Genomic DNA, 70,774 nt, shown 5'->3' with positions numbered 1-70,774 from the left:
ATACAGCATATAATTAAACTCATATAGCAGCAGTATTACAGAGCGCAGAGTGAATGTGAGGCAGATAAAGCAGCAGAGTGAGTGCGAGAGGAAACAGCTGCTGTGTTAATAAAGTTTCATGTGTTTGAAGGACAGCACGGAGGCCACAGACCGATCTATGATTAGAATAGTTTGAGGGGTTATAATTAGATCATTCATTGCATGTTTAAAGGCTTTTATTATTATTGTTACAGCCAGCTGTGAGGACAGGCGGCTGTAACACCCACACACAGACACTAGGTGGCAGCAGAGTGTGAGCACAGACATCAGTGATGGAGGTGATTGTGCAGTGACAGGTGGAGCTGTGATGAACACATGATCAGATCTCAGGGACCTGAGTGAGATCGTGTCTGCGTCACAGAATCATAAAGAGACAGATGAACTTAATCAGAAAAGCACCATCACAGCCTCCTTGGTTCCTGTGTGCTGGCCCTGTGTGTGACACGTTACCCAGTCAGAACCATCATGGCTGATTAACATGTGGCAGGTACCTGACAGGTGGCTAGGTCATATTCTTATACTTGATCTCCTCAATTTGAAAGCTTATCAGAGACAGATACTTTATTGATAACACAGGGGAAATGTTTGTGTTACAGCAGCATAAAGTTCAGTCTACAATGAACACAGTTAAATAAAAGTGTCACAGACACAGAGAGAGACCTTACATCAAACAACACACCAAGTACTAGAAACACAGATAAACTCAAGAGACACTGGAAAGAACTAAAGTCAAGACTAAACCGAACAAAGCTAAATGTGACAGGTGAGACCTGGAGATTTGGGACCGCCCCTGGTGGGCGGAGCTGGTCTTCGCTCCTTTCATAAGCGCAGGTGTGGGCAATTGGGTATTCCTTTGCAAACCTGAAGCTGCGAGTGCTTGGTCCGAGTTGGGCAAGTTGGTGTTTCTTAACTATGAAAGTCTGATACGCGTCCTTCCCCTAAACTTCTGTTAGAACGGTAGGTTACACAAAAATGTACCACTTGAGCTCTGGCTGTTGGCAGAGGTTTACAGTTATTTGCACCCTTGTAGGTGGGAAACATTGCTCCCGTGAGAACGGTATAGTGGACTTCATCGCCACTGACCCACATTTATTAGGGTGTGACACGAACTTGTGGACAGGTAACAAAACCAATTCAGTGGAGGAATATTCCTGTGTTTTATTGTCCAGCTAGTGATCTCCTGTCTTTTATTCACAGAGTACCGAGCTGCTGCTTTGCCAGGTGGATTTCTGGCTGCGGGCAAAGGACCCGACACATCAGTGTGTTTTAATTTGTTTTAAACGGGTGTAAGCCGACAGACTGACTGCTGCGGCTGTCGATGGTTTTGGTTTTTGGTTTTGGTTTTACTTTTTCTGTATCAGTAGGCACCACAGATATTGATCCTTTTAGTATTTTAAACCCTTTATTTATATATATATATATATTGTCGCAGACGGTGAAGGCGCTGCAGGGAAAACAAATCCTTTTTTTGTCTCCCCGCTTTTGCATGCACAGCGGTGGGCCCGAGTGAAGACGGCACTGAAGATTTGACTTTTTTTCTATAGTGTTTTACCCATTTGGGGTCATGTGTGAGTTGCCGTCCATGTTTAACCTGTGTGCTATGTTGATTTGTTTTTAAACGGTTCCCCGCAGCGCTTGTCCCGTCTCACGGGCAATCGCACAGTTTTATCGTCTCTAATAAGGTAACGTTTTTAATTGGTTTGAGGTGCCGCTGTTACACTGTTTCTTTTATTTTGTATTAAAAAATTAAACTCTTTTAAACTGACTGTGCGCCTACGGCTCTGTCCTATTTTAAATAGGTACCTACCACGGGTCACAAACTGGCGTTGTCGGACAGGACGAGCCTCTAGGTGTGCACAGCGATTAGTCAGTTGGTTTGTGTAAAATTTTTATTTTTATGGGTGTGTGTTTTAAACTGTTTTATATTTGTATTTATTTTTTTAGGCAAAGCAGCAGCTGGTAAATCCTGGTGGTAACAAAGTGTAATCTGCATTTAAACACAGTAGGCACTTACTGTTGAGGGTTTTTATTTTTTATTATGGAGTCCCAATCAGGCATTTCTAGCCCCTGTAGACCTCATGACTCTACCCCTATGGAGGGCTCTCTCCAAGAGAGGCTGGTTTATATCCCTAGAGAGAGGTCGTGCCCCCTGTTTAGTGGAACTGGGGAAATTAGTGTCCAAAGTTGGGTGGAGGAAATAAAATCTGTGATGCGCACTCGTAGACTTGCCCCTGTTGATAGAGCCCATTATATCTATGATCATTTGACTGGTGATGCTCGTGAGGAAATAAAATATAGGTCCCAGCAAGTAAGAGAAGATCCAGACCGCATTTTTGATATTCTCCTTAGCCAGTATGGTTGCCCCATGTCCTTTATTGCTGTTAAGGAAGCTTTTTATGCAAGAAGGCAGCAAGAAGGAGAGTCACTGAGGGAATTCTCACATGCATTGTTTTCTCTCATGGACAAAATGATCCAAAGTTGTCCAGAGAGGCGAATTCCTGAGGCTGCTAGACTGCTTTCTGATCAGTTTGTAGAGGGTGTCCGGGATGGAAATTTGAGCCGCGAGCTTAAAAGGATTGTTCGCGAACATCCAGATTATGACCTCCATACTTTAAGAGATGAAGGCCTCAGGTGGGAGCGGGAAGGCAGAGTAGGAGTAGAACCCGGCCGGTTCAGGACTTATTCTGTCCCAGCAGTCTACAGCATTCAGCATACAGGACAAACAAAGGGGCCAAGGGATACTATTGGGTCAGAATTAGCAGAGGTTAAGGAAATGTTAAAACGGCAGCAGGCCCAGATTGATCAGCTTACACATGAGTTGAGAGTTGCCCATACATCAAGTAAGTCTAGGTTCACGCAGAGAGGAAGGCAGGTTATTTGCAGACGGTGTCAGAAGCCTGGCCATTTTGCTAAAGACTGTGATAATGAGAGGGTAGTAGCCTTTGAATCTACAGCCCCTAGCAGGAGCTCATCTGGGCAGGGTACGTTTTCCATGCAGGCGGAAAACTAGCACCCTCTGTTATGCTGAGCCACATATCAGATGGGGACATAACTGGCTCCAACAGTTGTAATGCTCAAATGTCTGGTCCCCCACCCAAGTTGGTAGGCTCCTGTCCAAAGGTTACCATTAATATGGGAGGGGTAGATGTTTCCTGTTTATTAGACACTGGATCCATGGTCACTACCATCACGGAGAGTTTTTTTGCCAAACATTTTAAGAACTGGGGTCCAGAGAAACTGAAAGCATGCCATTGGCTGCGGTTACGGGCAGCTAATGGGCTAGATATTCCCTATGTTGGCTACCTGGAGCTTGATTGCCAAGTGTTAGGGAGGCAAATACCGAAACGTGGTGTGTTAGTTGTTAGAGATCCTTTGGAGCCCAGCCCCAACTCAGAAATATGTGGAGTACTCGGCATGAATGTGATCCGTGAGTGTTATAGGGAGCTGTTTTTGGAACATGGCTCTGCTCTTTTTGACCTTCCTTTAGTGCAGGAGGATCCTTGGCAGCAGGCTTTGCAGCGTTGCCATACAGCGCAGCTACAGCCTGAAGCACAAGTTAGTGGCCCAGTGAGAGTTAAGGGTAGGAGAAAAATTTGCATCCCCGCAGGCACAATGAAGTTTGTACCAACTACATGTCGGAAAGTCCCTTCAGCACACACTGGAACAGCGCTTTTCGAACCATTAGATGCCGGTTTGCCTCATGGTCTCCTTTCTTCTCCAGCTTTGGTCCAGGTGGTCAGTGGCACTGCATTTATCCCAGTTACCAATGTGGGATTAACTGAGGCCATTTTGCCACCTCGCAGTCAGCTTGGCACCTTGTGCCAAGTTGAAATTGTCAGCCAATCGGATGGCTCGACCAGGCTCTTGGAAGATTTGGGAGAGGAAAGACGTGTTACCATGGCAACCCAGAGTGTGGAATCCAACCCTCTGAAAACTGCAATTAATGCAATTGATCTCTCAGCCCTCACTGTACAGGATCAGGACAGGGTAAGGGCCCTTTTGCGTGACTACCAATCTGTTTTTTCTTCACATGATGGTGACTTAGGGTGTACCAATTTAATGACTCATGAGATCCCACTTTTAGATGAGACTCCGGTCCGCCAGCGGTATCGACGGATTCCACCTTCAGAGTATGAGAGCGTTAAGGCCCATATTCAACACCTGTTGGAGAGTCAGGTGATCAGAGAAAGTTGTAGCCCTTTTGCATCCCCAATCGTGGTAGTACGAAAGAAGGACTCCAGTATTAGGCTTTGTGTGGATTACCGTCTGCTGAACTCAAGGACTAGGAAGGATGCTTTTCCCTTGCCCCGAATTGAGGAGTCCTTGGATGTGTTGTCAGGTGCATGTTGGTTCTCTACCTTGGACTTGGCTAGTGGCTACAATCAGGTCCCTGTTGCTGAGCCAGACAAAAAGAAAACTGCTTTCTGTACTCCTTTTGGGTTATTTGAGTTCAACCGCATGCCGTTTGGCCTCTGTAATGCACCAAGCACCTTTCAGAGATTGATGGAGCGAATGTTTGGTTCCCAGAATCACCAGTCTTTGTTGTTGTACTTGGATGATGTGATTGTCTTCTCTACCACAGTAGATGAGCATATTCAGCGCCTAGGAGCAGTACTGGAGACCTTGCGGGTACAAAACTTGAAGGCCAAGTTGGAAAAATGCTGTTTTCTGCAGACAGAGGTAAAGTACCTTGGGCATGTGATCTCCAAGGACGGGGTAGCCACGGACCCAGACAAAATATCTGCGGTGTCTAATTGGCAAACTCCTAGCTCTGTTGCTGAATTGAGATCATTCTTAGGGTTTGCTAGTTACTATCGCCGCTTTGTTCCAGGTTTTGCATCCCTAGCTGCTCCACTCCACCAGCTGGTGGCCGAACTGGCTGGGACTAAGCACAAACGCCCCTCCAAGCGTGCATTGCAGGAAGTCTGGACCGAGCAGTGTGAAAATAGCTTTCAAGAGTTGAAAGCTCGGTTGGTGCATTCCCCCGTATTGGCTTATGCTAATTTTTCACAACCTTTTATCTTGGAGGTTGATGCCAGCCACTGGGGTCTGGGGGCAGTGCTTTCACAACAGCAAGCTGATGGCAAGGTGCGTCCTATAGCTTATGCTAGTCGAGGGCTAAAGCCCACGGAACGTAACATGTCCAATTACAGCTCCATGAAACTTGAATTCCTAGCCTTGAAATGGGCTATGACTGAAAAATTCAGAGAATATTTGCTGGGTAACAGGTGTGTTGTCTATACAGACAACAACCCCTTGAGCCATCTGACTACAGCAAAGCTTGGAGCTTTGGAACAGCGCTGGGCGGCTCAGCTCTCTTCTTTTGATTTTTCAATTAAGTATCGTCCGGGTCGTACAAATGGCAATGCAGATGCTTTGTCTCGACAGTGTCAGCCATCCGATCAAACTGTGTCTTTAGAAACACTGCTTCCTGGTACTTCCCTTCCAGACTCTTTAGTGCAAACAGTTTTACCACCCCAGCAAGTAATCCAATCTATGATTTCGGTTTTACCCTCTCATTCACTTGCAGACCTTGCTACTTTGCAGAGGGAGGACCCCACGATTAGTGGTTTTTTGAAGTTTTGGCGCAGAGGAACTGGCCCTACTCGCCAGGAGAGAAGAGATTTGCCAGCAGCAGTGCTGGAAATGTTGCGCCAGTGGAGGAAACTGGTAGAAAAGGAGGGCGTCCTTTATCGGCAGATCTTTCAGCCAGATGGGGGGGAACCAGTGTGCCAATTAGTGGTCCCTCAGAGTCTCAAGAATGAGGTTTTACATGGCTTGCATAATGACCATGGTCATCAGGGAACTGACAGGACTGCAGACTTGATACGCAAGAGGTGTTATTGGCCAGGTATGTCTAAGGAGGTTCAGGATTACTGTCAGCAATGTGAACGTTGTGCGCAGGCTAAAGCAGTTTATCCCAAACCTAAAACAACCATGGGTCACCTCATGGCTGCGAGGCCCAATCAGATTCTGGCAATTGATTTCACATGCCTTGAACCCTCCGTTGATGGCTGTGAAAATGTATTGATTCTTACTGATGTGTTTTCCAAGTTCACTCAGGCCATTTCTACTAAGGATCAAAAGGCAACTACTGTGGCCAGTGTTTTGGTTTATGAGTGGTTTTATCGCTTTGGTGTTCCCTCTAGGATCCACTCCGATCAGGGGAGGAGTTTTGAAGGAGCATTAGTTCAGCAGCTATGCCAGTTATATGGTGTGGAAAAGACTCGCACCACTCCTTACCACCCACAAGGTAATGGCCAGTGTGAGCGTTTTAATCGGACTCTGCATGATCTGTTGAGAACCCTGCCCCCTGAGCAAAAGCGTCATTGGCCCATGTATTTACAGCAGCTCACCTTTTCTTACAATACCACAATCCATCAAACTACGGGTGAGTCACCCTATTTTCTTATGTTTGGCCAAGAGCCCCAGCTCCCAGTTGACTTCCTGTTAGGCAGAGTGGAGGAACCCACCCACGGCCCGGTACACACTTGGGTCCAAGAGCATCAGAAACGTCTAGATGTAGCTTATAAAGGTGTGAGTAACCGCACCAAAGCAGCAGCGACGCTGCGTGCAGATCGTCAACCTGCCCCAGCTTCTGACCCCTTGCCATTGCATCAGTTAGTGTATTTGAGAGATCATAGCATTCGGGGACGGAATAAAATCCAAGATTTTTGGGGCGGTACACCGTATTGTATTGTCCGTGCCCCTGCTGATGCTGGTCCTGTGTATACAGTGGCCCCACTCAATGATCCAGAACAGAAAAGACAGGTTAATAGACAATTTATCAAGCCGATCCCTGCTGATATCTGTGAGAAAATAAGGGCAGAGCTCCAGCAAACTGCTAACCCTAGAAGTTCACCTGACCGGTTACCCCCGTCTGAGAATGAGGGAGACTTTTATGTGTGGCAACGAAGGGAGTCCCCAAGAGGTGACCCCCAAAGTGTACAAACTGATTCTGCACCTTGTCCCCAACAACTCCCAGAGGACCTGGCTATAGGAATGAGGCCGCAGTCCAGAAGGACTAATCCTGGTACCCTGACTCCACAGTGTAGTGTCCCCACTCCATTAGCTGAAAGTGGTACAGTTAGAAGAACGACACGCTCAACAGCTGGCCACCATTCCAATCCACACCATCTGCCCCAATCAGCTGAAGCCAGGCCACCTAGTGTACATTCAGTTACAGCTTTTTATAGACCGTGGCTTTAAAGTTTTATTGTCGGGTCGCCAATGCAAAAACCAGGGGGGAGAATGTGACAGGTGAGACCTGGAGATTTGGGACCGCCCCTGGTGGGCGGAGCTGGTCTTCGCTCCTTTCATAAGCGCAGGTGTGGGCAATTGGGTATTCCTTTGCAAACCTGAAGCTGCGAGTGCTTGGTCCGAGTTGGGCAAGTTGGTGTTTCTTAACTATGAAAGTCTGATACGCGTCCTTCCCCTAAACTTCTGTTAGAACGGTAGGTTACACAAAAATGTACCACTTGAGCTCTGGCTGTTGGCAGAGGTTTACAGTTATTTGCACCCTTGTAGGTGGGAAACATTGCTCCCGTGAGAACGGTATAGTGGACTTCATCGCCACTGACCCACATTTATTAGGGTGTGACACGAACTTGTGGACAGGTAACAAAACCAATTCAGTGGAGGAATATTCCTGTGTTTTATTGTCCAGCTAGTGATCTCCTGTCTTTTATTCACAGAGTACCGAGCTGCTGCTTTGCCAGGTGGATTTCTGGCTGCGGGCAAAGGACCCGACACATCAGTGTGTTTTAATTTGTTTTAAACGGGTGTAAGCCGACAGACTGACTGCTGCGGCTGTCGATGGTTTTGGTTTTTGGTTTTGGTTTTACTTTTTCTGTATCAGTAGGCACCACAGATATTGATCCTTTTAGTATTTTAAACCCTTTATTTATATATATATATATATTGTCGCAGACGGTGAAGGCGCTGCAGGGAAAACAAATCCTTTTTTTGTCTCCCCGCTTTTGCATGCACAGCGGTGGGCCCGAGTGAAGACGGCACTGAAGATTTGACTTTTTTTCTATAGTGTTTTACCCATTTGGGGTCATGTGTGAGTTGCCGTCCATGTTTAACCTGTGTGCTATGTTGATTTGTTTTTAAACGGTTCCCCGCAGCGCTTGTCCCGTCTCACGGGCAATCGCACAGTTTTATCGTCTCTAATAAGGTAACGTTTTTAATTGGTTTGAGGTGCCGCTGTTACACTGTTTCTTTTATTTTGTATTAAAAAATTAAACTCTTTTAAACTGACTGTGCGCCTACGGCTCTGTCCTATTTTAAATAGGTACCTACCACGGGTCACATAAAGGTAAAGTCATCTTATTAATGTAAAGGAAAAATAATGAGTCCACACAATCACAGATGGAGAAAAGGCTTTTCCACCAACTGTTTCCTGTTTACAATCAGGCGTCCAATTAGTGTCCTCCTCCAACTTAAGTAGAGAGCAGCTGATCATGCAGTTACCCACAGGTGAGTTGATCATCCCAGACTGTGGAGCTGAAGGACAGGAAGTAACAGGGGGACACGCTGCTGGCGGCATGACACTAACAGGTCCCATGATGTAGAGATAATCAGTGTTAGGTGTCAGTAGTCATAAACTTATGCCTGACTGGCTCATGGTGACTCACTGAAACAGACTCTGACGTCATTCTGCAGCAAAGCCTCAAATATATCAGCAGCATTAAAAAGGAGATTTTACCCAGACTTAGGTTTTTGGGAGATGTAATTGCCTTCTGTATGTATCCAAACAGGTTGATTCTGTTCATGTGGACACAGTGGGAGAAATGTTTCATCACTCATCCAAGTGACTTCTTCAGTCTTAGCTGGTCTTTAATCATTGGTCGAGACAGTTTGCATATTAATGATCATAAACTGGCCTCACAGCCCGTTGCTCCTTCAGTGGTGTTAGTTTCAGTCTTTGTGCAAAGGTACTGTTTATAAGGTTTGGCTTTGTTTACGGAAGTGGCTCTTTCAGGTGGCGGATGCTGAGGCACCTCTGGCCTGGATGCACGTCCTCGCGAGAGCCGATTTCAGCAGACCACAAAGCCTCAGCTGAAGCATCTCACTGTGTCAGTAAATGTTGACAGTCTGGCGATCTCACAGCTGTGGTCATGTTTGTGCGTACAAACACAAAGTGTCTGTCTGTTTGTCTCTGCGCTCACCTCTCAGAGCTGCTGAGGCTGAAGCAGGATTAAAAATAACTTTTCATGTGCAGTCAAACAGAAAACGTGAAAGCATTTTCCACCTTGGTAGGACTGAGCTGTACGTGGGAGTCGTGATAAGATCAGCTCTGCTCTGCTGTTTGTGTCCTTCTCAGGAACTCTTTGTCCTTCAGATCATCTGCTGTTTTGTCTTTAATGAAACGCCCACATTAAGCGATCGGCTCTCTGACTGTTACACTAATTCTGTTTGTGTAGCTTTGTAACTTCTGTGTCTTTGGACTTATGTTGTACTTGTAATGTCATCACCACCTGTTGCTGTGTTTGACTTTTAAACAGCTATTAAAGTTCACACAGCAGTTCTTTGGATGAATACACAAACTAACCTGAAACGTTTTCTAATCACAATTTGTGCTAAAATAATTTTAGAAAAAAAGTCAAAGAACAGTTCTGGGCCCTAAAAAGCATCAAATGACAATCTGTGGTCAAACTAATTTAAACTTAAATGACTTAAACTGTTGGTCAGATGTCATGATACACCACTAAATTAGTCCTGACATCGAAACCAGAATCTATTTCTGTGTGGAGGCCTGAAGTGACCATAAGGAGAAAAACATAAGTTTAAAACTGATTAAAACAATGTGCACAGGTGAAACGATCAGCAATTTATATCCCTCAGCTGGAGTTAAACAAAAAACCATTACACCATGCTGCCGCCTGTAATACCTGATCAGCACTCGCTAAGAACCAAAACAAACCATGTGTCTGTGAAGGTTCTCAGTCATCCAGGTCATCGTAGTCTAAGGAGCTTGGAAAGAAAAGCGTCTGGACTTCTTTAAGTCGCTTGAAGACGTTTCACCTCTCATCCAAGAAGCTTCTTCAGTTCTAAGGTCAAATGTTTCCAGTCTCAAAACTTTGTTTTCTGCATTATTCATTCACTTATTACCAGTGTTGGTCAAGTTACTTGAAAAAAGTAATCAGTAACTAATTACTGATCACTTCCCCAAAAAAGTAATCCTGTTACTTTACTGATTACCTATTTTCAAAAGTAATTAATTACTTAGTTACTTAGTTACTTTTTAAAAGCACGATTTACAACCTGAATAGGTGATAAAGTGATAGATCTTTCAGCCCAATTCTACTTTTTCTGCATAATCCATCATACAAAATGTAATCAAATGGAAAAGTCTCTTTTTAAAACTTGTTTTATTAGTTTGAATCTTTTAACTTTATGCATCAAACAAAAATTTAATTATATGCAACATTCTGACTGGAATAAATTGGTTTAACATTTAAACCTGTTTTCTGCACATTCCAGCACATAAAATAAAATATTTTTTGTGTTTACACTCAGTCTTTCAAATAGATGCAAGTAAAACACAGCAGAAAATAAATAAAGTCAAAGACTCAGCGGTCCTGTTGCTCTATTTTCACCTGTAAAGCAGGAGTGAGGTAGGCGGAGGTTTACCCTGGTGCAGGTGTGCCGCGGTCAGTTGAAGAATCCGCGAGTTTCTCTGTGAGTTTCCCATTACGTCGTAGCTACTCGGTGCTTGTTGGAAGTTTAGGGGTTTTTTCGCTGTAAAAAGAAGTTTTCTTCCCACGCACAGCGGACACTAATGTTTTTGTCACTTTTTATGGAATCAAACTCAAAGTAAGGTCAGTACTTCCACGCTTTAAACGCTGCACGCTCATACTCTCTCCGCACTCGATATATGATCCACTGTTGATCTGCACACAGCTGTTGTCACTAACGGCGCACTCGCTTACGTCACTGTCATGAGACATTCTCGCAAAAAACCACGGTTTTAGTAACGCAGTAACGCAGCGTTCCTACGGGAAAGTAACGGTAATCTAATTACTGTTTTTGCAATAGTAATCCCTTACTTTACTCGTTACTTGAAAAAAGTAATCAGATTACAGTAACGTGTTACTGCCCATCTCTGCTTATTACCCAACAGTCTACCGTGGTTTACAGCGCTGTCTTTTTCTTTTTTTACTTAAATGACCTCGGACAAGAAAGCCTCATTTCTGCTGTTCAATACTGAAGAAATTTAAACTTCTTAAAATTGTGCAAAATTGCAGATTATTGCAGAATATTTTAAGGTTATCTGCTATAAAAAGCCAGACCAGGAAAATCTCCTTCATGTTTTTCTGTTTTATTCTCAGTTACTTTCACTCAAAGGCATCTGCTGTGATGTTCACAATGCTGATGAAGTCTCACATGTATCAGTGCTGATAAATGATCAGAATTATAATATTTCTGACTGTCTGAGGCTAAGTTGAATCAAATCAGGACTTTGAGAACCAGAATCAAATGGATCATAGAAATCAGTGATGATACCCAGCCCTAGTGAGCAGCCTAGGCCTGAGAGAGTGGATGTAGCTGTGGGTAATAAGAAAAGATGAAAAGAACGATTGATAACTTTTTCATTAAGGCCTGATCTGTCTGAAATTCATAGCCAGCTCTGACACGGTGCCATCAATCTTTGAATGCTGAAAAAGCAGCAGTGTATCCAGGAAACACATTATATGCTGCGATAAATGCACTGCCCAAGTGTCCCCTCTCCCCACGGTCTTTCAGCAGCAGACAGCAGCAAACAGGTCGTCAGAGAAGGCGAGATGATGATTAAGTTAAGACAAAAGGACCATCAGGGGGTCCTTTTGTCCCTCTTTGGGGGGGGGGGGGGAATACCCCCACTGGGTTTAAATCGGTGTGAAACATTTAATGACCACTAACCCACTGTGACTGTGACTTTCCACAGTAATGAGTAACACAGTCAAACATACCAGTAAGCTTCCTGCCTAAATGTGTTACAGGCTGTAAACAAAAGAGACTCAGCACACAAACACTCACATTTTACATACTTCATGTTCCCCCCATCACAAACAAAAGCAACACAATTCTGTGGGCTACATATTGAACACAGAAACAAAGCATTGATCGACTACAATTTATATCTGGATCAATCCACCTGCCTCTAAATCAGACCCGACCAACACAGACTGAAAGTTCATCACTTCCCATCATCAGTCACGGCTCGCCATCACGACACCTTTTAAGGAAAAAGATGAAGCAGGAAAAGAAACAGAAACAGTTTCAGGAGCATCATGTAGAGACGTGCAGGATAAAAACACAAACTGAGAGTCGCAGCACTGTGCAGGACCAAAGTCTGACGCTGCAGGACAAATGGACATATATTTAAATCCACAATGAATATCTGAACACCTTCAGCTAACCTGTCAGTCCAACAGTGACCCAGAGCAGACATCCACATAAACAAAAGCAGGAAACACCAGAAGAAGGTGAAAGTTTTAGATGATCCATCTGAAACCTGTGGGGTGACCTGATGAGGTAAATGGTAAATGGCCTGCATTTGTATAGCGCTTGTCTAGTCCATAGGACCCCAAAGCGCTTCACACTACATTCAGTCATTCACCCATTCACACACACATTCACACACTGGCGATGGCAGCTACATTGTAGCCACAGCTGCCCTGGGGCGCACTGACAGAGGCGAGGGCGCTCATAGAGCTGCAATGTTACTGCAAACATGGGCAAAAATCTGAAGGTGCTTCTGCAGAGTTTGAGAAACACCTTTAGGGGTCTTCACCTGAATGCAACCAGGTTATTGTAGGTTTTTATTTTATCCCCGTTAATATTCCAGCCCAGTTCAGGGCGATGGTGGCGTTAAAGGTGGAAATGTTCAGGATTAAGGTGAGTTTCCAGACATTTCTGCTGATTCAGTGATCCTGTCTCTGACTGTGGCTATGATGAAGCACAGGTGAGGCCATATGCTGCTGTTTTGTAGGTTTCTCTTCAGATCTGTGACGCTGTCAGCATGATTTATGATGGACTAGTGACACTTTAAAGTGTGATCTCACCCCAACCGGTCGTGGCCGCCCCTCCCTGAGCCTGGTTCTGCTGGAGGTTTCTTCCTGTTAAAAGGGAGTTTTTTGTTCCCACTGTCGCCAAAGTGCTGCTCACAGGGGGTCATATGATTGTTGGGTTTTTCTCTGTATGTATTACTGTAGGAGCTACCTTACAATATAAAGCACCTTGAGGCGACTGTTGTTGTGATTTGGTCCTGTGTCAATAACGTTGAATAATGTCTCTGTTTGGCAGACAGGATCTGTACCACACACCAGGAGGAGGTCACTTGTTATGATTAAGATGCAGGATTACATGGAAAAAAGATCATTTAATAATGAACTTGTGATGTTGGTGTAACAGAGGGATTCTTCACTTGATGCCTGATTTTGTGCAGGTGCGTTCTGACTGAGCTCAGTCAGACGAGTAGTGAAAGCGTGGAGCAGAGGGAAGTGTTGAGCGTGTAACAGGGAAGTGATGAAGCTGAAAGCATCTCTGCTGCTCAGGCTTCAGACTCTCAGTCGTCACTCAGACATGAAGACTGCGTCCGTCTGTCTGCTCCAGGGTGAGTGAACATCCTTACAGCTTCATCCAACACGCACTCAGACAGCACGTCTGCATGAGTGCATCAGGGACGCTTCCACTGATGTATCACCTGAGTATCTGCAGGTACATGAGCTCAGTACCTGTTCTGCTCAGAGTCGGGATGAGGTTCTTGGTTCTGGTTTTCCTTCAGTCGAGGAACATAAAAATCCTAAAACAGCATCATTTCTGAACTGAGCTTTCATTGACCTCTGACCCTCAGTGACCTCTGCCCTCCTGTTGCAGGTGTGTGTGTGCTGCTGCTGTCTGCACCGACTGTTTCTGCAGGTGAGTCTTTTCTAAGTTTATATTTATGATTTCAGGAGACAGTCTGCAGTCATTCCCAGTATTCAGATCTCTGTGACAGAACAGAGTGCGTTTCATATAAACTGAGCCAATACTAAATGTTTGTCTAACAGCAGTAATCCCACTCAGTTACATGTAATATAGAGCAGTTACATGTAATACAGAGCAGTTACATGTAATACAGAGCAGTTACATGTTTCCAACATTACTCATTTTTACAGAGTTATTCATTCTTTTGGAAGTGCCGTAAAATTCTAATTCTTCATATAAGTTATAAATCTTTTTAAATATGGCCTTTTTCATTGGTTGTGAATGGCCTTATGCACAATGTTCTCCACCAGCTGTACTTTTTCCATTAATACATTTTTACTGCTTAAAGTCTTTAAAATAAACTGTTCGCCAGTCTTAATCTTAAGGAAAGCCCTTTGAAGAGGTCCCTCATTGACCCTGTAGTCACAGACTTACAGTAAGTTGTAGATTTTGTGGATAATTTACCAGAGTAAATATCCGTCTGTCATCACCCTTGTTTCCACGTATCAGGATGGTTGACAGATGCATTAAAGAACAACACATCCACCCTTATTCACAATATAATCTGATATTTTTGGTAATAAGCGTTAAGCATAAAACATCCTGGCTTTTACTTTTTGTATTATGACGTACGTATAATAAATGGTTCGTAGGAAAAAGTCCAAATTTATAAATATCAACAGTGTTAAGACAGAGATGATTAAAATAAGCAAACATTTTGTTAATAAGTTTACGCAGGCACGGTCAGTCATTCCATGTCACATAACACGGACCTTAAATAAGGATTTTTAACTTCATATATCAAATACTTTTCAAGATACTTAATAAAAATATCACATTGCAAAAGACACATAGTGACTGAATCGTACTGTACATTAAACATAAAATTCTCAGACACAAAAATAAAGAAACTTTCCTGCATGAATTAGTGCGACTGCAGTGATGCAGACACTGACAGATGCCGGTCCGTCATGGTGAAGAGAGAGCCGTTGATTTATCAGTCGATCTGCATCCCTACCCTCACCCATTCTCACAAACTCTGACTTTGACCGAAAGAATAAGATTGTGGATGCAAACGACGGAAATGAGTTTTCTCCAAGGTGTGGCTGTCAGAGAACAATTTCCTGCAGACTGATTCTTTGCTGATTTAGAATACATTTGCACAATAATTGCAAAAGAAAAAATTAAGTTATTTTATTTACATTTAGCTTTGACTCAAACTCAGAATACGAATATCTGACGATGTGTCAGAGGCATGTGTGGTCCTTTAAAATCTGCCTGTGCCTCAAAACTACGTACTGATTGCACTGATTTTTAATGGTCTTTAAAAGTTCTTAAACAAAGCTCTTCCACTCTTATGCTGATGACACATACACATTTTTGACAGTTATAATTGATGATTTACAGATTTATAGTCTTTAATACTAACTGTCGAAACATTAATGGCCACAGAGGTTATTTTTATTGACACACTTTAGTTCCATCTCTGGTTAACTGAGCCATACTGTATGTGTGTTGGTACAATTCTCACTATATTTTGAACTAAATGAGGTAAAAACCGTGCTGCACCAGTTGCAGGCATGACAGAGTGGCTTGGCCAACCCCCATTAAAAGGGAGTTGGAGTATTCGAAGCGAGAGGTGACAAAGCATGGATCACAGTTTCCAAGTTCATGCCTGGACAGAAAGGGCTTTAGCTTCGATCTGACGTGATAGAATGAAGATTTCACCACCCCATTTATGTGGCCATCAAAACTAAGTGCAGTGTCGATTTTTACCCCAAGATTAGTAACAGAGCTCTTCAAGCGAGGGCTCAGAGCAGCAAAGTGAACATTTGGGATACCAGAAGAACGATTGGGACTGAATAAAATTGCTTCCACTGTTTGTTCATAAAAATGTAAAACATTTAAATCCATGATTTAACTTTGCTAAGACAATCAAGCAGGAGTCCAATCGATGAGCTATCAGAGTGATTGAAAGGTAGATAAAGCTGGCAATCATCAGCATATAGATGAAATGAAATTTCATGTTTTCAGAAAATCACACCAAGTGGCAGGAGAAACAATGGAAACAGTAGTAAAGTGTTCCTGGGTGAGATGTGGACATGCCAGGAACACCCAGGAGATGCTCTGGAGGCATCCTGGTCAGATTCCCAAACCAACAGAATCTGTGACAAAGGGCAGCCCTGGCAGAGTCCAACACCCACTGGGAACGAGTTCCACTTATTGCCAGCTATGAGGACCAAGGTCTTGTAACGGTTTTATGAGGATCTAATGATCCATAGCAATGGGTCGACTAGTGGACGGACTCTCCTTTCCAGCACCCTGCCTTATACAGCACTAACTAATACACACACTAACTAATACACACTCTAACTAATACACACACTAAGCAGAATGGTATTCTGACAGTTGGCATGGTCGTGGAGGTTTGGCATCATCACCAAACACCACGAAGGTCAAGAGTTTGAGTCTTGTTAGATTAACTGACAGTGATGTCTCTGTTATGGACTGCCAACCTGTCCATGATGTGCCCTGGTTTTTTGATCACTGACAGCTGGTGTAAGCATCCTCATTGGTTCACTGTGAAATAAATGGATGGTAAATGGCCTGTATTTATATAGCGCTTTACTAGTCCCTAAGGACCCCAAAGCGCTTTACATATCCAGTCATCCACCCATTACATTCACACACTGGTGATGGCAAGCTACATGGATATTTATTCAGAACAAACCAAATACTAAACAGCAGTATGTGAAAACAACATCACCTCAACAGAAATTCAGTTTTGCCAACTAAATAGACAAAGAAGATAGAAATAAAAGTTTTTCCTTAAGTGGATTCTTTGTTATCCTTATTTATAAAGGGATATGATGGTGGTCCACCTCTCCCTGAAATTCAGGGTAAACGTTTTGTAGGTCTCCCAGGTTTCAAGGATGTTCCTTAGAGGGCAAGCCAAATTTCTGGATGAGAACTTTGAAATAAGTGGCAGTCTTCTTCATGTGTCGTCCTCTTCGTCTTCTATTGGCTGCTGCTTTAGCTGGTTCCACAGGAGGTCATCTGCCTCCATCTCATCCTATCCCAGCATCCTCCTCGGTCACACCAACCCTCTGCACGTCCTCCTTCAAGACATCCATGAACCTACTCTTTGGGTTTCTTCTTTTTCCCCTGGCATCTCCATAGTTACCATCCCCCACCGATCAGTTGTAGTCAGTCATGCCAAGTAAAGAGTTAATTGGTCTGCATCCTGTCAAATTCAAATTACCATGGCAACCATGCCCATGTGAGCTGGCTCCACATTTGGATTCTGGTTTTGATGCAGGTCGGTGTGAAGTTTGATGATCATCGTGACGCTGGTCCTCTCCTCTTTGGTGGTGATTATCTGTCTGTCTGTCCTCCAGTGGCTCTGTCTGTCAGTCCAAACCTTCAGCAGGTCTTCAGTGGATCTTCAGTGTCTCTGAGTTGTGTTGATGATGGACAGACAGCTGATGGATGGACAGTGAAGATGACCAGCGGAGGACCCACTGAGGACTGTGGAGCAGCTGAGATGAGTGGAAGTTTGTGCGTTTTGGATCGTAACTCGTCCTACGGTGGAACCTTCTGGTGTGAAAGCTCATCTGGACAGCAGAGCGATGAAGTGTCCATCAGTGTTTCAGGTACAGTGAGATGTTCCAGCTGTGTCTCTGTCTCTGTGTGTCTCCAATCTGATGGTGGAAGTCTGTCTCTGTTTACCTGCTATTCAGAAAAAGGTGTGATCCTGGAGATCCCTGCACTTCCTGTGAGACCAGGAAGTGATGTTACTCTGCAATGCAAGAAGAAGAGTGGTGAAACAGTTCCATCTTTTTTCTTCATGAATGGACGTCTCCTTGGGTCTAAAGCAGAACACGTTATCCCTAATGTCAGGCACTCTGATGAAGGTCTCTACTGGTGCGCTTCTAACACATTTGGATCATCTCCTCAGAGCTTTCTGAGGGTCCGAGGTCAGAACACTGACATAACTCTGTGTTTAAAGACCTGACCTGACCTGCTGAGCTGACTCATTAACCTGTTTCATCATGTCTCCTGCAGGGTCTCCTATAAATACTCTCAGAAAGTCCGTCCCTCCACCTCCAGTTTCTGAGGCCAGTTCTTCTCTGTCCACTCTTCCTCCTCTCACCAACTCTTCCTCCCCTTCTTCTCCCTCTGTGTCTTGGATCAGAGTCATCTGCCACCTGTTGGCCTTCTGCCCGTCCTGCATCTGCACCATCCTGCTCCTGTCCATCTGCTGCAGCAGGAGCTCAGGTACAAACTCAGGCAGATACTCACAGAAACACTTTGATCACGTCAGCACTGTCCTGATTTCTCCACTCTGCCCACAGGTAACAAACATGATGTCTCCATGGAGATGCCATTGGATGTTGACGAGCATGATGACACCACTGAGCATTATGTTTGAGCGGACGGATCCTCTGATAGAATTAAATGTTTCTAAAGCTGAAAACTCTGAAGTCCTCACTCTGAGTTTCTCAATCAGAACCTGATCTGTTCACTGATCGATCAATAACCCTCAAACTACTGATGAATTACTGAATTATTGGATGAAAGCTTTGTTTGACATTGTTAGCATCTTCAAACATTGAAATCTCTGTGCACCTCTCTCAAGTTATTTACTGCATTTCATTTATTTACCACTGGTTCCCAACCTTTGGGAGCCACGGCACATATTTCACATTAGAAAAATCACACCACCAACAAAAATATCACAGAAAGTATATTGATAGTTTTTCCCTGCACACCAGGTACAGTGGTATCGGCTCGGTTTGTCCCCAGTGTACCTGTTGTACTTTCTTCTGACTACTACTCCTGCTAGGACCTTCATCTGCATTTGAGTTTTCTCCAGAACCAGGTCCGATTGTTTTACTGCCAGTTGGCAACTCATTTAAATAGAGCTGGTAGTTGTACTGCCCTCTAGTGGAAGAGAATGTAATTGTTCCACCCGTTACTCGATTACTTCGAGGACTAATCAGGTGGAACCAGATAATCGTCCACGGCACACCTGATCATTTCTCAGGGCACACCTATGTGCTGCGCCACAGTGGTAGGGAAACACTGGGATATATGGTATCAAACACTGGGAGCGTTCGCCGGCGTTTTACAGAATGATGGTGAAAGAAACGGTTGATGCACTTTGAGTTCTTCAGCTTTGTTAAGGTTTTATTTTAATCAGCAGGAGAAAAAAGCCATGTAGTTTTAGGAGATTATCATATTTATTACCAATCCCAGGTTTCTGCCACGGCTGACTAAATACAGTCAATCCAGCAGTGTGCACGACCTCTTTAAAAAAATGATATTTCAACGCTCAGATCCATGAATTTTCAGTTCCATGGATAAAACGATAAAATTAAACCAGATTGTATTCCATTAAGATTCCAAATGACAGTTTTTTACTTTCATCCCTGAAGAGGAACTTTGTGTTTTTGAGTTTTTTTGAGATGTCCAGTGTGTCGGCTCAAATTTGGATTTATAAAAAACAAATTCAGATTCCAAAAGGTAAAACAGGGAGAACTCAGCAAAAACGAGGGTTAGATGGCAGGAGGTTTAATAAGTGTGTTGATCAGTGTTTGTGGAAGCTCTGACAGAGTTAGTTCAGTTCTGAAACTTTACTGTGGCCTCACAGCTCTTCTTCTACTGTGTCATTGAAGAACCTTCAAACTCTCTGAGCTGGTTTTCCTCCTCAGTCCTGTTTGATGACAGAAAGCACCAAACTGTGTCCTAATCTCACTTCATTATTTATCAACTTGTTTCTTTACTAACCAACAAATTATTTGAACATGTCAGCAAATAGCAGATTGAAGAAAAGCAAAATAATAACTTTAACTCCAAGTGTCTCATATTTGATGCGTGAGTTTTTCACACTTCTACATCGTCATTTTACATTTTACACAATAACCTGCTGGATGCAGCAAATATGATACAAATTAAAACTCACATAAGCAAAAGAATGTTACATTTTTAAGTTCTGTTTTTTATGTTTCGTCAGAAGGTTCAATAAACATTCAATAAAAAAACGTTTTTTTCTGGTGATTATTTCATAGTTAATGGTTTTAAGGGCACAGGAGCTAAACAAAAGTCATCAAAGGTCAGCATGCAATGACATGAGTCAACATCACACTGCTCTGTGACGTCTGTGACATCACTTCCTCTTTTGTAAAGTTTTTTTTTTTCATTTAAATGTTCCATTCAGAGTTTAATCATTCACTTTATTTGGACACTGTTGATTTGTTTCACACAGTCTGCTCTGTGTGGTGACTTCAGCCTTCTGTGAGTTTTTATTAATACACTCACAGTGCACATGTCAGTCAGGCATCTGTTTGTCTTCCCAATAAACACGTTAGAAAGAGACCAAACCAACAAAACCTCTGCTTCAAACACTAAATCCATCCATTCTCCTCTGCTTATCTCTGTCGGGTCACTCGAGCCCTCCTTTATCCCTCGTTTCAAACAGCTTCTGGATGTCTTCTATGTCTTTTAATATTATCATCTAATAAATCCTTAAATTTCATTGCATTGAATTGAATAAATGATGAATTTGTTGACTTTAGGATTAGGATTCAACTTTATTGTCATTACAAATGTATAAACAGAGACTGAAATATAGTTTGCATCTAATCAGATGTGCAAGAGCAGTAAGTGCAATAAGAGCAGATTATATGCAGATAAGGATAGTGTGAAAGGTGGGGACAGTTATGAACAGAGTATGTACAAATAAGCTAAGTATACAGATGTTTATATTGCTATACAAAAAGCAAATATACAGATGTAGTACGGACAATGTACAGATATACAAGTCAAGTGGCTTTATTGTGATTTCAACCATGTGCAGTGGTACAGTACAGAGTAAAATGAGACAGCTTTCCTCTGAGACCCTGGTGCTACACATGACATATAACAGACAAACACACGACTACGTAAAGTGCAATGTGCAAAAATTGCAAATAAACAAGACAACACAGTGCAATGGAAATGTGCAAAATGCTAAGTATTTTGAAAAGTAACTTGGTGTGTGTGTGTGTGTGTGTGTGTGTGTGTGTGTGTGTGTGTCAGCCCAGTCTCTGAGTGTTCAGGAGTCTGACGACACGACTATGTCAGTGTCCTAAAACTACAGCAACTTTATCATGTTTTTTCAAGTTTTTCAAAGTAAAATGATCCAGCTGATGTTTGTCTCAGGTCTCCTGGCACCGCTTCACAAATATTGCTGTGAAACTTCATTTGTTACATTTTTTTGTGAATATTTAATGAGTGATTTCCTAATATTAAACATTTTTTCCTAAGTGAAGAGAGAGGTGAATAGCATGTGTTACAATCAAAGCAGTTTACTAACAGTCACCAGTTCACGTTCCATGGGATCCAGAAGCTGCTGTAAATGTTCCTGACTACAATAAAGTTGTGTCATCAGCAAAGAAGATACACCTCAGAGACATGAGACTGAACATTAACCTGTAATAAATAAACAAACATGGTCCCAGTACCGAACCGTCTTTGGATGAGAGTGCAGAAACATGAGTGAGACTCCTTTATAATCTGGTTATTTCTGCTTTAACAGCAACGATAAAAGGAGGAACCATCAGGACGCTGCAGCTGCTTCACTCCAAAAACTCTAAAATGACCTGTAATGATACCGGCAGGAAACAGTCACAAAGAAACCCAACAGAGTGGAACTGATCTCAGCAGCTGGACGTCTATTTTAGCTCTTCTGGAAACAGCTCAGTCAAACCTGAAGTGACAAACTGGGACTTCTGCTTTTCATGCACAAACTGCTTCCATCCTGTCCGTGAGCTGCCTGTGAGGCCATGAACCTGCTGCTGTGATCTCACACACACACACACACACACACACACACACACACACACACACACACACACACACACACACACACACACACACACAATATCATTTTATTCTGTCTTTGCACATTGCACCTTATGTCGTCCTGTGTTGATTGTCTGTTATATGTAGGGATGGGTAACGGTATCCGGTGCCGTAAACGGTAGTAACCAGACCGAAAAGCAGCGCACATTTCGGTGCTTTTTTTTCCTGAGATGTGATACACTTTGGATTCTAGCCAATCATTTTACCTTTCCAAGGATAGTAGGCGGGCCCAGGTACGTACGTTCTTTTAGAGCAGAGCTACAGATTAAAAAGGCGAAGTGGTCAAAGTCTGGCTGTACTTCACAGCAAAAGATGCAAACTCAGCAGCAACAAGTGCTTTAAGCTGATACTGTGATACTGTGCAAAGGAGGTAACACCTCGAATCCGATGAAACACCTGGCGACGCATAGCGTTTTTTTAAAAGCCGAGAAATGCGCCGTATTTGATAGCTTGCTGCGAGACCTCACACCGAGCACATCTACTGCGGGTTGGTTGCCAGTTATCGGACCCGGAGCAACATCCCCCAAAAACCCAAAGAGGAGAGTCCTGGCCCCTAGCCCTGCCAGTGTAGCAGAAATGATGAGGATGATGATGCAGCAGCAGCCGTTCTTCTCTGCGTGAGTAGCTTAATGTTGTTCGTGTGTAATTTACGCTGAGTAGGCTAACCACGTTATTACATTAATGCATGTAAGGTGAACTAGCAAACACCATCATAGCTACATGCGGCTGTCTTCTTGTTTGATGGCAGATGCTCCCTTCACCCTGGCCAAAAAGGCTAAAATGACCAAAGAAAAAGTGGAAAACAGCTGAACATGAGAGGTTTTTGGATAAAGTTTGTGTTTTTTCCATTGTTTAAGCACTGCTTCCAGCCAAGAGTGATACCATATAAGCCCCATAGCTGCAGAAAAGGCTAACATTGTTATCTTTTTACAAAAAACAGCTGAACATGAGAGGTTTTTGGACCAATTTTGTGTTCTCCATTCTTTAAGCACCGGTTCAGCACCGTTTAAGCAGGAACATTGTGTACTGTACCTGGACATGGTTGTGTAACACAGTAACAGGAAAAAACAATATTAATTATTATTAATTAAAGAATATATTAATGGGCCAATAGGTTCGACTATAGAAGCACAGGGATGTGTTTTAATGAGACACAGAGACAAGAATGTAACTCAAAAGAACAAACCGGCTTTAGTGAAATAAAGCATGAGTTTGACAACCACAGGTTAAAGGCGATTTACAATTGTAGAAAAGAACAACAAATGAAAGCAAAGTAAAACACATAAAAATAGTAACTTTTGATCTCAATGTTGGGACACCCTAGTAACCTGACTCCTTAACTGTTATAGAAAGCAGATTACACAAATTCAGTGTTCATTCAGATGAAAATCTCACACACCTTTCACATGTGGAGAATGTTCTACACAACAGCTTATCATTTAAAGTCCCAAATAAAACATGTCCAAGGGGTAAAGTCCAAAAACTCCCAGGGTGTGAAAGAAAATAGGGGTGAGAGAATGTCAGTCAGTGGTGTTATAACCAGCTGTGTGTGAAAGTGTGAGTGATACAGTCCTACCACAACGCAAAGTGCAGCAGATCATCAAGAAAGAAGCGAATCTCAGTCTTTCAAAGTCCAGGTGGGAAGGCTCGCACCTCAGGAACAATCCAGTGTACAGTAAACCTGACCTGTCAACAGAAGGGGTCAGCAACTCAAATATTAATTATGCTGTTTTAGCTTTAATTCACAACTTAGAAGTTTGATGACGTCATATTTGACATAAATGACAAAAAATAAAACATCTCTCATACAAACTATGCATTAATGCAACGTATTGTTAAAACACTTTTCCAAAAAATATATGAAAACATTAAACCTTACAATCCAACTAAGTTATTGCAAATGCGACAATTATAAATCAAAACAATTTAGAGAAATTCAGTTACTGAACAATAAAGTGGAAAACAAACTAAAACTAACTGTATGTGTAGTATGTGCTCACTGATCTCAGCACATCGTGGCCGAACACAGTGGTATGGTGTCTCTCAGTCAGAATCATGGGGTTAGAACGATGCCACCTTAAAATGAAACTGAAAAACAATATTGTAACTGAAATAAATGTACTCTTGTATTGAAAGTTAAAAAAAATTGATAGTGAAAAAACAATTAATTGAAACTACATTTTTTGTATCACATTTTTTGTTTTTCAGTTTCAATCTGCTGGCACTGTCCGGGGGTGCGCTTAAGGGGCGGAGATTCCGACCTGCATGTATTTGCATACATTATAGAGGCAACTAGTGCTGACCAAGCTGCCATCTTTCTCTCTTCACCTCTTTCAATGGCTAGTTTTTTTTAGCTACATCTGGTGAAGTTGTGGTAAAATGTTAATGTAACCCAGTGTTAATTTGGTGATCTGATATGGTGTGATATTCAGTATATCTGTATTGGGTGTTCGGTTATCAAATGTTCTTCAATGATTTTGAGGGTTTTTGTATTGCTATTGATTTGCGGCTGCTTTACAACGGTCGACTGTGGTAGTACATCCTAGTGGGAGGGGCTACGAGCTCACATGGCTTGTAGCTGTGCCAGAGCAACACGTTCAACTATCAAATAAATGTTGTGTTTAGCCTATCAAGCCTACAAGTTCCTAATAAAAAAATGCATCCTCTTAGTTTTACTACATTTCTTTATACTATAATATTATTTCTTAATACTTGGAGCTGAAAGCTGAAGGAAAAGAAAAAAAGATACATAGTCCATATACAGAAGTCTAGAAAATACTACATTATCTGAACAAACGTGTGACGCATGGTCAGGCTCCCTCTGCTTCACTTATCGACGCGCAGGGTACCCCCTCGCGTCGAGAACTGACGTGCAGGGTCCTCTCATTGAATACTATAGAGCTCCCTAAACGTTGCTTATTGACGACAAGAGATTGCCGTGGAAGAGCCTGTTGTCCGTATTTATATATTTCCGAAATCCCACTGTAGTGACGTGTACTGAACACAATATACAGGGTGGGCCATTTATATGGATACACTGTAATAACATGGGAATGGTTGGTGATATTAAAGTCCTGTTTATGGCACATTAGTATATGTGAGGGGGCAAACTCCTCAAGATGGGTGGTGACCATGGTAGCCGTTTAGAAGTCGGCCATCTTGAATACAACTTTTGTTTTTTCAATAGGAAGAGGGTCATGTGACACATCAAACTTATTGGTAATGTCACAAGAACAACAATGGTGTGCTTGGTTTCAACATAACTTTATTCTTTCATGAGTTATTTACAAGTTTCTCTTTGTTCACAGCCATTGACATGTCGAAGAGGTTAACGTTTCTCGCAGTTAGTATCATGGTTGCTAGGCCACCTGAACAGCACGCCTCTCACTTCCGCACTTCTCGTACTTATAGTACGCACCGTACGTAGTACGCGTAGTGCGCGTAGTACGCGTAGTGCGCGTACTTCAAGCGTGCGGTCTCTTAATTGGGACACAGCCCTGGAATCGATTAGTCACTTCCGGAGTACTTCCGGTAAGGTCAAAATTTCAAGGCTAGGGTCATCAATCAAACTCGCATTGTTGAGTGACACAAGCAGGGGTGGATATGGCTCTGTGGAAAAATTAAATAATTATAACTTAAGCTGTCAACTGACCATAGTTGGTTTTAGTACATAAATATTGGGCTGACTGTGTTTCTGCCCATATGGAAAAGAAATAGGAAAAACTTATAAAAGACCTGCATAAGATGTGGCCTGCTTCATATAGTGAATCATATCAGGCTTACGTGATTTACTCATGAAAGTGGCCACTTTCTCATTACTTTCACATAAGTATCCAAAACATACAAGTTTCATTCATATGATTTTTCTAGGCATCTTATATCTGTTTTCACTCTTGTGTGCTGTTCATACAAGTTTTTTTTCTTTAGCATTCTGCAGTGCATAGGCAGCGTGAGCTAGTGCATGAGGTTGAGAAATACTTTATTATACGTTTTTAAAAGTTTTAAATTGTGTAACAAAAAAATATACAAATACCAATTTAATAATTGTTTAAGAATTATTAAACAGCACAAGACACAATAGTAGGAATATGCTTGTTTGATATTTAGCAGAACAGTGTCCAAGATGTTTACTGATATACTTTCTTGCATTTGAAAATCACCGTTGGACTGAGTTTAACTGCATTAGAAGAAATGCTGATAGTTATTTTTTAGCCATACTTATAGTGTTTAAGTGTTCTACTATAAATCTCAAGTTCAAGGATGATAAAACATTAGCAAAATTTAAAATAGTAAGCTAACACAAAATTTATATATATTTTTATTTTGTTAGATTTCAAATCTTTTTCAGTGGATAAATAATTAGTATTGCTCACTCAGAAAAAATGAAGTCATCTGTAGTACTTTGTACTCACAATGATTAAGTCGTCCTAATTTAGTCATCAAGCGTTGTTAGTGTCTCTTTGTTTTCTAGGCAATGCGTTTGCATACGTTTTTTAAGCTCAGAGAACTAGTTAGATTTTACAGTGAGGATGTATGTGATATTTAAGAGCACACTGATAAGCATGAAGCATTTAAATGCACAGACCATTTTGATTCAATGCTTAAGATTTTAATGATGAAGAAGATGAGAAACAACAATTCATTCTGGGAAACAACGTTTTGCTAAAAGCATTCTTTCAAGTACACATGCAGTCTGCTCCTGTTAAAAGAGCAACTCCAGTTTATGTCACTTGTCGCTTCATTCCTTATGCAGCATTACAGTAAAAGAAAAGAAGTAAATCAAATCAGAACCAGATTCTTATTGTGATATATTAGAGGATTTGCTCTGTCGTCAGGTAGGCCACGCCTTCACGAGAGCCCAGGAATCAGCAGATGGCCCTGACACAAATAAATGGGTATTGGCTGTCACATCTCCCATCATTCCAACACTTGCTTCCTGTAAGTACACAAAATCAGCATGAACTGAAATCACAATCACATGGAGAAATGATCACTGATCTAAATATGTTGTTCTGTATAACAACAGCACCTGACACATACATGTGTTTAGCATTGCATCAAAACACTATGTAAATAATTAATATGATGGAAAAATGTACTGCTGACATTTTTTCACTCATCACTGTTTGTCACATTAAATGCATAAAGATTATTTGGGGGATTCTGGGTATTGTTTCCTTTTTCCTTTAACATTTATAGTGCTCTTACATTGTGCTTTTAGGTTTACCTGAAGAATTCACCATTAAGCAATGCTCGTTTCCCCCAACGTTGTTAGGTTCTCCGTGACACCACTGCGTAAATGTGAAATAGGTTCCATCAATCCAAAACCAGTAATTCTCCTAGAAAACAGAAAAACGTAGGCAAGAATATGTTCACAAATAAGCTACAGTTTCAAGTTCTAAATGTGCATGTAGATACAATAATATGAAGAAGGAATTTTAAAGTCTTGAATAATCAGATCCCATCTTAAAGACCTCCATATCTACTGCAGGTGGGAACTAATCCCTGAGCCTGGTTCTGCCTCAGGTTTCTTCCTGTTAAAAATTGTTTTTCTTCCCCACTGTCACCACGTGCTTGCTAATGGGGGAGGGTCCTCTGAATAATGATAAGTGATATACCTGTTGACCATCTGAGCCACCAACCCATGTTAGTCCACTTTCACGAGAGGCACTAGATATGACGGCTCGAATGAACTGGTACTCGTCGTTGCTGTTTACAGATGCCAGGTTTGCATTCAAGGACTGGCAGATTCGCTACAATGGAAATCAACAGACTGAGTTTATAGAAATGACAACGTAAACAGAAAGAGTTAAGATTGCACAAAGGATAAATGATAAATTCACATCACTGCTTTTACCTGCGCCTGAGCCCAAGTCATTTGACGGTTATCATAGAGAAAGCATCGATTCCCATACTGAGTCCAGCCGCTTGGACAAGATGCTGCTCTCTTCTCAACATGATGTTCTGCTGAAGACAATCAAAGAATATTGAGCTACTTTACTGTGTCGGAAAAGTTTTTAAAATATAAATTCATGAAAAATGTGTTTTTATCTGAGTGTTAAAGATGAACTTTTTTAAGCTATAAATGTACTTGTCCATCACACATGAAAACAAATTTATGAAAGCTGACGTAGGAAAGCTGCTGTACTGATGATAAAAATGTGATTAGTTTTGGTTTCAAACCTGAAAAGTCCACTGACCTGCTGAAATTGATGCCTCTGTCCCATTACTGGCCACTTCATCTGGAAGTGCTAGACAACAGCAAATGTTGATTTTCATTATAATTTTCAGTTTAATATATTCATGCATAAGATGTATAGATGATGCTCAGTATACTGGAATACTCACCAGCAGCAGTGCCCAGAGCCACCATTGCGCAGAGAAGTGTAGACACAGTCAGCAGCTTCATGGTGATGTTTAGCATCTCTGTACAAATCAGAAAATTCAAAGTAGGTCGTTTATGAAAGAAAAGATAGACAATAATCTGACACTTCCCAGCAAGCATTTGATATAATACCTTATCTTCCCTGTTATCAGTGTCAGCTTGTAACTTCAGCCTTCAAGTGTGCAGGTGCTGAACCGAACACCAGCACTTATATACTGTTTCTGTACCTTCACTCAAAACCAAGAACAAACAGACTAAAATACACTGTTATTTATTTTAGCTCCATGCTTGCTGGCATTTCGCTTTATAACAATGGTTTTTACCTCCACCCAGATAAAATGTCACTGCTGTTTAATTTGTCATATTGACTGATGGTCAACACAGAGATACATAACCTCATCTTTGTGTCACACTGTTGTTTTGCATGGTGAAGGTAGCTGTCTTTTACTCATCATTATCCACACTAGATGAAATAAAACATGCCAACAGTGTGTTCCTTTGTTCTTCCCAGTAATGACTGGGGACACCCCTGAAATTGGGGAGCAACCTGAACAGTGATTTGGTGAACAGCCAATTGGAAAATGAGACAGAAAAGGACAGTTTAGAATGACTTCCATGTAAAATAAAAGTCATTAGATGATCTATTAGTACACCAACTATATACATTTCAAGTGTGCAAAGAAAGAAAAGAAAAGGAAATAAAATGGTCTCTCAAACCTTTTTGTAGAAGAACACAAAACCCAAGTCCTAACTCAAGCATGGAGCTTTAACAGCAGCCCAGAGGACTCGGCTGAAAACTGCTTGGAAACCAAAAACCTCTGTGAAACGGCGACAGAAGCATCTTTGTGCGTCTGCGGTTCATTAAGTACCTCCAGATTATGGCAAATGTCATCTTGATGATTTTCAAACTCAATATTGCCAAATAAAAAACCAAAAGGATATGGTTCAGTTGGACAACACACACACTTTCAGATTACCAGTCAGTGACATGCAGTAAACGGTGTGGGCTACAGTGTTGAAGACACAGCCACTGTGCATGATGCAGGCACTCAGGTGAGCTATTAAAATGTTAGCTTCTTATAGTTAGTAAAGCATATGCTTTTGAAATAAGTGTTTCCTAGCTTTAGTGGTCTTTTGTGCTACTGAGCCACGTGTTTTCATTTAGTAGTCTTAGGCTACGTTCACACTGCAGGCGAAAGCCCATCAAATCCAACTTTTCTGACCCTCTGCGACCATCTATCCCATCATGGTGTGACGCAGTGAAGCTGTCACTAATGCACTAGTGCAGCCTGCCTCACTTTCCCTGTTGCAGTAATGTTGAACCAAGTCAGCGCACTTTGCTGAGCTGCACCTGTGCAGATGCAGCTGCAGCTGCAGTGTAATGATGCACTCAGGGAGAGACACTGACTGGCCCACACAGTTTATTAGCTGCACTCCTGCAGCAGCGCCCAGCTCGTCTGCATGCGGCTCCAACCTTGTGTTTGCTCTCATTTATTTTTTCTGGGGTTTGGCAGCATGTTCATATTTCTAACTTGTGTAATTTTGACAGGATATATTTTTATGGAGAGCAAAATATTTAAAGTTTATTTTTTGAAGTTTATTTAATAATATTCCTGTCTTTTTTTAATTCATATATATGTTTAAAAACATTGTTTTAGTGTTCAATAAATGTTTATCTTGTGTGGCCCGAGACCTAAAGTGTGCCTTGACCTTTGGCCCCCTGTGCGATTGAGTTTGACACCCCTGACCTAGCACGATTGTTGGAACAATACAAGTAAGAATACAAGGCTTTAACTATGTCCTTATTGCAGCATTAATGAGCACAATAAAGCCAGCCTACTGATAAACATAACGGCTGTTGAACAGGTGACTTGTTTTTTTGTGAGACATAGAAAAGTTCTGGCTTCAGCGAACATGATTCAAGGTGAAAGGAGAAGACGTGGGTCAGGCAGCCAGGAGGAGCGGTGTGCCCAGAACCACAGCAGGAACAGAAGAGTGGCTCGTGTTCTTGGGTAAGCCACCCCTGCTGATACACGTGTCCTTCAACATGCAAAGTGCTGCTCGTTGCTACATATAACAATTCTGGTGTGTTTGGTCCATTTCTTGGTCTTGGCTGCCCAGCTTGGCCTTACCTTGGCCTCAGAAACATTTCACGTCAGAGAGTACACGCCTGTCACATGTACGCCTTTTACTAACACTCAACAACAGCCTTCAGTAATTCTATATACCTGAAGCTCTCACATGTACACAAGGCTAGTAGGTCATCCTGAGTTCATCAATATATGTTCGTTTCATCTGTGTGTGCCTGTGGGAGGTTGTCTGTGTGTGTCTGTGCCTGTGGGAGGTTGTCTGTGTGTGTCTGTGCCTGTGGGAGGTTGTCTGTGTGTGTCTGTGGGAGGTTGTCTGTGTGTGTCTGTGCCTGTGGGAGGTTGTCTGTGTGTGTCTGTGGGAGGTTGTCTGTGTGTGTCTGTGTCTGTGGGAGGTTGTCTGTGTGTGTCTGTGCCTGTGGGAGGTTGTCTGTGTGTGTCTGTGCCTGTGGGAGGTTGTCTGTGTGTGTCTGTGGGAGGTTGTCTGTGTGTGTCTGTGCCTGTGGGAGGTTGTCTGTGTGTGTCTGTGGGAGGTTGTCTGTGTGTGTCTGTGGGAGGTTGTCTGTGTGTGTCTGTGCCTGTGGGAGGTTGTCTGTGTGTGTCTGTGGGAGGTTGTCTGTGTGTGTCTGTGGGAGGTTGTCTGTGTGTGTCTGTGCCTGTGGGAGGTTGTCTGTGTGTGTCTGTGGGAGGTTGTCTGTGTGTGTCTGTGCCTGTGGGAGGTTGTCTGTGTGTGTCTGTGGGAGGTTGTCTGTGTGTGTCTGTGCCTGTGGGAGGTTGTCTGTGTGTGTCTGTGGGAGGTTGTCTGTGTGTGTCTGTGCCTGTGGGAGGTTGTCTGTGTGTGTCTGTGCCTGTGGGAGGTTGTCTGTGTGTGCCTGTGGGAGGTTGTCTGTGTGTGTCTGTGCCTGTGGGAGGTTGTCTGTGTGTGTCTGTGCCTGTGGGAGGTTGTCTGTGTGTGCCTGTGGGAGGTTGTCTGTGTGTGTCTGTGGGAGGTTGTCTGTGTGTGTCTGTGCCTGTGGGAGGTTGTCTGTGTGTGTCTGTGGGAGGTTGTCTGTGTGTGTCTGTGGGAGGTTGTCTGTGTGTGTCTGTGCCTGTGGGAGGTTGTCTGTGTGTGTCTGTGTCTGTGGGAGGTTGTCTGTGTGTGTCTGTGTCTGTGGGAGGTTGTCTGTGTGTGTCTGTGCCTGTGGGAGGTTGTCTGTGTGTGTCTGTGTCTGTGGGAGGTTGTCTGTGTGTGTCTGTGGGAGGTTGTCTGTGTGTGTCTGTGTCTGTGGGAGGTTGTCTGTGTGTCGCACAGAGGCTGAAAGGACTTCATCCCAATAATGTGTTTGTTGACTGTTATTTCTAAAAGCTCTTTGTTTCTCTCACCTCATCCCCACCTGTGAAAAGATGACTGAATTTCCCAGAGTTCGTTCTGTTGGAGGTTTATTTCCTTCTGCTGCTGCTGCTCAGAGATCATCAGAATCTATAAAGGCCTAAACTAACAAGCTTTTCCACTGGGACATTATTTTCAACAGACCTGAACAGAGTATAAGAGGACAAGAGAACATGAGTGTTTGTATTTACTTCTACAAATAGAAGTGAAGCTCACACTGCAAACAAAGTTGTATAGAAAGATTTTCCATGTGGAAAATTATTGCTATTATTGCCAAATAGCATCTCTTGTCTGGAGAACAGGACTCACTGAAACATTATCCAGAGCTTTTGCTGACACGACATGTTCCAAGTCAAAGTCAGCTTTGTTGTCAGAAACCATGTGTGCAGATAATACACAGGAACTGGAAACTACAGCCTGAGTGTTGCACTAGAACAACGTAAAAACAACATGAAAGATAAAAAGACTCTGAGTTTGAAAAGAAATGAACTGTGGACTCATTTTAATTGTGAGAGAGCATAGCAACCAGAGATTCTGAAAGAAACACACATTAGCAGGATTATGAATTGATTTACGTGCCATTGAGTCAAATAATAAACAGCCAATCATTCTGTCTCAGAGCTTTTCATGCTTTCCTCAGCTCCTCCCATCTCTATGTTCAGTCGTACTCACTGCCCATCATCCCAACTCCTGAGGGAAGAAACATAATCCTTGTAATTAGAAGGATGTGATCTCATAGTGTGGCTGTGGTTCAGAAGGGAGCACATCTATCAGTCTGCATGCCAAATATCCTCGGGCGCGATGCTGACCCCAGGTTGTTCTCCACAGCCCACTGCAGTGTGAGTGTGGGATAGAAAGCACTTAAAGCTTGTGCCATTAATGAGGCGTGTTGTATAAAGTGGTGTGAGTGCTCAGGCAGAGTGTAAACAAGCCGAGTAAGAAATACTCCACAAAATGACTACTACATAATTCATTCTAAAGTTCAGAAGCTATATCTGAATTCTGCACTTATATTCTAATCTCTCTGCCTTATTTAAACATCCACGTTTTCAAAAATCTGTGGTAACCTCAATTGTTTTAATAATACATGTCGATTAGCTCTCCATTGTGTAGCCCCTTAAAATACAGCTTATTTCAAACCGTCAATCCTTCCTCTTGGATGCAGGATTATATTCTGTAGGAAAGCTGAACAGATGTGGAAAAAGACCTTATTAACCTTGTTCAACTGACTAAACGCTGCAAGAACATCTTACTTTACTGGCTTGATTAGCAGTGATAAACACTATACGCACATCTCTGACTGCTTTGTCAAGGAGGGAGTGACAAAGCCGTCCTTCGGTGTAACCCGACCTCAGAAAAGAATCTCCACAAATATTTGCGTACTCATACTCAAGCTTGATATATTACTCACTGTCTCGTGAAGGTCTGATGATCAGTGTGTCAACGTTTTAAAATTCTCTCCCAAGTTGTGCATTAAGGTGAGCCTGACTCTGTCTGGCTGGTACTCCTCAGATAATATCTGATGTTTAGATCATTTATGATGTTTGTGCTTAAATGGTTTTATTTCATATAAAAACCTACAGTTACAAGCAAAATAGAGTAGAAAGCATTCTGTTAGTTCAGGCTTATTAAAAGCAGAAGAAAATCCAAATCTCTGGTGTAATGCACACACTGCTTCAGTCCTTAAGCTGCAGAACAAAGGAGAGAATAAAAATGCAGACAAGTAGCGTCTGAGCCGATCACGTTCATCTGTCGTTCAGACATGTGGATTACAAACTGAGTTACAGGTGAACTGTTAGTTTGTTTCAGTGCTGGGATGATAACAGATTATGATAACGACAGATGGAGATTAGCATCATTCATATGAGAACAGGATCCAGATTTCCTCGCACACAGACAGTGAGAGCGACGGTGATCATGACAATCAAAACAAAAGTAGTTTATCGAAGCAGCCGCTCAAAGACACGAAGAGAAGAAGAGCTTCATCTGTCAGTGTCTCACACACAGCAATGACTTCTGAACATTGATTTATGTGTCATTAGAAGTGACCGAGATGCAGGAGTTAAACACAACGACAGCACAGAATGATTCTTTTCAATTTTTAATTCGGTTTTATCGCCACTTCACATAATAATACATGATTTACTCTGTGTGCTGGGATATGAGAACGTTTTCAAAGCCACCGTATCAGTTAAAGAACCACCTCTGCATCTGCTACCAACTCCTATTGAACAAACACAGCTCAATGTCATCACATTAACTAACAGCTGAGTGCTCTGCTGTGTGACTGAAACGTCTCGTTTTATTTCCAGTCTTCATTTCTGTTGCTTTATCCCACAAGTAGTCAGTAGGTATGCAGATTTTATTCCTCAGACTAACTGTGACAGTTCAGTGTAAACTGTTCTTTCAACATCAGGTTTAGACTTCAAAGAGAGACCATCAGTTAAAGAGGAGATTCAGATTAGAGACCTCTGCTGCCACCTTCTGATGAAGACGCTTTGTTCTCCACACAGAAGTAAAGCTGTGACTCAGTTCTTCCAGGTGATAAAGTATTTTTCATTTCTGTAGTTGGTACGTCGATATACTGAAGTAAATATTAATAATTCATTTTGGGGTTATGTCATATTTATTATTTGGGAATCTGCTACAGTAAACATGGCCAAATATTCAAAGTGTGTGTGTGTGCGCGCATGTGTGTGCGTGTGTGCGTGTGTGTGTGTGTGTGTGCGTGCGTGTGTGTGTGTGTGTGTGTGTGTGTGTGTGTGTGTGCAACCCACCCACCAAATTCAACACTGTGGACCTCCAGCCATCCTTTTAAAGCTCTTGTCCACTCCTTTCTCATTCAGTGTGACTGCTTTTGCGAGGCTGGTCTTAAAGGGTCTCTTGTGTCTGAGGAGAGGATGGTTACTTCCCAAACATTAATGCAACAACAGCACTGCACTTGAGTTTTTTCTGGCTGGATCAGAAGATTTGGATTTGCTCCCTTTGCCTTCATGTGAGCAAAGCTCCGTTAAATCTATTCTGAAGTTAGTCTCGTGATTTTTAAACATGGAATCATCAGGATTTGTTCAGTGCTGTAAGTGTGTCAGTCTGGTATCTGAATAGTTTTTGTGTGTCCTGTTGTTTGAATACTTATTTCAAAATCTGATATGGTCCAGAGCCTGCTGAGGTGATGTTCACTGTGAGAGGATGTGGAAGCGTTCTTAGTGGGAAAAGCACAACCAGAGGTGCTGAAGCTCTTCAGATCAAACTGTCATTATTGTTGTTTCATCATGACTGGCTCCAGCTGAATTGCTGTTGGCTGTTCTTTGTCAGTCTGCGACTGACCTTTGACAACGTTTCTGTATTTTTCAAATGTAGAATTGAGCGTCTGTGGAGGGAGGTTTGGACAGGTGTGACACATTTACTATGATGTACTCACAGCTTGGAGGAAGATGGATTTCTCATCATCTCAGATACTCTTCATCTCTTCTGTGCCCAGCACTCCTTCCTCCCAAGTCTCAACGTGGATTTGTTCTCTGTTGTCTGTCATGATACCCACCCAGGTGTTCTGGAGTCTCCACTGAAGGCTGAAGATGTCGAATCTCTACACCTTGACATTGATCCCCTTGTGCCTTCATCTAGTTTTAGAAGAGACATTTCCTGGACCGCACTCTCACATGCTCTGTACCTACATCACCATCTCTGAGAGTCGCAGCTTGGCCCGTCACAGGGTGAAGTTATAAGAACGTCTTATTTTACCAAGTCCTCTCTCAGGTTCCTAAATCATTGATGGCATTGAGATAGTTTTTTAAATAATCTCTTCTTCTGTAATATAAGAACCTCTCCTGCTTTTAATGGTACTTTTCATGTACTTCCTGGTGCATTCTCGTCCCAAACAGATGCTGACGAGCTGACACAGTCACATGGAAGAGGGAAAGAAATCTGACAAAACTGTTTGTAATGATTTCAGTGAACCTCATGTCTAACAATGACAGATGTATAAAATAAATAAAGATGAAAGTAACACGTCCTCTTTAGTTTTCTGTGTTACTAATACTCCACTGATCAGATGTCTGAAGCTTCTCCTCTGGCAGGACAGGAGTGAGGCCTGGTCCTGTGAGCCGCTGTGAGGATGTACTCGGGGAAAGGTCACCGGCCTCAGGCTCTTCACCTTTTTAAAGACAAAGCAGTCATTTAGATAGAAGATTGGACAGTGTTCACCTGCACAAAGAGAAATTAAATTAAATGTAATTACTGACCAACACTCACAGTGTTTTCTACAGCTGTGGCCCAACATTTAGAGAACAACAAGTGTTGCTCTTCACACACTTTTAGATCTTTTTGTCAGATGTTTTCTGAAGGATAGAAACTTCTATGTTTCTACAGCATGTGATTGATTATATTTGCTCAGCTCTGAGTTCTAATTGTAGCTGATGAGAAATGACTGAACCATCCTAGTGACAGCTCTGGATCTTAGACTGTAGGATCCACAGGAAGTTTCTAAAGATGATGACCCCGAGCGTGTTTCTGCTGTGCTGATGGATCTCCACGGAGCGTCCTGACTCTGTGTCACATGTTGGCTTCATGTGGGTCAAAGGTCAAAGCTGCTGACTGTCAGGAAGCTTCAGAGAAGATCAGACAAAAACGAAACACAGAGCTGAAGATGAAGCAGATCTACATGTGACTGTTGATGGTTTCAGATGTGGATCTCTGTGCTGTCCACACACAGATGCAGGCTAATAAATACAAATAGAACAAGATAAAATACAAATACTATGAATAAATGAGTGGAGACTAAATGTAAGTGTGAGGTAGATGTATGTGCAAAGGAGCTGTGAGCTTGATATGAAAGATGACCTGATGTGCAAACATTACTGTTAAAACAGGTCAGCTGTCCAAGAGTCTGACAGCAGTGGGAAGAAGGAGTTGTTGAGTCTGGATGTTCTGGATTTTGAACTTCTGAACCTTCGTCCTGAGGGTAGAAGTGTGAACAGCCGTGTTGGGGGGATGTGGGGTCTTTGAGGATGGAGGCAGCTCTCCTCTGGACTCTGCGATGGTGGATGCAGAGGGCAGCGGGGTCCTGATCATCTTCTCTGCAGGCGTTTGGTCCATAGCAGTAGTGCTGCCGTACCATGCAGTGATGCAGCTGGTCAGTGTGCTCTCCACAGTGCAGCTGTAGAAGCTGCTGAGGATCTTGGGAATGAGTTTGTGAGGGATGACTGTATTGAAGGCGGAGCTATAATCAACAAAAAGCACCCTGAGGTCTTTGTTTTCCAGGTGGGAGAGGGAGTAGTGAGGGGCAGCAGCGATGGCGTCTGACATGGACCTATTGGGCCGGTAGGCAGACTGCAGGGGGTCCAGAGTGTCTGGGATGTTGCTCTGGATGTAGGCCAGCACCACTCTCTCAAAGCACTTTGCAATGATGGGAGTCAGTGCGACTGGTCTGCAGGCGTTTAGTGGCTGGGCTTTTCTTGGGGAGGGGCATGATGGTTGTGGTCTTGAAGCATGTGGGGATAGTGCTCTGTGTTGGAGTCAAGTTGTTAAATGTTGTCATTGTGTTACTTAAGTTTGTAAGTCTTGGTTCAAGCAGCCTGATCAAAGACGTTCCTTTGTCTCTGACCACCTCTCCAGCCAGTTTGTTGGTGGGGAGGCTGCAGTGTTTTGTTATAGGCACATCTATGTGAGGGCTCTGTTTGCTGCTTAGTAAGCTTCCTGCTTTATCATCCTTTGTGGGCAGGAGGTCACACAAACGCACCCCAAACACACACACACACATAGGGCCTTATGTTTGTTGACCATAGGGGGTTTTACAATGGGTGGTGCTTGTGTGTACTGTAACTGTGTTCAGTAAAAGGTCGTCTGTGGGTGGATTCAGTGCTTTCCTGACACACCGAGCGGTCCTCCCTTGCTAGCAAGTAAAAGCTGTTCGTCTTGTTTCCGTTAACAGGAACAAGTTTGTAAACCAGCGGGGCCTGTGGAAGCACAGACACAACACTCTGGCTGAGGAAAGGTTGAAGATGGAGGTGAGAACGTGGACTAACTCTGAATGCAGAGCTGGCTTGGAGCTGTGGAGACTTACTGAGGAGTAAAGTGGACATGAAGGAGTCACAGAGGGAGGAGGAGGTGAACAGTGATGTTTGTTAGACAGGATCAGACTGAAGAGGGAACATAAGAAGAGTTTCATGCTGAACAGGACAGGAAGATAAGCTCCGCCCAGCAGCTGAGTCCTCTCTGCTCACACTGGTGTTGGACTGCAACATCAGGGAGTCTGCTTCCACATCTGGTTTCCACAGCTGGAGGAAGCTGTCCCACGAGCACGCCTACGCCCCTCTGTCATTACTGAAGTAGTGATGGTGTTTAATCAGTGTGAGACTGTTTCACTGGTCCAAGCAGAGATTTACATAAATGAGCTTTTATGAGTTCTTATATTATCTGATCAGGCCGTTTGCTCCTGTTAAAGAGAAATGTGCATCGAACGTTGTGGGTATTCATGAGTCTAACAGTTTAAACCTGTGTGTGACGTTGTGTCCTTGAACGGCCCTGACAGACGGCTGTAGTCCATAATATTAATGTTTCCTGCTGACTGAAATAAGCAGCTGAGCTCTGTGAGGGCAGAGCTGCTGCTAACAGGTGAGTCTGTTACCTGGACTGGACTGAGTGAGCTGCTGTGTCACAGCTTTATCAGTGACACACTCAGCATGTGTGTGTGTGATATGTCACAGTGCTTGAAACACACATGAAAATATATTAAAGGTTGAATCTTTGTTCTTTTGGTTTGTGGAACAAAAATCAAAAATCAGCAACGAAGAAACGTGAGCGTAAAACTTGGTGTAGAAGTGCAACAAACGTAAGCCGGCTCATTTGATGCTGTGAAGCTTGAAAAGGATTTGCGCACCTACATCATTATTTACGGTTTAAATTGTGCTGCCTTCAGGTGCACCTGGTAAATTCAGGAATCTCTACTCCAAACCACAGCAGGTTGTTTTAAAGGCTTTTCTGGGTTAATGTTGGTTTGTTGGCAGAAACATGTCTGTGATCGCTGTGTTGTTCTTTTTGATGCAGGATTTCATGTAACTCGGTGCTAAAATCATAACAATGAAGTTGAACAGTTCTAGTGCTCATGCGTCAGCTAGCATGCGGCAGCTAGCATGCAGCCTGTTTCAGTTGCTCCTGCTTTTACTCTTTACTCTAATTTTTTCTTACTTCTTTCTTTGTCCTTTACTGAGTGTGTCCATCTGTTTAAAAGCTTTCTTTTCAAACATGTGGATCGAGAGAGTTTTTGTTCTGCTGTTGCTTTCACTGAGGAATGGGAGCGCAGCACAGCAGCTACACACCAGAGATCAGCTGAGCCGCCTGATGCTGCTGTTGCAGATTAACTGGTGTCTCAGATTAACTGGAGACGGTCAAACAGATGTGTGACAGACTTTAAGGAGCTGCTGCCAACAAACCAGCAAATAAACACTGAATATTTCATGTGTGACATTTGTGAGGTGGCCTTAAACACAGTCCGTCAGTCTTTTTGCTCTTGAACAGTGAAATATTAAAAACTGTCTGGAGTTTATTTGGTGATGTTCTCGTGCACGAGGCGAAAACAGCAAACAAACGTCACAGTAAATCTTTCCAGCTGATGTTAGGCATCCTCCACCTGCTGAATCCACTTCAGCCTCTTCCTGCTCATGTTCCTGTTTAGAGGCACAGTCGGCCTGTAAATGGAGAAAACTGAACACAGGAATATTTGGATTTGCTTCTTTTTCTCTGCTCATGTTCAACTTGTCTGATTCAAGCTGGGAATATTTATTAGAAACAAAGTGAATAATATTATTTTATTATCACGTTGATGCAGCACATGGTTCAGTTAGCTTTGTATAAACACGTGTTAGAAATGTTCTTCAATCAGCTCTTTTTACTCTCATTTCACAGCCACTACTTTTTACTTTTACTTGAGTAAAGAGGTTGAATTAGTACTTGGAGTATTTTTAACAGTAGTACTTCTACTTCAGTACAGACTGTGTGTACTTTTACCACCTGTGTCTGAGACCTCCTTCAGGGTCCACCTGAAGCTCTCAGTCTGCTGTGGAAAAAGGAAATCCAGGTGAGTTTCTCCTGATCACCTGAGGCCATCATTACTGTGTGAACCCACACACCACTCCTCACTCCTCCCACCCGCTGCACACAGTCACTGAGTACAGACCGGCTGATTCCTGTAAAGGGAGAGGCAAGAAGAGGCGGAGCAACACCTGAAAAACAAGAAGCCCAACGTCATTTTGCAGAAGTGAAAGTGTGAGAGAGCAGCAGCAGAGCTGCAGTCGAGTCCTGTTTGTCTCTAAAAGAAGATTCACTGGAGTCCATCAGGTTCCTCTCAGCAACAGTGGTGAGTGCAGCTGATCACACTTCCTGCTTCTACACAAATCTTCACTCTGTTCACTTCATCAGGACTCATCACAGTCACACTGGATCCATAGAAATCTGCTCATGTAACCACAGATCCACTGTAGGAGCATCGAGCTGCTGCTTCAGTCTCACTGTGGCTCTGCTCAGGACTGTGGACTCAGGCTGTGCTCTGGACTTCAGACTGACTCCACACTTCCTGGTTATTCATCACTTCCTGTTCCTCTTAGATTGATTCTGGATCTGATTGATCATAAGGATTACAGACGTGAAAACACCTATTTATTCTTTATTGATATAAAGCCTTTGACACTGTAAACCAGCAGATTTTGGTCAGTACTTCAAAAAGTCATTCACACATTTTACAAAGATTATCTGACTTAGTGTATCCTGTAAGAGTCACAGATGATCCTCAATCATTCAGAAAACAGTCGATGCTGCACTTTATAACTTTGCGTGGAAACATGAATCTCATTATTTAGACAGATGTGTTTGAATCATCCTGATAATCAGGCTTTAAACATGTCAGAGTTCCACACATCAGCTGTGATATTCAAGCTGACCTGGATCAAACATGTCATCAGACACAAACATAGATGATGCTGTTTAATCCCAAAGCTTATTTAAACAAACTGGAGGACAGAATTCCTCCTTAAATGGGATTCTGATCAAATCCACTGATCTCGTTTTCACACACAGGCTTTATCATGGTGGCTTCTTCTCTACTAACATCAATCTTTGATTTGGACAAACAAATATGTGAAACACAAAAATAAATCAATGTTTTCTGAGGATCCAGAATAACATGAATGATGTATCCCAGCGAGTGACTGGAAAAGTTCATCTTCTTCCACATCCTGAGTTTGTGAGGATGTTCCAGTATCTGTGAGAGAAAACAGGACAGTTTTTACTGACGCACAAATGGACCAAATATACAGACACCTCTGAATAAACATGTTCTCATCAATGCCATTAAAATACTGGATCAACAGTTAATAACACATTTCTGAGGTTTGTGATTCATCGTCCTCCTCACTGTCAGCTCTACTGGAACAGTCACTGTTTAATATTAATGGCTCGTTGATCTGGACGTACAATAAGAAGTATTCAGTCACCAACAAGGTCGAAGTTTACTTCACAGTGATTGATGGAAAATATCCAACAAACTGATTTATTCAAGTATACAAATGATCTGGATGAATCTTGGACCTTCTGTAAAACAGAGAAACAATTTCACTTCTTTGTAACGACTGTATTTATCTTCATCCCCAAACGTTGATCCTGTCCATCTGGACGCTGCACTGTACAGCAGACACTACGATGTTAGGTTTGTGTTTGGATGAACCAGTTTGTGTCTGAGTGTGTTGCTGGGTCTCCACCAGTTACTCTGAGAGCTGAAGAAGCTTCTCTGATGAAACGTCTTCAAGAAACTCAAAGAAGTCCAGACGCTTTTCTCTCCAAGCTCCTCAGACTACTGACGCTTGTTTCTCTCTTTGTAAAATGAAATTTAAAGTGAATTTTGAATCAAATGTTTCTCTTCTTTCTCCCTCAGAGTGCAGACATGTCTGCTGCCAGCAATCTGCGATCTGAAGATCAGTTTCTGTGCTCCATCTGTCTGGATGTGTTCACTGATCCAGTCTCTACACCATGTGGACACAACTTCTGCAAAACCTGCATCAGTCAGCACTGGGACATGAATCAGAGCTGTCAGTGTCCCATGTGTAAAGAGACTTTCTACACTCGACCTCAGCTGAGGGTCAACACCTTCATCTCTGAGATGGTTGCTCAGTTCAGACGTGAAGCTGAGCAGAAAGCCAGCAGCAGCAGCTCAGAGCAACAAGCTGCCAAACCAGGAGAAGTTCCCTGTGACGTCTGCACTGGAACCAGACTGAAGGCCCTGAAGTCCTGCCTGGTGTGTCAGACCTCCTACTGTCAGACTCACCTGGAGCCTCATCTGACACTGAAAGGTCTGAAAAGACATCAGCTGGTTGATGCTGTGGAGAACCTGGAAGGCAGGATGTGCACGAAGCACGATAAACTCCTGGAGCTGTTCTGTAAGACCGACCAGACATGTGTCTGCATGCTCTGCCCTGTTTTAGACCACAAGAACCACGAGTTTGTTCCTCTGAGAGAAGAATATGAAGGAAAGAAGGCAGAGCTGGAGAAGACAGAGGCTGAGATTCAGCAGATGATCCAGAAGAGACGACTGAAGATTCAGGAGATCACAGAGTCGGTGAAGATGAGTAAAGATGCTGCAGACAGACAGAAAGCAGAAGGTGTTCAGGTCCTCACGGCTCTGATGGAGTCTGTTGAGAGACGCCTGAAGGAGCTCATGAAGGAGATCGAAGACAAACAGGAAGCTACAGAGAAACAGGCTGAAGGTCTCATCAAAGATCTGGAACAGGAAATCTCTGAGCTGATGGAGAGAAGCTCTGAGGTGGAGCAGCTCTCACGCTCTGAAGACCACCTCCACCTCCTCCAAAGCTTCTCCTCCCTGAAAGCTGCTCCACCCAGCAAGGACTGGACAGAGGTCAGAGTTCATCCACCATCATATGAGGGGACTGTGGGGAGAGCTGTGGCTCAGCTGGAGGAGACAGTCTGGAAACCCATGAAGAAGAAGCTGTTTGAGGCTGAGCTGCAGAGGGTGCAGCAGCATGAGGTGGATGTGACTCTGGATCCTGATACAGCAAATCCTGCTCTCATCCTGTCTGATGATGGAAAACAAGTTTATCATAGTGATGTGAGGAAGAATCTTCCAAACAACCCAGAGAGATTTTCTCTGTGTCCTTGTGTTTTAGGAGAGCAGAGTTTCTCTTCAGGCAGATTTTACTTTGAGGTTCAGGTTAAAGGACAGACTGAGTGGATTTTAGGAGTGGCCACAGAGTCGATCAACAGGAAGGGAAACATCACACTGAGTCCTCAGGATGGTTTCTGGACTGTGTGGCTGAGAAATGGAAATGAGTACGAAGCTAATGCTGACTCTCCAGTCTGTCTCTGTCTTCATCCTGGTCCTGAGAAGGTGGGGGTGTTTGTGGATTATGAGGAGGGTCTGGTCTCCTTTTATGATGTAGGTGCTGCAGCTCTGATCTACTCCTTTACTGGCTGCTCCTTCACTCACAGACTCCACCCATTCTTCTGTCCCTGTCCTAATTATGGAGGTAAAAACTCTGCACCTCTGATCATCTGTCCTGTCAATCAAACTGATCAACGACTGATTTTATTGGATGAATGATTGATTTTTCTTGAAGGGAACAAATGAACATATTGAGTGTAAATCCTCTACAGTCTCCATGTTTCTATAGAATCTGATCATCAGGACTCTGATTCACACTTTGATTCTCATGGAATTTGATTTGAACAGAAGAAAAGTTGAATCAGGAAATGTTCCCACTGATGGAGACTCGAGCTGAAGAGCAAATATCAGAGAACAAATGTCCAAAAGCTTCATTTCCAATAAAGTTTGTTCAATGCTTTGAGTGAATCCAGACTCATGTGTGGCTGTTATACGGAGCATCAGAGTCCAGCTGAGTTATGTTGGATACAAACTGCTTATTTTGGCTCTGTGAGGAGTTTTGTTCACTGAAAACTGATGAGACGGATAATATTCAAAGAACTCTGTAGAGATTCATGCATCCATGTTCTCCACCTGCAGGTGTGGAGGAGAAAGGTGGAGCACAGACTGCTGCATCCTTCCAGTCACATCATTTTGATGATTATATTTGCATGTTGTGATGATTTGGGTTAAAGACAAACAGAGTTGAACGGCTGCAGTCACAGCATGAAGACGATGCTGAAGCTGAGCTGTCAGTGAACATGTTTCACTGTGATTTGATTTGAAGAATAGAAAGTGTGTGTGGCTGCTGACAGCTGCAGTCTCTGCTAGTCTGCATAACACACACACAACTTTCCCCCTGAGGCAACGATGCAGCAACAACACAACAGCTGCAGACACACACACGATTGTGCGCTCCCTTCCAGTCTGAACTCTCAAACACACAAACAAACTCTATCAATGTCGTACTGTTAAAGAACTCCTCCTTCTTCAGTAACAATGATTTGAGGTCTCTACCAGTGTCTCTTGTTTTGACCTTTGACCTCTTTATTCCTTATAACAAAAAAACCCTTTTATCTGATATTTTCACCTTATTGATTGATTATATATATCTATTATATTTTCTCACCTTATTTTGACCTTTGACCTATGTCCTTGTTGGCCTTGATCTTCCTTCATCAAACGTGAAATTTCTTTCACCTTTGAACTTAAAGCTTAAATCAAACCTTTGTTAAAAAGCTTCTTACCAACTTGTAATTCCAACTCTCTGCATTAAACACGTATCTTATCATATAAACACTGGATCACTGAGAGAACTTTAGGCAGAACCAAATGAAGCAGCTGACCTGGTCAAACTCACAGCGACAGTAACTGACAGTGAATTATTTTAATCTTCTTCATTGTATTTGTTAGAAACATTTATTTTCCTTTAATTGGACTTTGGTTAAGTTCAATCCGATGTATTAACCGACCTTTGAGGTGAAGTGCAGCTGCGAAGAACGCTACGGCAGGCAATGAGGTGCGTTTAATGTCGCTCTGTTAATTTGAGCGTCCATAAATTGAATGTCTTATTTTTTCTTACTTTATTATTGCTCATTTATTGGAGAATTTGGCCATTTAATCAAGATAGATTTTATGTTGTTGGTGGTAAAGATCTGGATGGATGTTTTATTCTGTGTTTCTATTTTTCAGTTTTACTTTTCAAGACTTGGTGAATTGCCTTTTTCTACTTTTTGTTTTGTTAAAATTAGCAGCAGTGAGAAGTGTTGTTGTCGGTCTTGAATATATTTGATGTAGCCCATACTGTTAAGGTAAGTGTCATGTTTTTAGTTGTTAGTCTGATGAAGAATCTTTTATTTTTCTCCAAAAGTTGATTGTGTTTATCTGGACATAGTGTTTTTCAGGTCCAGCTGAAAGCAGGTTTCCCCAGTCTTATACGTTGTGACAGCCACTATGGTGCGGTGTCCCTTTAAGACACCCAAGTCGAGGGTTGATGGTGTCATCAGTTTGTGCCGCTGCTCTCTCTCTGGGATTATGAGGACACGTGCCTGCACGCTTCTGCTTAACGAGGGACGGATTTACGTTTTCTTCTTGTTTTGTTTGCAACGCTTGGGTTGTATGAACGCTGGGCGTTATGTTGTTGAGCCGCAGCCGTTCAGCCGGGCTTTTATATGGTTGTTGAAGAAGGCGTATTAAAGAACCACCGTGGATTACCGATACCAGCGTGGGTGTGTGTTCTTCCGACTAGCCTGCTAGGTGTTTTGCCGCCTCCTCTCAACCACGCAACACAACCCAACGTTCCAACGTGTCAGGAGCATCAGCACAGCTGAAATGCATTTTTTCTAAGCACCGCGTCTCTGTGGCTTTTAAACCCCAAAACACGCTACAACAAAAATGGGTCCACCCCAAGGATGGGGTCCCCCGGTGTAGTTTCCACTGTGACAGACTGTGGGCTTCCTCAGAGTGAGGCTGAGAGCGGCAGGCCCAGCTGGAGTCTGACCTGTGGCCCTTCAGATAAAGCTGAAAAAGGCCAATATATGATATTAAATATAAAATATAATTAAAAAACAACATCAGAATGAACAACGAGCTGCTGTTAAGAACTCCCGACGTCCATCCAAGGCCCGATTGGTTTCTGTTTCCATGACAACAACAACCGTATGTGGAAAAGACCAAAAACTGAAGCGGTGAAAAAGTTTTGTTGCAGATTAACTATTAACTTTATGTTATTCATTGTCAGCTCGTGCCATCATTAAAGCATGTTAGAACACACATGTAGGATTTCACGAATCATCGCTCCTACATTTAATCGTCTCCATAACAACTGTGTGTACGTGTTCGCTTTGAAAACATCACGTTCTTTATGTTGGTTGGTTTAGACGAGTGATCTCCAGGATGAATGAGGGCAGAGGCCCGTTTCATGGAGACTGTTTAAGTGTAAACCTGGATTAAAAGCCACATTTGAACACCTTCATCAGAGGCTGTGACCATGTTGAAGGACTGATGCTGACGTGCTCTGACACTCATTAGCATAGAAAACAAAGTGGTGAAAGCACAGAGCCCTGAGGAGCTCCACTGGACGGTCTGTTCACAGAACATTTAATTATTTCACTTTTATTTACATGCAAAACAGCCTCAGAGAGAACAGCTGTTTCAGAGCTGCCAGCTTTATTGGAAAGATGAACTGAAATCCTAAAATAGTCCAATTCATGACAAACTGACACGGTGAAATGTTGCAGGATTCAAATGTGTCGATGGATGAACTCTTTCAGTATAAGATGCAATAATACAAAACACATGAAGGTGAGGAGGAATTCATTTAAAGTAAGTGTGATTTAAAGAGGACTGATTCTTTCCTGGTCAGGCTGAAGCTTTCACCGTCTGACCTCTGTAAACAAACCGAAACACGTTCAGTGTTTAGTTTTACCAATTAGGTTTCATGAATCACCATCTGAGAACGTCTCCGATGTGGGCGCCACTCACAGGGATCACTTCCTGTAGAAGGGTCACATGACCTGTTAAACCCAGAGAGCTTCGTGTGACCTCTGACCCTGATCACCAGCGTCAGTGAAGGTGAGATACCGTGTGACAGGAGGAGGAACTATAAAGTTTTATTTGTACGAACACGTAGAACAGATGAAGTCAGAACGAAGCAGGTGGAGCTCAGTCAGGGTGGAGGTGCAGACAGGTGAGCTGAAGGGGAGGAGCCAGTCTGGTCAGGAACTCTCTGTCTCCTCGAGTGAACCTCCTCACCTCTGAAACACACACACACACTCTGAAGGTTGCAGTCAGGGTGGTGAGGGTGGTGTGTGAGGGTGGGGTTACCTTCTGGTCTCTGGTTGGTGCGTTTCCTGCAGGTGAGGCTGAGCGGCCGAATCATGACATCGCTGCTGCACAGACACAACAGGAAGTGGAGGAGGAAGTCGTCAGCGTCCCCGTCACACACCTGAGACAGACACAGAGGTTATGTCTCTGCAGACTCACGGCTCGGCCCTGTGGAAACGTCCTGCAGGACGCCTGTTTCTCTCTGTGGTGGCCCCCCCACAGCGTCCCCACCGTGCTTCACTGTGTGGACGCTGTTCTTTGGGTTGTAGCTGCATCTTCTTCTCGTTTCACCTCCTCTGACCACAGGACGTTTCAGTCTGCAGGGTCTTTTAACACAGCTCCACCTGTGGGTGGAGGGGCCCTGTGGGTTCTCCTGGTGTGACCCGAGTCCTAAATGCCTCTCGCTGTCCTGCCCCTCCCCTGTGGTCTCCACCCTCCATGTGGGAGGTGTGGCATTCACAGTCAGCCCTGATTACCCTCAGAACTACACCACCTGCTGCTTCATCAGGTCGAGTGGGTGGAGTCAGGGGCACAAACTGAGTCTCGCTGAAACACACGGCTGTAAGGCCCCTCCCTCCTGTTCACGTGAGCCCAGCGTGGGTCCGTCACACCTACAGACTTTTAAAGGTGGAAGTGGCCACGCCCCCAAACCAGTTCAGCAGTAAGGTGTGAGCAGATGGAGCTGTTACCAGGATGCAAACAGGATGTGCCCTTTCACAGTTAAAGCCTCATCTTAAATTTTAAAGACAAAATAAAGTTTAAAGACGACGATGAGCACGTGACTCACCTGTGACAGGTAAACATATACACCTGACAGGTGCTACTGACCTGGCTCTGCCCACGAGGGAAGACTCTGATGTGACCTCTGACCCCGAGTGCTCTCTAAAGCCCCTCCCACTGAGCATCAGCCAATCCCAGCAGAGCACGAACCAGAGCAGCTGAGAACCAGACGTGAGCCTCACCTGTCCCGTCATCGATCACCAGCCTGATGGAAGAGCAGAGCCACATGGTTTGATCATGTGACTGTCACCTGACTCATCCAGGTGATTAACACGTATCAGCAGGTGAGCTCAACAGGAAGCTGCTCTTACTTTGCTTTGGACTGAAACACTGACGAGGTCGAGTGACACTGAGAGCTGCTGCAGCCCTGAGAGAGAGAGAGCAACAGGTAAACACACACACCTGAAATCGTGAGCAGTTTCCTCCAAAACGACACTTTACTTACTGCACCAACACTAACACGCCACCAACACGCTAACAACACATGAAGCACTCTGAGTACTTTCACTGCACCCGAGAAACTGACACTAAACACATCCTGTACACACTGTGTGTATTTTATGCAGTACCTGTGTGTACACGCTGCCACACAGCGAGCAGCTCCACTGCAGTTGCAGGAACAGGAAACACACCACGTGACCTTTGACCTGTCCCACAGCGCCCCTCTGCTTGCTGCTCAGAGCCCACTCACCCAGGTGCATGATGGGAGCAGGAGGAGGAGGCTGGGCCGAGCTGATAGAAACCAAACAAACAAATAAACAACAGCACGACAAACACGTGAACCAGACTTTACCTGTAAACTTACCTGGTGTCTCCCAGGGAGACCACAGTTATGGAGCTGACAGGTAAGTACGTGCAGTACACACTTCCTGTCCTGAAACACACACACAGGTAAACCGCACAGGTACGTAACCATGGGCGTGACTTTGTATTGAACATTGGGGGGGTCAAGATCTCTGTCTAAATAAATAAATCTGGGTACATTTCCAGATGATCAAACAACTATTTTACTGGTAACGCCTGAAACCAGTAAAGAAAACCAGCAGCCTATTGATGCAAGATGATCCAGAACTTTATTGGGGCTGACATTGTTGGAAATGAGTCCAAATAAAGAGTCCAAACATTTATAAGCCTGTCTATGTGTGTCTCACCTGGACAGCCTCCTCTGGAAACCAGACAACAGCAGAGTGTTACCCGGCAACAGGCCAGGTGGGTAGGGGGTGTGGCTTAAGTCCAGGTACACCTGCAGACTCCTCCCAGCTTGGTCACAAAGAGTGAGACGCACACCTGCACACACACATTCAGCTAACAGTCAGACCTGAGACTCAGACCTGAAGCACTGATGCCTGCAGTTCCTCTAGTGTCCAGCAGAGGCAGCAGTGAGTCGCCTCCATAGACCCCCATGTTACAACTTCACAGCAGAAAAGCCTGATACACAAACCACCTGTGTGTTTGTACCTGAGTGTGTGTGTCCAGAGTGGGCGGTCCTGTTGTTCACACTGATCCTTTCAGACACCACACCCTGAAAACACACCAGCTCTGAGCTGAAACACACACACACACACACACACACACACACACACACCAGTAAGAGTTTAAAGCAGGCTGCAGCTGCAGTTCCTCAGATGGCCACAGGGGGCGACTCAGTGAGGGACGAGCAGTTTACCTGCAGTCTAAGACCTCTGAGACGGACAAGACTGCGGGTGGGACGGCCTGAAAACACAGACATTAAAAATATGACGTCATTCAGGGGTAAAACCGCAAAGGATTGTGGGAACGAGTGGCAAGCGGTACTAGCGCACGCAGGCTTTCACACGAAAACAGTCACACAGTAATAAAAAGAAACACAAAAATGGCAAGAAGCTGCTGTATTATTAACTGTGTTGTATTATTAAGTCTTCTGTTGGAGTTATTACGTAATTTATCACAACATGATTGATGATGTAGGTTACAAATAAGTCTTATATTGATTTGAATTGAATTCGTTGCTATGCTGCTTTGTTCACTGTGGCTTTGCGGGCTAATCTTTGTTGTGTTTTGTAGGAAAACCAGAAACAAAATGCAGGAATGTGATCCAGACTGGCCCCTCTATCAGCCTGGGTCATACCGAGTTTAAAGCTGCTACCACAGCCAGATCTGATTGGTTAAGAGAGAGAGCGATATCGAAACAGCCACGAAATGTCCCGCATATATGTGCCCAAGGGTTGTACTGAAGCAAGCAAGTGATGAATAACTGTTTTCCAGTTTGTTGTTAGCAAAGTTTTTTTTCTTTGCATTGTTGATTTGTTTTTCAGGAAGCAGCTAATAATGATGGATTTTTACAATGTTGCCTCTTTCTTGTAAGATTCTATAATAGAATGAAACAATGATGCCAGTTATAAATAAAGACAATAAATTGAATGAATTACGAAACACTCATTTTATTTATATTAGATCTGAAAATGTTGTGTAACACTACAACCTGAAACAACAAACAGATTGTGTTGGCCTGTACAGGAGATAAAATATTTAACAACAGCTAAATAAACGGTAAATGGCCTGTATTTGTATTCTTTACTTAGTCCCGAAGGACCCCAAAGTGCTGGAAATGCTAGCGCTTAATGCAGTGTTTTGATTTGTTGCCACTTGTACCCACAATGCAATGCGTGAAAGTGACATGGTCTGTCAATCTCTATAAAAAAAGTTTAAGGGTCCTGGAGGAAGACGGGGAGCAAACCGAGTGTTACCTGTCTGCAGGTGGGCAGCAGCAGTGGGCGTGTCAGAGTGTGGAATCTCCAACCACGTCTGACTTGTAGGGTCGACTCAGCGTGGAGATCCACCCCACTGCGCTCAGAAACTCCACAGCCAATCAGAACACTGGGATCCTGATTGACAGACACATGGGCCAATCAGCTGCAAGGATTCAGGTCAGATCAACTCCCCACAAACAGGAATGGTGGGAGTCATCTGCATAGCAGTAAAAATGTAAGCTGTGTTTTGATGATGCTGCCTAAGGGAAGCATGTATAATGTAAACAGAACTGGTCCAAGCATTGAACCCTGTGGAACTCCATAATTAACCTCAGTGTGTGAACAACTACAGTTAAAGCTGAAAAACGTGTTCATGTGTACTAATATCAGAGAGCAGAGACCGATGAGGCCAACCTCTGACCACGCCCCTTAGTGACATCATCAAAGCTGGGTTGATACCTGAGTGTTAGCGGCGATGAGTCTGTAGAAACATCCAGGCTGGAGGACAGGAAACCACCGCGTACACACACCTGAGAACGCCAGCACCACCTGCACACACACACACACACACACACACACACACACACACACACACACACACACGTAACTGTGTATCCAGGTGAGCTCAGGTAAACACACACAGGTGCGTCTCTCACCTTTCTCTCCTGCTTTTGTTCACTTTCTTTCTCTGTCATTGGCTCATTCTTTGGGTCCCGCCTCCAGCTGACCACTGGACCAATCACAGCAGCTTTCACTGAGAAGCACAGTCTCAGCCCTGCCTCCTGATCCTCTGCCTCCGCCCCTGTATTCCTCCAGGACACACCCTCCTTCTGCTCCACCCTGATCACCATGGAGACACAGGGCCAGGGGTTGCCGGAGTTGGCTTCTTCTTCTTCTCTTCTCCTCCTCTTACTCCCAGCAGTCTCTTCTTCTTCTTCTACTGTCTGCTTCCTGGCAGTGACATCCCCTCCTGGCTCCTCCCCCTTGTGTCTCAGGTGTGTCTCCATGGCAACAGATGGACTCAGGATGTGCAGGTGGTCCAGAGAGAACTGCAGGTAAACCCTGTGAATTGAACCCAGCTTTATTTAACTCATAATGTTTACAACCAGGAAGGAAGCTCACACCCTGAACCAATCAGACGCCCTCTTACATCACAGAATGGACCAATGAGCAGTCAGCATGCTGCAGGTTGTGTGTGTGTGTACCTGCAGTGTTTGTGTGTGATGAACCTGTCCTGGTCCAGGTGTTGGTAGGAGGGGAAATCTGATTGGAGGAATCTCTCTGTCACCATGGTGAACTGCACCACACCCACCAGACAACCTGCAGCACACACACACACACACATTAAAGAATAAAGCTGTGTGTCCCTGTGTGTGTGTGTCTGTGTGCGTGCATTGTACCGATCCAGGCGCTGTTAAAGACCGCCCTCTGCGCTCCCTCCTCCTCCTCGCTGCTCTCCGTCAGCACGCAGGCTGCAGCTCCCGCGGCGTCTCTGAGCTGCATCGAGTGTTTGAACTCAGACGTCTGTGACGGCAGCTCCAGCACGCCGACCAGCAGCAGGGGGCGCTGCCTGACACACAAACCGGCAAAAACCATTGGTACGTAATCACACGACTTCATGTGGGAGCTGCTGTCACCTTACCTGACAGCGTCTCCACCCCGAGGCTCGGAGGACAGAGTCCTGCAAGACCAGGACAGGAACCCGTTGATCTGGGCGGAGGTCAGGTTGGAGCCATCAGGGGGCAGCAGAGAGCTCAGAGGGGCCGAAGACCAGCAGCCAGTCTGCAGGGACTCCAGGAGCTCCGACACACCGAGGTACTGCCGGACCGCCGAGGACACGCTGTACTGCAGGGACACAGAGCACACTGAGCATGCTCCACACTCACCTGTAAGGAAGACAGGTGAGAGTGGGACCTACCTGCGTCACAGGACAGGTGTGAGGCTCGTCCAGCATCTCAGCGTAGATGTCTCTGCGTCCTCGTCCTCCAGCTCTGCTCAGAGTCTCCATCAGCCTCCAGGACAGCAAGCACACACACTGCTGCCTCCACACACCTTGGACCAGACTGAGGACCAAGACCAGAACCAGGACCAGGAAACAAGCCAGAGCCAGCGGAGGACAGGAGGACAAAGGTTAGGCTCTGCTGTCTCTGACTGTGGACAGGTGGTGGTGGGTGGAGCCTCACCTGTGTGCCAGCTGCGAGCTTAGGTGACAGGTCCACAGGTAATCGGACACATCTGTGTTTCTCTGCAGCAGTAACCGTGGTAACGCCCCATCTCCCGGGCAGCGGTTGTCGGGTGGCGAGCCTCCCGCCCTGCTGAAGGCCGTCACCCTCAGGCTGGAGCGCAGGCAGGTGCAAAGCATGCTGGGAGGGAAGTCCGGGCAGGGCCGGTACAGGAAGTGGGCGTGATGCAACTGCAGGGGGAGGAACCATCAAACTTTATTAGTCGTGGCTGCCACGAACACAAACGGGCATGATGATGTCACATCATGTGACTCACCTCCACTCTGTCTCCCGCCCTCAGCCTCCTCTTCGCCGCCGGCTGATAGGCCACGCACAGACCCACCTTCCCATCCAGCACGTAGAGCCCCGCCCCCTCACTCACAACCTCAGTCACCGTGCCCTATCACAGCAGAGGAGGCTTAGTAATCAGCACACAGGTACAAACCTGTGGTAGCCAATCAGAGCTCACAGCACTCTCACCTGGTAGCTGATGACTTTGGATTGCTTTATCCTCACAGCTGATTGGTCCAGCTCCACCTCCTCATGCTCCGCCTCCTCACAGTCGTCCTCAGCAGGCTGTGACAGCAGGGACTCAGAGTGTGTGTGTTCCTGTGTGTGTTCCTGTGTGTGCGTGTAGTCGGCGTGCAGCTCGGAGCGCTTCGTCACACACAGGATGTTGTTTCCTCTCCAGCCTCGTAGCGCACACACACGTAGAGCTGTCACACACACGCTCTGCCCGACACACACACGCTGGATCCAGCTGAGCCGGCTGCTGTCCTGCACACACACACACACACACACACTGAGCTTCATCGTCCCTCCTCACCATCATCATCCTCAGAGAGCTGGTACCTGTACGAGCACGGGCAGCGAGCGCGACTCATCCGTCAGCGTGAAGCAAAAGAAGGTCGTTCCTGCCACGGCCAGCAGAGGGCAGACTGAGCCCACCTCTCCGAACACGCTCAGCCGCTGACCTTTGACCCTGGAGCACACACACACATCTGTCACACACACACTGCTCAGAAACTCTGCTGCAGTTCAGAGGTCATGTGACCCACCTGTGCCTCAGCAGCCTGCCGGCCTCTCCGACTCCCACCGCTCCGCTTAGCTCCACCCTTCCAGGAGCAGCAGCCAATCCCTGCTCAGCACCAGGACACAACAGGACAGGGGAGCCAATCAGCTCCAAGAAGCCTGCGGCCTCTTCCTGGCCCGATGCATTGTGGGGGATGTAGTTCCAGTGAGGGAGGAAAACAGGACGATCGAGCCACCGGGGCGAGAGAGACAGGCACTGGATGAGGGAGAGAGAGAGAGACGCGGGTGAGAGAGTGGCGGAGTGTGTCCTGGGTGGATGCTGGAAGCCTGTACTGATGATGACAGCTTCATCAGCTCTGATCTGCAGTGATGCCGTTTGTTTTATAGCTGCAGTAGATCAGATTAGATTAGATTAGATCAGATCAGATCAGATTAGATCAGATCAGATTAGATCAGATCAGATTACATTAGATTAGATTAGATTAGATCAGATTAGATCAGATCAGATTACATTAGATTAGATTAGATTACATTAGATTAGATTAGATCAGATCAGATGAAACTTTATTGATCCCTCGGCTGCGTTCCTCCAGGAAATTCGGTTTCCAACAGCCCAGCACTGACAGAAGTTACAGAAGGTGAGCAGAAATATACACATATACAAATACAGAGTATAGAAAAGGGAAGAATAGAATAAATAGCAATAAGAACACAAGGGAATTGCACATTTCAAGTACTGTGAGTCATTAATCCGTGCGGTGATGCTAGGACCACACTGAGCCTGCTGCAGCTGTCTGACTGTAATCTGTCAGGTTACTGCAGGTGATGCTATCTGTATACTTTATGTGAGGAGGAGGCTCCACATCTTTATAAAGCTCTGCTGTCATCACGTCTGTGCCAGCACAGTTACTCACTTGCTGACAGACTCTGTCTTTACATCCTTACTTATCGATCAGCTAAGTGAATCCATATAAACACAGCTCACATTTAACAAGTCCTGATGTTTCTGAGTTACAGAAATGAAAGTCAGCTGTTGAGCTTGTTTGCTTGTTTCATGCTGATGTAAACATCAGCAGAGAAGCGTGTGATGACCAGACTCTATCAGCACTTGTGTCCCTGCACAGAGAATGAGCTGAATTAAAGAGGAATTCGATTTCATTCACGCTGCACATGAACACCTGCAGTTTGTTGTGACCTCGTTACCATCAGTTCTGACCAGATCCGGTTTAGTGACGCTGCTGTGAAGAAGCTCCTGAGAACTAACCAGCTGATGGACCATGGGTTAAGGTTAGGCTCCTCCCCCTCTGACTCACCTCACACATGACGCTGCCGCTGGCGTCCGTCAGCCTGTACTCTCCGTCAGGGCCTTCTCTCAGACAGCCAATCAGCAGCAGGTTGACCCTCGGCAGCGCCCTCTGACCCGGCACGGCGAGCTCCGCCTCCCTGGCCCAGGCTCTCTGCTGATTGGTGCTCCAGGACAGGTTGCTGACGCAGGCCAGGTGCTGCTGGGAGACGAGCTGGGAGACGGACAGCAGCCTGCGGACAGACGGGAGGACAGCGGTAAGGCCAGGTCACGTGACCTGCGACAGCGATGATGTCAGCGGGCGTTACCTGTAGCTGACAGGTAAGCTGTGGGCCACACACATCTGCTGCTGGATCACCTGCACCGCACACATGCTCAGATCGAAGAGGCTGAGGTCACCGTGGTTACCTGGGAAAACAAAGTTTAAAGGGTAAACACAAACATAAACAACTGAAGCCCCGCCCACTGAGAACACCTGAAGTGGACACCAGAGCTGGTGTGTCAACAGGTGGGACCACCTGAGGAAGCAGCTGCTCTTCATCCTCAGACTCTTAGTCCTCCCTGTTCCTCACTGACAGTCGGTCACCTTCATGGCTCTGACCTTTGAACCACACTCACATCTACACACTGGACTGCTCTGATGACACCTGTGAGGGCAGGTGAGCCCTGCTTTCACTGTTTAAATAATGGTTTAAATAGTATTTGGTTTCATAAAAGACATGGACATCGTCATTAAGGATTTAAAGTACAGCTGATTTATCAGCCAGCTGTTTCAAACAAACAGGAACTCACCTGTCTGCGAGGGGGCGGAGCTACACACCACAGGACTCAGGTGTTCAGAGATGGAGGTGAAGATGCTCTTTAACCACAGGGACTCCTAAAGAAACAAAGCAGCAGGTCGGAGGTCACAATAATAAATGTAAAACAGGCTCACATCCTTATATTCTCTTTTCTGTGTGGATTTCTGCTATAGAATTAGCTCGAAACAGCGATCGGCTGCTGCTCTTAATTGCCAGGACAGGCCGGGTTTCGGCAACCCTCAAGGGTGCTTCGCAACCAGCGGGCCTTAACGCCGTTAAGATGCCGCCTAAGAGGAGCAACGTTAATGAGGAGGAACTGGAGGACATAAAGAAATCCCTAAACTTTATGTCTGAAGAAATAACAACAATTTCAAAACAACAAAATCTGATACTCAATTTAATGGATGATATTAAAGAACTAAGAAGGCAGAGCGAGGAAAAGGACAAGAAGATTGCTATGCTGGAAGGACGGGTGTCAGATCTGGAACAATATTCAAGAGTAAATGATGTGATAGTGACAGGACTGGAAACCAAGCATCAGACATACGCACGGGTAGCAGCATCAGAGAGAGGGGAGCCACCCGAGCAAGAGCTACGCTCTTTGGAAGAGCAGGTAATGGCCTTCTTTAAAAGCAAAGGTATCAAAATGGACAGTAAAAATATTGAGGGATGCCATCCTCTTCCTGCCATTATCATTCATTTTGTTAATAGAAAACAGAAAAAAGAACTGCTCAAGCAAGGAAGAAAGCTAAAAGGTACAAATGTTTATTTAAATGAACACCTAATCAAGAAAAATGCAGACATTGCAAGACAAGCAAGAATATTAAGAAAACAGAAGAAAATACAGTCAACTTGGACGTCAGACTGTAAAATATTCATTAAGTTAAATGGAACACCAGAGCAGGCTAAGGTTCTAGTCATCAAAGAGATGACGGAACTAGAAAAATATAACTGATAAATGCAAAGCAGTGCTAAATATGATGTGACCGTCCAAGTGCACAACCCACGCAGATGTCTGACAATTTTCAACTAACAACTCATATAGATATTGAAAATAAGACATTGATGTATGACAGCAACATAGATCCTGATTGTAATTTCTTTAACAATAAGACAAATGAATGCAATTATTATACAAATGAGCAACTTAAAAAGGAATTCAAGGTAGAACAGGGTATAACAATGGTTCACTTTAATAGTCGAAGCTTATATGCAAACTTTCAATCCATCAAAGACTACATAACAGTTTGAACAGCCATTCAATGTGATAGCCATATCGGAGACCTGGATAACTCCTGGAAAAGAAGAAGACTTTAAAATAAATGGATATGAATTCCTTCATGTAGACAGGATCAACAAGAAAGGAGGTGGGGTGGCACTTTACATTGATAAAAACCTAAAGTACAAAAGAATGGGAAGAATGACAACTGTTATTGATGGAGTGATGGAATGTTTATCAGTGGAAATAAGTATAGAAAAAAGGAAAAACCTAATTGTCAGTTGTATATATAGAACACCAGGATCTAAGATTGAGATATTTAAGGATAATATGGAGGACTTATTTACAAATATAAATCAGAAAAGAATGTTTATTTGTGGGGACTTTAATATTGACTTATTGAATCCAAATCATAATAAGAGTACAGAAGAATTTATTGATTCCATGTACAGCATCGGTTTATTTCCACTGATAACAAGACCGACCAGAATAACATCTCATTGTGCAACTCTATTAGATAATATATTTACAAATATAATAGAAGGAAAGATAAAAAGTGGGCTGTTAATCAATGATATAAGTGACCATTTACCAGTCTTTGCATCTTATAAATGCTTTTATAAAGTGAACAACGATGGACATAAGATTATTTACAAAAGAATAAGAACAGAGAAGACCTTAAATTGTCTTAGAAATGAACTTTTAAAGCAAGATTGGAATATTGTATATGAACAAACAGAAGTTAATAAAGCTTACGAAGGATTTTTAAGAACATTTAACACATTACTTGATAAAAACTGCCCAGTAATTGAAATCAATAGGAAACACAACTATGCAGGAAGACCATGGATGACAAAAGGACTACAAAATGCCAGCAAAAAAAAGAATACCTTATATCGAGAATTCATAAAAAAGAGAACAATAGAAACTGAAATGAAGTATAAAACTTACAAAAATAAATTAACTAATATAATGAGATCCTGTAAAAGAGAGTATTACATTAAAAGGTTAGAACACAATAAAGATAACACAAGAGATATATGGAATGTATTAAACAGAATAATCAAAAATGAATCAAGGAATAATGATTACCCTGGGTACTTTATAGAAGGGACAAGAAGTATTAATAACATGGAGGAGATAGTAAATGGCTTTAATGAATTCTTCGTAAACATAGGGCCAAAACTGGCAGAAGAAATAAAGGTTGGTGGAATAGAAAGGGACACTGGTGAAAATATTGAAAGGAATAGTAGCTCAATGTTTTTAAGAGCAGTGGAAGAGAAAGAGATTTATGACATAGTTAGAGGACTTAAGAACAAAACCAGTACAGACTGGAATGATATTGATATGGTAACGGTAAAGACAGTTATTGATGGTATCGTAAAACCATTAAAATATATATTCAACTTGTCGTTTCAAAAAGGAGTTTTTCCACAAAAAATGAAAGTTGCTAAAGTTATTCCCATTTACAAAACCGGTGAAAGACATCATTTTACAAACTATAGACCAGTGTCAATACTCTCCCAGTTCTCTAAGATACTGGAAAAACTCTTCATAAAAAGATTTGACAGTTTTGTGGAAAAATATGAATTAATGACAGATAGTCAGTATGGGTTCAGAAACAACAGATCAACAGCTTTGGCACTGATAGATTTAATGGAAAAGATAACGGAATGTATGGATAATAAGAGGTATGCGCTCGGAGTTTTCTTAGATCTAAAGAAGGCGTTTGATACTGTTAATCATGAAATTCTATTAAAAAAACTGGAAAAGTACGGGTTTAGGGGAGTGGTTTTGGAATGGTTAAAAAGCTATGTAGGGAATAGGCAACAATATGTACAAATAAATGAATATAAATCTAATTTGATGGATATAGCTTGTGGAGTACCTCAAGGTTCAGTACTGGGTCCAAAAATGTTTATTATGTACTTAAATGATATCTGCAGAGTATCGGAGATTTTAAAGTTTGTAATATTTGCAGATGACACAAATATACTGTGTGCAGGTGTGGAGTTGCCACAGGTTTTGGGGATGATCACACAGGAATTAACGATATTAAAGAAGTGGTTTGATATAAATAAATTATCATTGAATCTAGATAAAACCAAATTCATGTTGTTTGGAAACCAAAAGAAAAACATCGAAGTAGAAATATGTGTTGACAATGTATATTTAGAAAGAGTCAATGAAATAAAATTTCTTGGGGTGATCATTGACCACGAGCTCTGTTGGAAGCCACACATTACTTATGTTCGGGGGAAACTGGCACGGGGCATTGCCGTCCTGGGGAAAGCAAAGCATATGTTGGATCAGAAAGCACTGCACATTTTATACTGTGCTTTACTACTGCCATATATGAGCTACTGTGTAGAGGTCTGGGGAAACACATACAAAAGTAACACACAAACAATAACTATAATACAGAAAAGGGCCATTAGATTAATAAATAATGTGGGGTACAGGGACCATACAAATGCACTCTTTGTCAAAATGCAAGCTATTAAATTCCAAGACTTGGTGAAGCTTAAAACAGCGCAAATAATGTATAAAGTCAGAAATAAATTGCTTCCCAAAGAAATCTGTAAATTGTTCATAGAAAGAGAAGGTGGGTATAACTTAAGAGGGAAATGGAATTTAAAAATACAAAGTGCTAGAACAACTTTAAGAACTATGTCAATTGCAGGAGTTAAATTATGGAACAGTCTAACAGAAGAAATAAAAGACAGTCAAAACAGAAAACAGTTTAAAGTAAAATATAAAAACCTAATTTTAAATAAGTATAAGAATGAAGAAAACGGGGTTAACCCAGGACGGTAATGTAGCTGGTAATGGTGTTGTGGTTCTTTTTTGGGTTTTTTTTTTTTTTTGGTTTGTTGTTTTTCCATAACTTGTGTATCTGCAAATATACACATTCTGTATTTTTCATATGAAAGAAACTATACTGTGGTGGGGCTTGCTAATTTCTTGTTTTTGATTTATGTATGTTATGTTTTGTTTTACTTCATATGTTTCATATGTTGTTTGTTTAATTTAAGACAAAAAAAAATTAAATGAATGAGAGGTAAAACTTGAAGGGGTAGGGACAAATAAGTAAATACTTCAGCCTACTCCTTTTCAAACAAATACTGGAATGATATTTTGTAATGATTGTGAAGGCACATGTTTGAAATGTTTGAAATAAAAATGAACTGAACTGAACTCTGCCTACGTCATGACGCAGACAGTCTACGTACGCAGGGCTGTGCGTGTACGTAGACTGTTATTTATCGCTCAGTTCGGGCAAACAGGGTCAGACTGGGACTCACCGCCTCGGTGCTGGGCTTGACCCGGTCCAGGAGCTCCTGCAGGGGGTCCATGTCTTCGCTCCGGGTGCCGGTTTCTCCCCCTGCTGACAAACTCCCGCTCACGGCTTTCAAACAGCTTCCGGTCCTCCTCCTGTTGATGTCCTCCCTCTGACCGTCGCCCCCGTGTTCCCGCCTCTTACCGTTCATAAAGCCGCCATGATGCCCTACCGTCCTACTTTGTTTACTTTTGTTCTGTATTTTAAACAAATCATCAAACTTATTAAACTGACTAGTCTCTGCTCACGCAGGATCTCTACGGCGCATGTGCGGAACAACTTTTCCCTACCCTGCATTTCACAATAAAAGCCCTTCACGTTCACATACACTCAGTGGTCTCCTACCTCCTTTCCTAACCACTTTTCCTTGTTAGAAACGTTGTGAGGTGGAGGAAATGTGTTTAGGGGATGTGATAAGAACTCAGGAAAGGAAACAGCTGTGTTTGAACTACAAGTCGATCACGTGACTCCAGCCCAGCGTGTTCTCAGCCTGATTAGTGCAGGTGAAGAACATGCTTTTATTATGAAGGGGTCAGACTTCCTGCTGAGGCTCAGGGTCATGTGACTGACAGCACCTTTTGCAGCTCACCTGACGCCACAAGGTGTTTCCTTTTCAGGAGGATGACACCGTGCGAACCTCGGGAATCTCAAACAAAAACACATTTCTGTCAAGTGGAAACTTTAAAATAAAATAAAATTATATCAAACTGAAGGTTTGTCACTGTTTTTTGTTCACTTTTTATCCAGGCTGCAGGTGTCTCAGTGGAAAAATAGAGCGTGGCTGAGCGCACCTGTGCAGACCAGTGATACAGTTTAAGATCAGAGAATTGTAACCCCCTCTTTCATATGGCAGGTACAACAAGCCAAGTCTTCATCTAGGACCTTTGTTATTCCAAATTAACCAATTAAAGATATCGTTTAACTTCTGAAAGGATTCTTTTGGAGGAGGCAGAGGACGTGACTCAATATAAAAACTTTGCATAACCTTTCATCCTTGTTCAGGAATAGGACGGAGGAGGATTTTGAATCATTTATAGCCAGAAAATCGTCTAAATAGCTCCATTTGTAGCATTAATTTTGCAACTTGGCTAACAGACAGCCAGTCTAGGGCCTAGGGCCAATCTCTGCTCTCGATCTCCTAACTGGAAACCAAATAGTACAGCTCTCATTCTAAGTGTCATCACCAGAGGTTCCATAGTCAGAATGAATAGCATTGGAGATAACGGGCACCCCTGATGAGTGGAACGCTCCAATGTGACGGGTTAAGTTGAACCCATCTGAGAAAATGATTTCCAAATCCATATCTTGGGAGAAGGTTAAATAAATCTGACCAGTCTATTCTGTCCGAGGCCTGACGAGCGTCCAGTGATAATAAAGCTGCATCGTTAGCATCACATCTCTCATGAATTATATGAGAACCCTTCTTATATTGTGAAACCCTTGATGCTTTGGTACAAAGCGAATCAAATGTGGGATCCAAGGCTCTGATCTTCATGCTAAACATTTAAAGTATTTTAGTGTCAACCCCCGTCAGACTCTAAATGATGAGTGTTCTGCAGGTTTAGCAGGTTTCTCAGTACTCACTGCCTGTCTCACAGTGGGTGGAGAGCCTCTGTGTGATATGCTTCTACATACACGTTAAAAAGTGGAATTATTCTTTCTTCTGGGAAGGTTTTGTAAAGTCAGAAAGCCATCTGGCCCAGGTGCCTTACCACACAGCAAATCCAACATGTCCAAATGAAGACTGTCAGATTTGATTTCAGCTCTTTTAAAGTGTCTTTATAAGTTAATTTAACTCTTATTGGAGAGTTGGAACGTTAACTCTGACTTAGTGTTGAATACCAAATCTGTCTGGAGTTGATCATTCAACACTTATTCATGCTAACTAGGTGTTAAGAGTTTATATACTAACCCCCACAGAGGATTTTAGTTTAACTACATCAGAGTTATCTTCTAATTCATTCTGTGAATTTTACTGTTCTGAATTTCTAGAAATTCCTTTGGAAATAAACATTATTGCAAAGAGGACTGCATCAGCTGAGGCAACATGGTGTCCTGTGAGCTCAATTTCCTTTTAATCAGAAAAGGTCAGACACAACAAAAGCCAAGCAAAGCATCAAACAAAGGAAAAATAAAGACAAGTCAAATGTCCAGCCAAAGGATTTATGGGAGACTCCATCAGGGATGGATCGAGTCAACCGGAGCCACAGCTGGACTGGCCAGAGTGGCAACAAGCTCATCAGACCTCTGTGTTGGGAAGGTTTGGGGAGTGTCTGTGATGATAAAGCCACGACTCTGAAGACGACTGCAGAGTTTGGTGCAAGATGTTGCGTCCTTGCAAAACTCCTGCAGCTCCGAGAAGCTCCAGAGTCGACCTTCCCTGGAAAACAGCTTCTGGGAGGCTTTAGCTCTGGAAGCTTCTTGCTCCCTCTCCTGTGCTGTGCCGTGTTTCAGGCACACTCCGCTCAGGTGATTCCAAATGAACAGCTGGGGCTTGTTGCACAGCAGGCAGTACACAATGTTTTTCTCCATGTTGTTTGGACTGCAAATACAAAGAGAGAGACAAACTCTGCACATCACTTTATAGCACCAGTAGCGTGTCTCGGTATGATGCAAAGCTAGCTATGTCGCTACACTGGACACAGAGCAGTACCTACTTTAAAACTGAACCTTTGTTGATCCTCTGCTGTTTCTCCAAAGCACACAATGTTTTGCACAAAGACATTTAACTTTAGCACATGTATAAAACATGCACGCACACGAGCAGTTCGTTCAGCTAAAAGAAACGCTTCATAGAAACCATTTCTACAACCAGCAAACGCAAAGAAAACAAGCCATGACTAAAACAGCAGTTACGTAAATGAGCAAAAGTTGCTAAACAAACAAAACTGAACCAGAAAGTCTCCAGACATCATGTAACCACTGTTTGACAAACGGTCCTACTGTAGGATGATGTTACGGTGATGTCTGACAAACCATCCCACCTAACTGAAGCTGCAAATTCGATAGTTTTGTGCCAAAAGCAGATGGCGTTTTCACTTTAAAATGAACAAACATTCACAAAGGCTTAAAACAATATAGTATCCAAGTCAATAACATGCTAATACTTCCAAGTATGAACACAGAGTAGCGTTAAATCACCCGGTGTTCCAGATTAACTGGTGACGGTGGAAACGATGGTGGATTTTTTAAAATATTTTGTTGTTAACAGCAACAAGACTGGCGGAGTGTGTCTGAGGGAACCTCACAAATGTCACAGCAACACACTGCAGTGGAACCCCGACTTACGAAATTAATCTGTTCCCGACGGTTTTTCGTAAATCGAAGCAGCCATCGCGCCTTTTGAGTGCTTAGATGCTGGCTGGAGACGGAGTTCTTGGTGGCGGAGGTGGTGGAGGCTGAAGAAAGCATACGTATGCATGCATACATACAGCACCACCACGGGGGAAACTGGCATAACATTAAGGTGTAAAGTTCTTGATTTTTTAATTCAAAGATTAATCAGGCTTTAAACATCAGGAGGTAGTGCAACAGACACTGAAGTGCACATTAAAGACCAGAGAGAACATTATTTTTATTAACAAAAAGTTTTAATCCACCAACAGCCCTGACATCTAAAACACTACAAGTAAAAAAGAAAGGCAACAAAAAACAATTCAGACATTTTTACACAATTAGTAACACTTCAGCTTTCTTTGTAATGTCTGCTTGTATTTTAAGAAGTATCGCATTTGGGTAAAAACATTACCAATAACTCAAAATTAGAGGAATAAGTGTATATATGTGTCAGCTGTATGCATGCATACATATGCTGCATGTACATGACGTTCTAAACATTAAAACTAAAACTTTTTTAAACTTAGATAATTTAAAAAAAAATCTATTTTATCATTTATTTTTTACATTTTTTGTGCATTTTTATGTTTTTGAACTAATCACTACTGCTACTTTCATCGCTTTTCGCCCTCTAAGGCACACTTTCACCTGAAGGTTGACTTGTTGCTGGCCTCTTTGTGAAAAATCTATCCAACGACGTCTGTCTCTGTCTACTTTTCAAAATGGATCTGAAGTGGGAGAGGCAGACGCACCAAAATGCTCTATAGCATGAGCGGTAAAGTTCTTTTCAGGGTGATTGTCCTTGATATCGGCCGATGGTATGACGGCCTCCTCCTCGCTGAATTGTTGCCGTACTGATGAGTGCAGCATCGCCTCCAACTCTTGCAGCTCTGCCGTTGACAGCTCCTCTCGATGTTCATGCACAAGGTCGTTTATATCCTCCTCGTCAACCTGCAGTCCCAGGGCGGTGCCGAGATTTACGATCTCCTCAACCTTGACTTCAGGTTGAGGTTCCCCCTCAAAGCCTTCAAAATCTCGAGGGGCAACAGCATCAGACCACAGCTTCCTCCAAGCAGAATTTAGCGTTCGACGACTCACCTCCCGCCATGCCAAAGAAATCAACTTGAGGCATGCAGCGATGTCGAAATGATTTTTCCAAAACTCCCTGAGGCTGAGCTGCGTACTCTCTGTTATGTCCGAACACCGTTTGAACATGTGTTTCGTGTACAGTCTCTTTAAATTAGAGGTCACTTGCTGGTCCATGGGCTGGAGGAGAGGGGTCGTGTTGGGAGGGAGGAAGAGAACCTTGATGAACGAGAACTCCTCCAGGATGTCGTCCTCGAGGCCAGAGGGGTGGGCGGGGGCGTTATCGATGATCAGCATGCACTTCATGGGGAGATCGTTCTCCTTGAGGAACTTCTTGACAGCAGGGCCAAAGACCAAGTTGACCCATTCGACAAAGAACTGTCGGGTCACCCAGGCCTTGGGGTTGGACCTCCACATAACCTCGAGCCTCTCCTTTAAAGTTTTTGTGTTTCTTGAAGGCACGCAGATTTTCTGAGTGGTACACTAGGAGTGGCTTGACCTTACAGTCCCACTGGCATTAGCACACAGGGCGAGGGTGAGACGGGCCTTCATGGGCTTGTGGCCTGGCATCTTTATTTCCTCCGCGGTGATGTACGTACGCCGCGGCATCTTTTTCCAGAAGAGGCCAGTCTCGTCACAGTTGAATACCTGCTGGGGGATGTAGCCTTCTTGATTTATAAGTTCCTCAAATTTTTTAACAAATTCTTCGGCAGCCGTGTGATTGGAACTTGCTGCCTCGCCGTGACGCACAACGGAGTGGTTGCCAGTCCTCTTCTTGAACCGATAAAACCACCCATGCGATGCCCTGAACTCTGGGGAGGTTAGGGGTGCCTCCTGCGAGGACGTCGATGCCGTTGGCTGCTCATCGGAAGCTGCCTTACTTACTAAATCATTATAAATTGAGGACGTCTTCTCGCAAATGACAGTCTCTGTGGGGGTATTGCCAGTCTCTCCCTTGTCTTTAATCCAAACAAGGAGAAGCCTTTCCATCTCGTCGTGTATGGGGGTCCTCCTTTTGGACATGATGGTGGTGCCCTTTGAAGGTTTACCTGCTTTGATGACTTCTTTTTGTTTTAGAATTGTTCCTATGGTCGAAGGATTTCGGCCATACTCGCGTGCAATAGCACTAAGTTTCCCACCTCGCTCATATTTATCAATAATTTCTCTCTTTGTTTTCATCGAGAGTACTTTACGCTAGGGCTGGGTTTTTATAATCGATTCATCGATTAAAATCGATTCTGGCTTGGATAACGTAAAATCGATTCATTAAAATCCTGAATCGATTTTTTAATATAAATTTATTTTGCCCGAAATGCCAGAATCTCTGGTGACATCTCACAAAATTTCAAGAACCACCAAACAGTAAATGAGAGCAGGTACAGGGACTCTGCACATAGACTTAAACACACAGCGCGACCCGCGGATCAGAATCAGTTAGATGGCGCCTTTCTCACGGTCGGGGCTGAAAGCCGACAGCTCGCTGATTCTGATCTGTCGGCGGGTCGGCGCTTTGTGTTCACGCCCTTTATGCGCTGATTCTAAAGCTGTTAGTTTGATCTCTCTCCAAACAATATTGACCGAACCAGCAGCAAAAGAAGATCCAAACGCTTCACATAAACATCGTCATGAATTCACTTTTACTGTTTTGCTTCCATCGCGATGCGCAGCTCTCTCTCTCTCTCTCTGTACTTCAAGAACAGTTTCCCTTTCTTCATTATTCGCTTGCTTGTTACGCACAAGTCTACTGTTGCTTACAGCGCTGTCGGCCGCTGTTTTTTTCCCTTTTACATTCTTCCGAAATGAAAACCTCATTTCTGCCGTTCAATACTGAACAAATTTAAACTTTTTAAAATTATTCAAAATGCAAAACGCTGTGTCTGTAATAAAACCGCTGTAACGTCAGAGGTAATGTTCATATGTTGATTAATGGTTTTCTTTCGTTTTTGATGTACTGCAGAATATTTTTATAAAATCCCAGAACAGGAAAATCACCTTCATGTTTTTCTGTGTTTTATCCTCAGCTACTTTGACACAAAGGCCTCTGCTGTGACGCTCACACCTGTGATAAAGTGTGTCAGCTTCCTTTTTATTGATACAAAAATATGTAAATGTACTGATCTGAATTATATTTCTGACTGTCAAAATTTCCCAGATTTAAATCAAATCGAATTAAATCGAATCGTGGATCGAATCGATTCGGGACCTTGTGAATCGGAATTGAATCGATTCTAGAAATCAGTGACGATACCCAGCCCTACTTTACGCTTCATTTTGCTAGCTGCGTGGTTCAAGTGGAACAGCGAAGCGCAAGTACGGAAGCCAAGGGGTTGTCACATGATTCGGAAGGCATTGTGGGCATTGAAGGCTCAGCCAATCAGAGCCAGCGGATTTCGTTACGCGGGCATTTTGCCGTAACACGGGCAGAAGTATTGCCGTTCAGTGCCTTCGTAACTTGAACTTTTCGTGAAAGTCGGGGCTCCACTGTATTCTGCATTAGCCAAGTCAGCTAGCATTAGCATCCATCAACCTGCAGCCTAAAGCCACAGTGTACACACAATGACCCGCATCCTTTACCGAGATGTGCGAATGACCGAACAACATCCTGTACTGTGAGGTGCGCCGTGCACATTCATTGTAATGTTTACTAACCTGAGGCAGTGAAGCTGCTGTCAGCCTGGGTAACAAGTAGACGAAAACACAATAATCTTCTTTAAACCGTGAACACAAACGACACACATGCTGTGCTGGGGTTAGCTTCACAACAGGAAGTTCTTTCTGTGAAATTCTTCTTCTGCGCCCCAAAACACTGCTCGGTACCACCATCGCGCTCTGCGCCCTCTAGTGTCCGGATGTAGAATTGCATTTAATGCCTGAAACTCACAATCCAACAGGTTTCTGCAACGTTTTTAAATCACTGTAACGTTTGAACCGTTCGCTCAATTGAAACTAATCCAATTGTTTCTGAAAGCAGAGACTCTGCGCTTTCTCTGCATTTAACTTTAGCGTGAATATGCATGCACAGTTTGTTCACCTGATAGAAAAAGTCACATATAAAATTACCCGATACTTGAAAAAACACCAAAGTTAGCAGGTTTACTCTCGCTGTAGTTTCTCCGTAGCGTTACATTCACCTGGAAGTATGTCGGTTCTCAGTCATCCAGCTCAGCGTAGTGTAAGGAGCTGCTGATGGAGAGTCCCACATTTAGCCATATGGGAGAGTCCCCAAGAGGGTCATGGACCCCTAATCATCCTCTACCTAATCATATGAGCCAAGGTGTGAAGATAACAAAGCCAGCAGACAGGGTGGCACCTTTGTCTCTCATGCACGAAGAGAGACGCCTCTGAAAAGGCCTCCAGGCCTCTTTAAGTGCAGTCACACCTGACAAAAAGGGATCTTAAAACTGGATTATAGATGTTCAACGATGGTCGTTCACACAGCACAAAAGCATTGCACATCTGCCTTTCACGAGCTGCCGTCTTCCAACAAAAAGCATTTACAATTCCTCATCAGCCGTCAAAGGGTTTCCTACAGCTCGCCTCCTGCCTCTGCACAGCCAGGGAGCTCCTAACGACCTCTGACCTCCTGTAGTTTGGAGTTATCAAAGTAACCCATGACAGTAATGTTTATGCTGAGAGATGGGCTTAATATGATGGAATAAAAATCAGGTCTGATTTTATAGAAATGCTGTTGAATGCATTAGCTTTAAAATAAGTGAGGGATGTGCTTTTCTATCTCCAGTGCACCCAGGAGGCATTTCTGCTGCACACAAAGGTAACTGAATGTCATTTCTTCTTTTCAGGGTGGAAATGTGTCCAGACTAACATGGACCCACGGGCCCTACCCTTGGGATTTATGAGGAACAGGGAAAATGATCGGGAGAGAAGCAACAGACTGACTGAAAGAACTGGAACGAGCTCGTATAGAATCAGCTAAACAATATTGTGGATGAACAAATAGAAGCTTAAACACCTCAGACAAAACTATTATAAAACGGCCCCAAAGCTAAAGAATAACAGCACGGAAACTGTGCAAACAGTTAGAAACATTAAAAATCCACCTGCTTATTGCTGCAAACCCAAAGATACAGAAGAATCCTTCTGGTCCTCCTTCATCACTTCCCTGCTCCTCCTCTGCCTCACCTCGTGCTCTCATCCTGGGTTTGCATTGAAAGTATCCCCACCTAATCCCTTATCTATGTAATGCTGAGCTTGCTAAACCTTTTTTATACTTTTTGTTTTATTGGTGACTCCAGAACTCGTGCAGCTGTTAGTGATCACAGCAAGTTTCCCAACCCCAGTTTTAGTTTCCACTCACCCTTTATTTACAGACAGACATCAGTAACATTGTCAGCTCTGTCTTGCCTGTTGATGGTCTTGTTTTCACATTTTGGGGTTAATCCTTTTAGATCAACTATAAAAACAATCCATGTGTCAGAGCCTCGTTTGTGCTGATTAGAGTCAAGTTTCTTTATTTGTCACATGCACAGTTATACAAATACAACACGCAGTGAAATCTATCCTGACACGCTCCTGCACTGTGAAGGGGACAGAAGAACATGATGTTATATACATTAAGTATAGCAAATATACTTTGATGTATATATTATATACACTGTAGGTGTTGGAGCTGTTATCGATGAAACACTGTCCTTCTCCCTGCCGTCTCTCTTCATGAGATCCTCCACCGATGGGCCAAAGTCGGCTGTCATTCCCAGAATAGTCCAGGTCTCTATCTTACAATGAAACACAGACCGATCTCTGCTTCCTCCTCTGCCTCCTTCATCCCCTCTGAGGATCCAGAAAAGGCTTCAAAGACTCTACTCCCTGTCAAAATTAGGGCTTAAAAAGTTTTCTCCCCCAATAAAGATTAAACCATAAGCTGGGAGGGCTGGGTTTGTTTGCGCTCACTGGTCTGATCGAGCATCCCTGACGTTTCACACTGGTTACCAGTTCTTCAGAGGGAAAAACACTGGTGGGAACAGGAGAGAAACAAGGCACAAGATAAACAGCTCCCCACGGGGTCACATGGGACTATTTCACACATGGTGTGTTCAAAAGCACATCATTAACCACGTACATTCTAAACCCTAACCAGCTTCACAACATCATTCACACTATATGAGGGTTAGTGTTGAGGAAAAGACTGCAGAAGCTGGTAATCCACAAGTGCACGGTGCTTCAGGAGACAGGTGGTCAGGAGCTGCTGAAAAGAAAGCTCACCATGGTAGGGACAGTGAGGAAGAACAAGCCTGAACTTCCCCCTCAGCTGGTATCAACCAGAGGAAGGACTCTCATCCAAATGTGCTTTCACTGACACACACACTCTTGTGTCATAAGTTCCCAAGAAGAATAGAAATGTCATCCTGACATCTTGTCGTCCTACACAAAGACGCCGCTGTCAGCACCACAGAGGACAGGAAGCCTCTGATGATCCAGGACTACAACAAGAACAAAGGAGGTGCTGAGAGCCTTGATAAGGTTTCATCCATCATACATTTTATTTTTATTTATGTGAATCATAGCATTTTTTATTGTTATATATAATATATATAATTATATATATTATTTATTATATTATATATATATAGATTCAATATTGTTCCTAATCTCTTATTTATTGTTCTTGTTATTACAGCTTAATGGTACAAACACCTGCAAGTGAATGACAGCACGCACACACACACACACACACACACACACACACGCACACACACACACACACACACACACACACACACACACACACACACACACACACACACACACACACACACACATACAGCACAAATTAGTTCTTAATTAATTAAGTAAGTAAGTAAAAGACAGCAAAGGAGTCGACCAAAAAGTCCACAGGGAACTTCTCCTGGTTTGGCAGCTTGTTGCTCTGAGCTGCTGCTGCTGGCTTTCTGCTGAGCTTCACGTCTGAACTGAGCAACCAC

The 70,774-nt window shown here is 43.5% G+C and overlaps 4 protein-coding genes and 1 long non-coding RNA gene across 6 annotated transcripts; 2 read left to right on the top strand and 3 right to left on the bottom strand.

Moving 5' to 3' along the window:
• The first annotated feature begins 13,538 nt into the window (after positions 1 to 13,538).
• LOC146712172 (uncharacterized) lies at positions 13,539 to 20,032 on the top strand. The gene is made up of 6 exons (XM_085451961.1): positions 13,539 to 13,642; positions 13,906 to 13,947; positions 17,394 to 17,648; positions 17,736 to 17,972; positions 18,061 to 18,273; positions 18,351 to 20,032. Exons 1-6 carry the CDS (start codon positions 13,555 to 13,557, stop codon positions 18,425 to 18,427), a joined length of 912 nt encoding a protein of 303 aa, XP_085308087.1. The 5' UTR covers positions 13,539 to 13,554; the 3' UTR covers positions 18,428 to 20,032.
• A 6,547-nt stretch (positions 20,033 to 26,579) lies between these two features.
• Positions 26,580 to 28,324, bottom strand: LOC146712171 (ladderlectin-like). Its single transcript, XM_085451973.1, has 6 exons — positions 28,249 to 28,324; positions 28,101 to 28,151; positions 27,758 to 27,867; positions 27,519 to 27,653; positions 27,128 to 27,239; positions 26,580 to 26,836 (listed from the first exon to the last, which is right to left on the bottom strand). Exons 1-6 carry the CDS (start codon positions 28,322 to 28,324, stop codon positions 26,766 to 26,768), a joined length of 555 nt encoding a protein of 184 aa, XP_085308099.1. The 3' UTR covers positions 26,580 to 26,765.
• Positions 28,325 to 39,970: 11,646 nt separating this feature from the next.
• Positions 39,971 to 60,703, bottom strand: LOC146712169 (CST complex subunit CTC1-like). Of its 2 annotated transcripts, none has more exons than XM_085451921.1 (25): positions 60,379 to 60,703; positions 55,847 to 55,931; positions 55,363 to 55,462; positions 55,065 to 55,287; positions 53,778 to 54,007; positions 53,572 to 53,701; positions 53,200 to 53,496; positions 52,997 to 53,119; positions 52,681 to 52,910; positions 52,416 to 52,560; positions 52,140 to 52,342; positions 51,898 to 52,067; positions 51,703 to 51,817; positions 51,154 to 51,559; positions 50,957 to 51,046; positions 50,495 to 50,632; positions 49,435 to 49,481; positions 49,227 to 49,312; positions 48,920 to 49,055; positions 48,574 to 48,642; positions 48,338 to 48,500; positions 48,080 to 48,135; positions 47,817 to 47,973; positions 46,989 to 47,109; positions 39,971 to 40,994 (listed from the first exon to the last, which is right to left on the bottom strand). In XM_085451921.1, exons 1-23 carry the CDS (start codon positions 60,562 to 60,564, stop codon positions 47,871 to 47,873), a joined length of 3,531 nt encoding a protein of 1,176 aa, XP_085308047.1. In that variant the 5' UTR covers positions 60,565 to 60,703; the 3' UTR covers positions 39,971 to 40,994; positions 46,989 to 47,109; positions 47,817 to 47,870. The 2 variants fall into 2 exon arrangements, with proteins under 2 accessions (XP_085308047.1, XP_085308046.1); XM_085451920.1 differs by lacking the exon at positions 39,971 to 40,994 and adding an exon at positions 46,750 to 46,918.
• LOC146712170 (E3 ubiquitin-protein ligase TRIM21-like) lies at positions 41,586 to 46,495 on the top strand. The gene has a single exon (XM_085451941.1). The coding sequence runs from the start codon at positions 41,640 to 41,642 to the stop codon at positions 43,341 to 43,343; it is 1,704 nt and encodes a 567-aa protein (XP_085308067.1). The 5' UTR covers positions 41,586 to 41,639; the 3' UTR covers positions 43,344 to 46,495.
• Positions 60,704 to 62,466: 1,763 nt separating the features above from the next.
• Positions 62,467 to 67,691, bottom strand: LOC146712168 (uncharacterized). The gene is made up of 2 exons (XR_014919007.1): positions 67,485 to 67,691; positions 62,467 to 62,955 (listed from the first exon to the last, which is right to left on the bottom strand). It is a non-coding gene; the product is annotated as an uncharacterized LOC146712168 (long non-coding RNA).
• Positions 67,692 to 70,774: the final 3,083 nt, after the last annotated feature.

Source organism: Copadichromis virginalis, linkage group LG3 (assembly GCF_057382275.1).
Source record: "Copadichromis virginalis isolate Kocher_CV1m ecotype Utaka linkage group LG3, C_Virginalis_male_GT1.1, whole genome shotgun sequence".
Lineage (NCBI taxonomy): Eukaryota > Metazoa > Chordata > Actinopteri > Cichliformes > Cichlidae > Copadichromis > Copadichromis virginalis.
Note: the sequence above shows the minus strand (reverse complement) of the source record. Positions and strands in the feature narration are given on the sequence as shown.

Bases quoted from the DNA above. Each gene is read 5' to 3' on its own strand.
- LOC146712172 (XM_085451961.1), top strand. From the start codon at position 13,555: ATGAAGCTGAAAGCATCTCTGCTGCTCAGGCTTCAGACTCTCAGTCGT. The intron at 13,643-13,905 runs GTGAGTGAACAT...CTCCTGTTGCAG, and splicing joins GTCCGTCTGTCTGCTCCAGG to GTGTGTGTGTGCTGCTGCTG. The intron at 18,274-18,350 runs GTACAAACTCAG...CTCTGCCCACAG, and splicing joins CTGCTGCAGCAGGAGCTCAG to GTAACAAACATGATGTCTCC.
- LOC146712171 (XM_085451973.1), bottom strand. From the start codon at position 28,324: ATGCTAAACATCACCATGAAGCTGCTGACTGTGTCTACACTTCTCTGC. The intron at 27,868-28,100 runs GTCAGTGGACTT...GATTGTCTTCAG, and splicing joins AGAGGCATCAATTTCAGCAG to CAGAACATCATGTTGAGAAG. The intron at 26,837-27,127 runs GTAAACCTAAAA...GTGTACTTACAG, and splicing joins CTTAATGGTGAATTCTTCAG to GAAGCAAGTGTTGGAATGAT.
- LOC146712170 (XM_085451941.1), top strand. From the start codon at position 41,640: ATGTTTCTCTTCTTTCTCCCTCAGAGTGCAGACATGTCTGCTGCCAGC.
- LOC146712169 (XM_085451921.1), bottom strand. From the start codon at position 60,564: ATGAACGGTAAGAGGCGGGAACACGGGGGCGACGGTCAGAGGGAGGAC. The intron at 51,818-51,897 runs GTACAATGCACG...TGTGTGCTGCAG, and splicing joins CTTTAACAGCGCCTGGATCG to GTTGTCTGGTGGGTGTGGTG. The intron at 48,501-48,573 runs GTAAGTTTACAG...GGTTTCTATCAG, and splicing joins GTCTCCCTGGGAGACACCAG to CTCGGCCCAGCCTCCTCCTC.